Source organism: Achroia grisella, unplaced genomic scaffold (genome assembly GCF_030625045.1).
Source record: "Achroia grisella isolate CSIRO2021 unplaced genomic scaffold, CSIRO_AGI_Agris_v1 utg567, whole genome shotgun sequence".
Taxonomy (NCBI): Eukaryota; Metazoa; Arthropoda; class Insecta; order Lepidoptera; family Pyralidae; genus Achroia; species Achroia grisella.
Window position 1 is genome coordinate 2,356,877 of NW_026712947.1, and position 72,089 is coordinate 2,428,965.

General features: G+C 32.9%; 1 protein-coding gene across 1 annotated transcript; it reads right to left on the reverse strand.

Moving 5' to 3' along the window:
- Positions 1–2,137: 2,137 nt before the first annotated feature.
- Positions 2,138–41,815, reverse strand: LOC131848695 (choline O-acetyltransferase). Its single transcript, XM_059198624.1, has 10 exons — positions 41,669–41,815; positions 31,715–31,887; positions 28,154–28,337; positions 24,565–24,742; positions 22,387–22,565; positions 9,973–10,193; positions 8,873–8,995; positions 7,359–7,530; positions 3,729–3,929; positions 2,138–2,344 (listed from the first exon to the last, which is right to left on the reverse strand). Exons 1-10 carry the CDS (start codon positions 41,813–41,815, stop codon positions 2,138–2,140), a joined length of 1,785 nt encoding a protein of 594 aa, XP_059054607.1.
- Positions 41,816–72,089: the final 30,274 nt, after the last annotated feature.

Genomic DNA, 72,089 nt, shown 5'->3' on the forward strand with positions numbered 1-72,089 from the left:
TACTGTTCATGTTTGATATGTATTCAGTGCCCCAGAGTACTAAGCTATACTTAACTAAATAATATAACGAGATTTTCTCATTTAATCTAAACTGTACTTAAATACTACAAATTGTGATTTTTCACCAATATATTTCATATTAATAATGAAATTGGTACTTTAAAGTCCAATTCCTTATCCTTACGATATATATGTATGATCTTATATGTATTTAATATAATTACATTTAATTTATTAAAACTAAAGCGCCTTCGAGTCTCTCTGCACTCCCTAAGGTTGACTGGTAGAGAATGCCATTAGCATTAAGCCAGTCTATTGTACAAAATCAATAAAGTTTTAAATAAATAATAATAATAATAAGTAAATATGTAAATACATTACATAAGTTATATATATATATATAAATATATGATATGTGTTAGTATTAAGTAGTGAGTTTGTAACTCAAACTTTCTCATACGTATCATTTATATCTCATCTCATTCTTCATTATACTTATATATATAACACATATAAATAATAATATGTAGATTGCATGAGTAATATGATGTTTAAAATTAACAAGTCAACAATTTGTTAATTTGCTCGTAATGTCAATAGAGATTCAGTTTTGGTTCTGGAACATCACATTAAGAAATATTTACTTGTAAATACAATATTGTATATATAAATATATATCTTATTATATAAAGTTTATATCTTAATAATAAACATACTATTTACAACTACTGTTCATGTTTGATATGTATTAAGTGTCCCTTCAGAGTACTAAGCTATACTTAACTAAATAATATTACGAGATTTTCTCATTTAATCTAAATACTACAAATTATGGTTTATAAAAACCAAAATAGTTTTATCACCAATATTAATATTTTTAAGTCAAAATTTTCTAATACTTATGGTATAATAACATTAATAAGAGTATGATTTACATAAGTTATGATATATATATGATATGTTTCAATATTTTATATAACACTTTCTGATATGTATAGTTTATATATCATTCTTCAAGTCACTTATATTAGATATATATTATATAACATATATAAAGAATAATAGACGCTGTAGACAATTTCAAAATTTTTGAGACAAAGTTTTTAATATCAAAATTGCTGATAATTTCAAGAGAGATTAATTTTCAGTTCTGAAACACTACCAAGCATTCTAAATACAACATTATATAATATATCTTATAATACATATATATTAGTATATAATAATAAACATACTATTTACAACTACTGTTCATGTTTGATATGTATTCAGTGCCCCAGAGTACTAAGCTATACTTAACTAAATAATATAACAAGATTATCTCATTCAATCTAAACTGTACTTAAATACTATAAATTGTGGTTTTTCACCAATATATTTCATATTAATAATGAAATTGGTACTTTAAAGTCCAATTTCCTAAACCTCAGGATATAACAAATTTATAATATATTATATGTATAATTTATGTCTCATCTCATTCTTATATATATATTATAAAACATATATAAAGAATAATAATCAATAAAAATTGCGGACATATTCGAAATTTTCGAGACAATATATGTAATATTAAAATTGTATCCTTATATATAAATATATATCTTATTATATAAAGTTTATATCTTAATAATAAACATACTATTTACAACTACTGTTCATGTTTGATATGTATTCAGTGCCCCTTCAGATACTAAGCTATACTTAACTAAATAGTATAACGAGATTATCTCATTTAATCTAAATTGTACTTAAATGCTAAAAATTGTGGTTTATAGAAAACCAAAATGGTTTTATCACCAATATTTCGTATTAATTGGTACTTTGAAGTCCAAATTTCTAATCCTTAGGATATAATAAAGTGAATATATTATATAAGTTATATATATGATATATTTTACAATTAAGGAGTGAGTTTTAAACTTCAGTTTTCTATAATAATAATGATTGTATATGTTTAAATATTTTATATAACACTGTCTGATATGTATAATTTATATATCATTCTTCAAGACACTTATATTATATATATATAAAGAATAATAGACATTGTAGATATAGATGCGGACATATTTGAAATTTTCGTGACAATATTTTCAACTTTATACGGAAATTTGATCGAAATTTCGAGAAAGATTCATTTTCTGTTCTGGAACATTAACTTCATGGAGTCCAGGGCCTCTTCGAGGAACTGGCGGAACGCCTCTGTGTTGGTAACGCTGGACGATGTGAATGAGGATATGCAGAAGATGACAGACTCCTTCTTGGGGTTGTAGGAGCAGCCGTACCCATCTGGCACCACAGCACCGTACCCCATGAAGGTACCGTCGGTAGTGGTCGCAACCTTGACAGTGTAGAAATGATAATAATCTCAGGACAATACACACAGCGCCATCTAGACCCAAGTTAAGCTAGCTAAAGCTTCTGTTATAGGCACTAGATGACTGATACAAATACATAGATATTTTTTCGTAAATACATATATATTATAAAAACACGCAGACCGATACAAACAATCATATCATACTCATGAATACAAATATTTGCATTGTGCGAGGAATCAAACCCGCGACCACAGGAAGCTAACCGGTGCGGTAAACCTCTAAACCACCAAGTCCGTTAGGAGGAGTCTCTCCACACAATGAAATTACGATGTAGGTGCTCGTTCTATTACTATTCAGAGACAATCAAATCAAAATATATTTATTCATGTAGGTCTATTACAGACTCTTATAATATGTCAAATCTACCGTCAGTTCGAAGTGTTTTCGAGCTAAGAAGAACTGACAAGAAACTCAGCTCATATTCTTTTCAAAATGTACATGTATACAATAATACAGATTCGTTTAAATTCAAATTTGGGAGAATAGAATGACCACCAGCATATACTATCACAATTTTCTAAAAAGGTATTGTCTAATCAGTGTCTATAACAAGAATAGACTAGGCCCCACAAGTAGTACCCGTTCACGAGAATAACGGATGTGCCAGCCATCATTGAAATTAACCATATTAGAAGGCACTTTGATCTGGCCATTTCAAGTTAGACCTATTATATTATCAGATATCAGGCAATATTTACTAACCGTACAACCGAGGGGTGAGTACTGGTCTACTGAGATACAGGCCTCGTGCCTAGTGCAGTCCCAGGATCCAATCCCAATAAATTCTTTATGAAAATGATTTAACATCTGTGTAGGATTGTTTATCAACTGCTTCTTCCTTATCACATTTATTTGTGGTCGTCATAATCTGTTTTTCTCTTCCATTCATCTCTGTTTCCAGTAATCTCAATATTTACTCCCTTTCTTACCATATAAATTGTTTACAAAAATGAATTATTAACTGTATATGATTGTTTATCATCTGCTTCTTCCTTATCCCATTTATTTGTGGTTTTGTGGTCGTTGTAATATGTTTTTCTCTTCCATTCATCCCTGTTCGCAGTCATCTCATTATTTACTCCCTTTCTTACCATATCAATTGTTTACAAAAATGAATTATTAACTGTATATGATTGTTTATCATCTGCTTCTTCCTTATCCCATTTATTTGTGGTTTGGTGGTCGTCATAATCTGTTTTTCTCTTCCATTCATCACTGTTCGCAGTCATCTCGTTATTTACTCCCTTTCTTACTATATCATCTTTCACACAGTCCATCCATGTCTTTTTTTTACCTGTATATGATTGTTGCTTAATAAATTTATTAATCTAATTTAATTCTTACCTGACTCGTGCTGAGTTTGTATTCGATCATTTGTTTGTAAGTAACGTCGGTGAATACTGGTGGAAGTTCTCCCAGGGTCTCCCGCGCCAGTTCCCGCAGCCCTAACAGGTGGTTATCTATCCCTTTACCCAGGATATTGGCTTCCATAATCGAGGTCTGCTGACGAGCTGCTTCTTCAAATTTCTCCAATCGTTTCTGTTCCTGATGGTTGACATATAGTGTAAATATATATATATATATATAATATATAAATATATTATTAATTGTAGTATTCAAAATGCACGTGCTGTCTAATAATAAGTATATAGAGCAGTGTTGCCAACAAAGTTTTAGCAAAACGATATTTTTTTGTGGAACTGGAAATGCATTTATTTGCCATTCCAATCATCAGCACATGACTGTCCATACTTGTTGTACTGCCCATATTTTTAATTTATTCCCATATTTTTCAATGTTTTTTTAATCTGTAAACATTATTTTTTCCGCTTTATAAGACTACCCTAAATCTACTAATATACTAGAAACAATATTTTCCCACCAAATGGTAAATACTTTTAATTGATTTCAAAGACCACTAAAAACATACCCATTGGAATCTTATATTATAATGGTACGTTACTAAGTTGGCAACATTGAATATAGAGAGATTCAAGAACATAGTAATGAAGTACCGGAGTCTCTAGAAGAGATCTTATCAAGGCCTGCACTATTTAAGACTTTATATAAATTTATTTCCAACACTGGGAAGAAATTATATTTTTTTTTTTAAGTTTTTATATTTTATGTTGGGCTAAAAAGGACTTGTATCCAGAGCCGTAAAACATATTAATAAAAGAAAGTAGAAAATAAAGAAAGTGATTAAATAGTAGCTGGCAGGTTACATTAATAACATAGTCCAAGAGCGCGTAAATTTTAAAGAACATATCAGTGTAGTAAGAGAGGCATGCTATACTTGTTAGGACATGTGGAAAGAATGTCAAATGAAAGTGTCATGTAGAGATACGATGCAAAATCATGGATGCAGGTACCGTGGAAGTCTTAGACAGATCTAACATTATTAATTGAGATATCTTTGTATATGCGTATATTGTTTATTATAATAATAGAAACATTTCAAGACAAATTTTACAGCGCCATCTAGTCCCAAGCTAAGCAGAGCTTGTATTACTAGAAAACTCATATAAATACATTTTTTAAAATACATAATATATAGAAAAATCGCAGACACAAACGATCATACTCATGAATACAAATGTCTGTACAGTGCGTGGAATCGAACCCGCCACCATCGGAAGTAAGACAATGTGCTAAACCTCTAAACCCGGTGGTCGTCCATTTTGCCGCTAAGAAACTTCCTCTACGTGGTCGAGTGGAATGAGTAGTCATGCTCACTAAAATGTCCAGACATGTGGCGGCGTGGTGGGCCGGGCCATTGGGCTCCCTAAAATATGGTCGAGCGCAGTGATGGCTGGCTCATCCCGAGTATGACACTCGTGAACGAGTGCTGCTTGTAGGGACTGGTCTGCTCTTATCTCTACGACTGATTTAATCTTATTGTGCTTTTATATTTGAGCCTAAATAAATTAGTACTGGTTGGTAGTTTGTATTCACACGTTTCGACTTGTAAAATGTGAACTTACAAGGATTGTTTAAAAGAGCAACACACAAGTTTCTTGCTTATTCTTCTTGTGATGAGACAGCTTTACGAATAAGCGGTAGATTTAAAAAAATGTTGACTATTCAAAAGTGCTTAAATTAAGTTTATTTGAATAAATGATTTTCTATTCTATTCTATTATACAAACTGTTCAGAAATTTAGAGAATAAAATCATAACTTTTTTTTATCGTATGTTAAAATATCATAATATTGTGCTATTTATCAGTTATGGTCGTACAGAAAACCTTAAATATAAAAATATTTATATATATATGTGTTGAAGTTTATTATTTATATATTAGACAATACATGATGGGTAATGCATTTTTTTTTAATTATATAAACTCGGAGAAGGGCGTCTATATTCGCAACACAGTTTTATACTTCTGTGAATATCATCCTTTCTTCAGTAAATAAATGAATACTTACATTCATTGCCCAACAGTATAAAAAATATATTTTTTTTACATATAATAAACTGTTAAGGGAGAACCAAGACAAACACGCAAGTTTCTTGCTCGTTCTTCTTGTGATACAACAGCTATCCAAATGAGCGGTAGATTAAAAGAATGGCTACTGTGACTATTGAAATGTGTTTAATTTTACGTTTATTTGAATAAACGATTTCTATTCTATTCTGTTCTGCTTCTGTATCTGTCTTCTTAATTAAATAAATCTACATTGTAAATGAGTGGCAGAATAAAAAAGTTGCAATAAAATTTATTTCAATAAACAATATTTATCAAATCCCGTACGCATGACAAGAGTTAAGAAAATAAATAAAAGAAAAGACTAGAGAAGGAGAGAGAAAGAGACGAGAGGAGAGTAAGAGTAAGCCTATTGGTACGCTCGGTTCTCTCTGCTTACTCTGTAAAGGTGTAGATAATTAAGAAAAAGTGGAAGATTTAAGAGAAAGTGGAAGATGTAAGAGAAATAAAAGAAGTAGCAAGAAAATCTCCAAAATAGTTTAAATAGAGTATGAAAGAAGCATACGAAGATATGTGAGATATTGAAGAAAGTCATGTGTACCAGCATTCCATTATTCGCAAGCATATAGATGTTTAATAAGTGACGACTTTCAAATGAAGAGTTGTGAAGTAAATACCATATCTTTTGTGTAATTTGTGTCTATAGTGGAATTAGTTTATCATCATTGCATAGTATAAAGTCGCTGTCGCTGTCTGTCCCTATGTATGCTTAATATTAAAATAATATCTTTAAAACTAAGCACACGGATTTTGAAGAGGTTTTTTTTAATAGATATAATGATTCTAGAGGAAGGTTTATATGTATAATAGATATACATACAGGCGAATGTAGGACATTTTAACCTCAAAGTTTTCTATATTAATAATTTTTCCCTTACGTTCTGTACAGATTCAATTTAGAAGAACTGGCAAGAAACTCAACTAAATGATTTTTTTTCAAGACTAATTGAAATTAAACTGAAGAATCATTATTCTGAGTTATAGACCGTTTTGTTTCCTTCATTACTTTTAATATTTATAGTAATTTTTGTTTGAGACAAATAATTATGATTATCATTATGATTACTAGTTACTCGCCCCGGATTCTTTTCTTCTTGAATCACTCTACCTATAACCCTAAAACCGCTTCAAACCTATTCTCATACCTACTGAATATACATATACTATGACACAAGAATTTTATATAGTAGACTACCTACTCGCCCCGGCTTCGCCCGCATGTACATGTATTATACATATAAACCATCCTCTTGAATCGCTCTATCTATTAAAAAAACCGCTTCAATATCCGTTGCGTAGTTTTAAAGATTTAAGCATACATAGGGACAGAAAGCGACAGCGAGTTTGTTGTATACTATGTAATGGTGATACTGATTCCACTGTAATTGATCGCTCTTAGCACCAAGTAATGTCCCAGCCGATAACAAAACGTGTCCACTACTCTTACATTGTAAATGTCCTCACCCCGTACAAATTGAACGAGACCTTTTTCTGGTGGTCGTCCACTGGTTCAGTGAGGGGTGACTTGTCAGCTGAAGACATGGCTTCGGCCCATGCGCGCGCTGCCTCGTGAGCAGACCGGATGTTGTCCACGCGACCGGCCCGGAAGCGCCGGAGAGACGCCGATTCGTATGTGCTTACCAGATATCCGTACATCCTGGGATTTATTTATTTATTTATTTATTTGACGCTACTAATGTATATATTATAAATATCTTATTTAAATTATTAACCAAGTCTTAACACGAATAATTTTATAGCAAATAAAGGTATATACCTCTCTCGACGTTATATAATAATAATAATAATAATCTCAGGACAATTCACACAGCGCCATCTAGTCCCAAGTTAAGCTAGCTAAAGCTTGTGTTATGGGTACTAGATAACTGATATAAATACATAGATTTTTTTTTTTCGTAAATACATACATATTATACATAGAAAATACCCAGACCGATACAAACAATCATACTCGTGCATACAAATGTTTGTGTCGTGCGAGGAATCGAACCCGCGACCATTGGACATAAAGCGGTGTGCTGGACCGCTATACCACCAAGGTCGTCAATCGTCTAGACGTTTCGACTAGGTTGCAATTTCGACAGAGAGGATGACTTAAAATTATCATCTGCGTGGAATCCAGTCATAAATAAATTCAAGCAAAGTTCAGTAGCATCAACAGTCGATAAGTGTACGGATACCGTGAGTGCTGTGTGTCGCGAACTTTCGTTGAACAATCTAGTGACGGTAGATGAAGAAAAAACTGCTGTCACCTATCTACATTGACATCGCTGTTACTCCAGTCAGCTCGTGACCACGGCTAGTGCAACCTAGTCGAAACGTCGAGAGAGGTAAATACCTTTATTTGCCATAAAATTATTTGTGTTAAGACCCGGTTAATAATTTAAATAATGTATATTAAACACGAAAGTTTAAAATTAACTATAAATATCTTTTAGATAAACATACATATGAATGGTATTGAAATTAATATGAAATCCTTACTGTGGCGTAGTGGTAACCAAGGGCCCTGGGCCAAAAAAAATGGGGCCCCACTGCTGAGCAGTCGGGCCCTACATTACAGTTTTATTAAAATTCACATATCGCTATCCGTCAAATTGACAACACTGCTAACCCACAGAAAGAATTTAGGGGAATTCAGAAGGTATAACTTTCGAATTTCTCTCAACTGAGTTGCCATGATTAAAGTTGGGTCCAGTCATATTTATTTTGAAAATGGGAGAAATTTTCAAAAGTTCAGTTCGATCGAGATTTTCTGGTAAGGGTTCGAAGGCCCCCTGAGCTTGAGGGCCCTGGGGCACTGCCCGGACTAGCCCTTAGCTATGTAGCTACGTTACTGCTAATACTATAAATGCGAATGTAAATCTGCATGTCTGTCTGTCGAGCTCTCACGCCAAAACTAATCATTCGATACTACTTGTAAATGAATCTATATGTTTATACTAAGATAATTTTTTTTATCTATATATAATACATACTTATAATATGCATATTGTAAAGCGAGCTGGATGTAGACGTCAGGGCTGGTGCGGCATGACTTCATAAATTCGCGGCCGTACCCGCGGTATGTGTAAACCTTGAAGTCCAAGTCTAATATAGCCCTGAAAAAAAGTATAGATCATGAAAGTAGAGAAAAGATGTTACTCTGTTCTCTGTGCTTATTCATAAGGATCTAGCGTGAATATAAATAATCTTATTAAATTATAAATGCGAAAGTATTGCTAGCTATTAATAACATATTAACATATATATTGCATGTTATAAATACGTAGGATCACCTTTGACATATTGACATCTAGTACTAAATTGTAAAAAAACATATACCAGCGCCACACCACCGTTGTCCTTCAACCGCTCCATAAGTCCTTCCTTTGGTTTGGAGTGCCATCTGCACTCGCCCCTATAGTCCGGTGAAGCTGTAAAGGCCAGCTGCGGCCAACAGCATTAGAGTAATCCGAAAAAAAAAATTATTATGGAAAATATACACAGTTCAGTGCTATCCTTGGGTTTTATTTTTCTACTATATAAGGTAATAATAATAAAGTCTAGATCTAGTACAGTTCGGGTCGTTAGTACAGCACTAAATAATATCTCAGGACAATTTACACAACGCCATCTAGTACCAAGGTAAGCAGAGCTTATGTTATATAGTAGGTACAAGAATAATGATATAAATAAATATATATATTTCTTTTTGTAAATACATATATCATCATCATTGCCTTGCCTTTATCCCATTATTTGGGTTCGGCGCAGTATGTCATTCTCTTCCACTGATCTCTATCAGTCGTCATATTATCTAAACATACTCTTCTTTTATTCATATTTATATCCATTTGTAAATACATATATATTATAAATATATGAAATCCAGACCGAAAACAATCATACTCATGAATATGTTTGTATTGCGGAATCGAACCTGCAGCCATTAGAAGTGCGCTGAATATATTAAGATTTCTCAAGGGTCGGCAACGCGCACGTGACATCTCTGGTACGGTAACCGTTTACCATCAGATGGGCCGTATGCTGTTGCTTTACCATCGTATGCTTGTTGTATAATAAAACTAATACTAACCGGTCCAGCTCCCTAGCAGCATACTCGATGGTTCTATGAACATCAGGTGTGATGTTCCACCTCATAGCCTGTGGTGCCGGCAGCAGTGCTGGTGGGGGTGCAGGCCTGGATGCCACCTCGGCCCTGGCCAGCGCCCGTTCTGCAAGCCTCACCACCGCCACGCCTTCAGCCGCACTATGCTCATAGCACATACCTACCGTACCATCTGAGGAGATGATCAGCTGGAAAGAACAAGTTTTTTGTATCTCCAAGTTTTTCTTTAATAGCTGAAAGGGGAACGGGGAAAGTCATGCTGCCATTCTTCTAGAAAGTAGTAGATCGTGAGTTCAAACCGACCTGCATGAAAAACAATCGTAGGATCACTCTTGACATATTGACATGTAGTCCTAAGTTGTAAAAACATATACACCTATCCAATAGTAAATACCAATATTATAAAGCTGAAGAGTTTGTTTGTTTGAACGCGGTAATCTCAGGAACTACTAGTTGCAATTGAGAAATTCTTTTTGTGTTGGATAGTCCATTTGTCGAGGAAGTCTTTAAGCTATATAACATTACGCTACGACCAATAGGAGCGGAGCATCGGTGTAAAAATGTTGCTAAAACCACAGATAACATAATATTACATACTAAAACGGAGAAAATTATTCATATTTGAGGGCTTCCGTTGCGTGCGCTGCATAAACGGTTCAAGTTACCCAAAAAAAATATATATGAAAGAATTATTTCACTTTAAATGATCCAAAAAAATGTCCGCGAATCGCGTTAGTGTTTTTGATAAACACACGAACGAAGTCGCGTGCACAGCTACTGCGTAATATAGATACATAAAAAATAACCCTTACGAAAATGAAAATCATAATTATTGTTTAAAATAAACCCTAAATCTGTGCTTAAGATTACCATATTATATGCGTATTTATAGAATAGAATAGAATAGAAAATCATTTATTCAAATAAACTTACATTGAAGCACTTTTGAATAGTCATCACATTTCTTTTTAATCTACTGCTCATTCGGAAAGCTGTCTCATCACAAGAAGAACGAGCAAGAAACTTGTGTCTTGCTCTTTTAAATAATCCTTGTAAGTTCACATTTAGAAGTCGAAACGTATGAATACAAACCAACCAGCATTAATTTTTTCGGGTCAGATATAAATATACAATAAGATTAAATCAGTCGTAGTGATAAGAGCAGACCAGTCTCTACAAGCAGCACTCGTTCACGAGTATGACGGATGAGCCAGCCATCACTGCGCTCGACCATATTTTAGGGAGCCCAATGTCCCGGCCCACCACGCCGGCAAATGTCTGGACATTTTAGTGAGTACTCATTCCACTCGACCACGTCACAGCTACTTATATAGTTGAAACACTCAACTTCTTCTTTCTGTATTGTACTGTTAGTGTGAGTTTAGATTTAACTATTTTTTGTCCACTCATTCTCGAGTATTTGCATGGATGATAAATGTAATTTCACTTTCTTATATTTTTTTAACAGACTTTATTTTTCAAAGACAAGTTAAGTATTTATAAATTATATGTTTAGGCTGTATATGGTTATTTCGTTGCCATATAATTATAAAAAGAAAATATGTATTCTTGAATAAAATATGGTGGGAAATACACAGAAATTATATTGTTAAATAAAGTATTTTTATTCCATCAACCTCGGACTTATTCATTGGTCTAAACGAGCCGGATTGGAACACAAACAAATTGTTCAGGTTTTCAGATAGTTTTTTGGAAATATTAACTATCACTTGCTACGTTACACTAGGCAGCGGGACGTTGTCTAGAACATTCCATTAGCAAAGCGTCAAGGCTACACGTTAAAGCAGTGGAGGAACCGGGTTGTAACTCTCGGAGGAGTAACGTACGAGCGGATCAAGGTCGAGGTTGAAGGCTACCACGGAACCAAGCATGATGTGCATGGAAAAACGGTGAAATTGGAGTCAAATAATATTAAAGTGTTGTGGTGTATGCGGTGCGCAATTTGTGAGTACATTACATTTCCTTATATTGAAATAAAACGGATAGTAAATTTTGGAGAAGAAAGAATTTAGAAAATCGTCATATTTTACACACAATAGAAGATTAAAATTATATTTGTTAAAAAATATTAATTAGTTGCGGATTTTTAATTTTGTAGTATTATAATTACCTATGTATTGTGGACATTTTAATTTTGTTGGATTATAAATTTTGTGGCGTCACTTAGTTCGAAATTCAAAGAACGCGCCATTCGAAATTTAAATATTTGTACATTTTATTAGAAATTTATTATTAGTTCATTTTATTTAATTCCTATGAGTACAAAAATGGATTCAATTATTAAATGTCAATACGATTTACATTTGAGAATAAATAAAAATAGAGATAAATTTAAACAGAGTTCTAACGATAGGCTTACTAAGGAGTATATTGAAACGCGGCTTGAAAGTGTTGAGTCTTTATGGCTTGAATTCTTTTCTGGTCACAAGGAACTCATACGTTGTAGTGACTCAGAGAAATTAAATAGGTCAAACTATGTAACTGACGAGATTTATTATAATACGGAAGAATTGTATTTAGAGTATAAGAGTGATTTAAAATTAATTTTATGTAAATTTGATACGAATGATGAAACAAATGTAATCAATTCTAGTGCTAAGTCATATCAAATACGTCTTCCTCAGATCAACATTCCTATTTTCTCAGGGAATTATTTGGAATGGACTAGTTTTAGGGACTTATTTCTGTCACTAGTGCATTTTAACAACGATTTAAATAATGTAGAAAAGTTGCATTACTTGAAGGGATATTTGTCTGGCGAAGCCGAGCAATTATTGCGACATATACCAATTGCAGGCGTTAATTATAGTAGATGTTGGTCACTTTTGGAGGAACGCTACAATAATAAAAAATATTTATCACATTGTATTCTTAAAAGATTAATTAGTCAGAGAAATTGTTCTACGGAGTCTGCTTCTGGAATAAGAGATTTAATAGATACAACAACAGAGTGTTTAGAGGCATTATTAAGTTTAGGAATTGATGTTACAAATTGGGACGTATTAGTTATTCACATTATATCATTAAAATTAGATCCGGAAACAAAAAGGCAGTGGGAATTTAATATTGCGAACAGTATTAATTCAGACGGTTTACCAACATTTTGTCAATTTAAGGAATTCCTTACTAGTCGATTTAGAGCATTAGAGTTTATAGAATGTAATGTCAGTAAATCAATCAAATGTCATACGGTTAATGTTAATACATCTGATGATCGGAAGAGTATACCATTTAGTTGTCAATATTGTTGCGGTTCTCATAAAATAGGTTTTTGTAAAAAGTTTGCAGCGACCGATACCGATGCTAGACGGGATTTTGTTCATAAAAATGGTATATGCTTTATTTGTCTGGGTTCTAATCATATTGCTAAATACTGTAAAAACACCGCCAGATGTCGGATATGCAAGGGACGACATCATTCTCTATTACATCCACGAATATATAATAATAAGTCAGGATCAAATCAACAATTTTGTAAAACAGAGTCAATTAAAAAAGAAACATCGGCAGGTTTAAAATCGGAATTACAAGAGGAACAACAATCTACACCTGTTGTGTCTTATTTTACGACAGGGGGATCGGATAAAACTACATTATTAGCCACAGCTCTGGTAAAGGCTGAGTCGGGAAATGGGAAACATCAGGTCATAAGAGCCTTATTAGATCAAGGTTCAGAGGCATGTTTTATAACGGAGGCTACGGTTCAGCTTCTTGGTTTAAAAACAGTTCCGACGAATAGTATTATTCACGGAGTCGGTGGAGAAGAGAGTACGAAGTCAAAATCGGTTGTTAATATAAAGATACAGTCCATTATCGATTCTACTTTTGAGATAGAGATTACGGCTTATGTTTTGAAATCTGTAACGAATATCCTGCCCGTAACTCGAGTAACTCCTATTGAATGGGATAATATAGCGATTTCAGACTTAGCAGATCCACAATATCACATACCTAGCACAGTTGATATCTTGTTGGGTGCTAACGTTTACAGTACAGTAATAAATGAAGGGTTAAAGAAAAGTAAACAAGGTTGTTTAGTAGCTCAATCAACTGTATTTGGTTGGATAATATCTGGTGTTACAAATACATATAAGTCATTATCTTCACATAGTACGCCAGTACATTGTTATGTCCATCCAGATGTCAGGAATAATTTATCTGCAAAGGAATATACATTATTAGAATTAAAGGTACATAAAAACAAAAAGTTTAAACAAAAGTATAATGAAGTTATGTATGAGAATATGTACACTAAATACAGAAAACGTCGTATAAAGAGAGACCACTAAAGTAGAGAAAAATATATGTAAAAGAGTATACTTACCTTGTATGTAGTTATATGTAGATCCATGATAAAAAAATAAAAAAAATTAGAAAGATCAACTAGAAATAATTAGCACCATATTAAAAATTATTAAGCAGTTCAGAATAATTAATTAATTAAAAGCAATAATATAATTAAGGAATAAGAAAGGTTTTATGTTTAAAGGGTTAGCATTAAATATCATATGTGTAAAAATTAAATATAATATAGCTTACTTACCGGGAATATATTTTAATGCAGTTCTTTTCTGAGTATTCATATATAAAAATGATTTAATATAATAGTACGAAGCTTCTGAAAGCATTGCTCACTGAGAATAATATCTGATTCACATCTGTATATATGACAAAACATGAACAAAGATCTGCACAAATTATAGAAATTTATATTTAATCTAAATATTAGTTCGTTCGGATCTGCGTGGATTCTAATAATCTGGACAAAATCTAAGTTGTGCATTCTTCCGGTCACAGACAAATAGGTATATATATATAAGGTTTTAATTTCATATTTGTTGTTAATAAAATTATACAACTGTTTTAAGTACATAGTTCAAATGTAATATTGGTAAGCTAATGAAATTCTTTGGGTTCTGATCAATATATTATATTTGTTGTATAAAAAAATATCTGTTTGTTATTAGAGTATGGACACATCAGTGTGTCCATGGTGGGCGGTATGTTTAGGCTGTATATGGTTATTTCGTTGCCATATAATTATAAAAAGAAAATATGTATTCTTGAATAAAATATGGTGGGAAATACACAGAAATTATATTGTTAAATAAAGTATTTTTATTCCAACAACCTCGGACTTATTCATTATATCATCAATTATTCACTATATTATATTTTTGTTCCATAAGCAGAATAACTCTCTAATTATGTCTTTGCTCTATGGTCAGATGTCCGCCATTTTGCAATGATAATTAATAATTACAAAATGGCGCTAAAGCACGCACGATTGTTGTACGCAGGACTGCACTCACTGTTTGCGTTTCAGACAGGTCGGGTCGGTATGTACGATGTGACTTTGAACTGACTTGAAAATTTTAAATATCTTTTATTTGCCTTATTAACGAGTGATAACATTAAAAGTATAATAAATATTCCAACTTACAATAAACGTGTTAATCTATAATATATAAAGCTGCATTACGGTGACTCACTCACTGATTGACATAGTTGTTCTCCCAGAAGGAGCGTCCGGGGGTCGAGACGATGTATGGGGGAAATGTTCCTTTGGCTAGGGTGACCACGAGAAAATTCCGAAATTTGGGAAAATCCAAGATGGCGGACAAAGATGGCGGCTAACTTTTACAGTTTCGCTCGGATCGATTCCGTTCAAAGAGTGATTTGGCACGTCTCGGCGGGACCCAGAATATGGCGTAAAAACAAAAAATTAAAATCCAAGATGGCGGCGAAAAAATTGCCAAAAACTGGTTGAAAATTTTCTACGGTTTCAAAAACCGAAATTCCCAGGGTAGTTGCGGGGGTGCTGGCGACACCCGTTGTAGGGCATAGGAAACTCGAAGGACCCGACCTCTAGGGAAAATTATGAAATTTGGAAAATCCAAGATGGCCGCCGAGTTGGGGGCGTGTGAAATTGGTCCTAAAAATCCGGATTATTTTCAAAGTCATTTTTTAGGTACAGGGCAACCCCGCAGCGAGTCGGCTTCTATGGGGCGATGATGGGTCTCGGTAAGAAGTATTGCCAGCGCTAAAAAGAATTCTCGAATTTGGGGTAATTTGGGAGAAATGGTCCAAAAAGTGGGAAAAATTTTTTTCGACATTTTTGACAAAAGAGGCATCAAGGCCTATCGAGAAACATCCCCTAAAAGGTTTTAGGTGGGTTTTGTTGGAATTTGCTGGCAACACCCATACATGGTTTGACCAAAATAGAAATTGGGGTGTCTCTCCAAAAACTGAAATTCCTAGGGTACTTGCGGGGATACTACCGATCCCTATTGTAGGGCATTGGGAGGCTGAAAGACCCGGCCTCTAGGGAAAATTATGAAATTTCAGAAATCCAAGATGGCGGCCAAGCTATGGGAGATTTAGTTTTTGGAAAAATTTTGGGATATTTTCAATCGCGTTTTTGCTGCTCATGGCAACCCCGTAGCTAAACGCCACCTACTGACATGGGTAAGTCTCAGTAAGAACATTTGCCAGGGCTAAAAATTTTCCCCGATTTTGGGTTAAATTTGGAGAAAAGTCCCATAAAGTGGGAAAAATTTTTTTCGACATTTTAAATGAAAAAGTCTTGTTGGTCTACCAAAAATCGTCCGCTGAAGGGTTTTAGGGGAATTTTGTCAGAATTTGCTGGCAACACCCATACATCATGGGACAAATTTTGAAATTGAGGTCTAGCTTCAAAAACTGAAATTGATAGGGTACCTACGAGTGTGCTAGCTCAACGCACTGTGCGGCGTCGGATAGCCGAAGGACCCGGCCTATAGGGAAAATTATGAAATTTTAGAAATCCAAGATGGCGGCAGAGATAGGGGAGTTTTGCTTTTCGGAGAAAATTTGGGATATTTTTAAATATAGTTTTAGGACACTTGGCAACCCCGCAGAGAGTCGACTTCTATGGAGAGATGATGTGTCTCCACACAAAGTATTACCTGGTATAAAAATTTTCCCCGATTTTAGGGTAATTTTTGAGATAGGTCCTAAAAAGGGGGAAAATGTTTTTTGGACATTTCAAACAAAAGAATGATGAAAATCTGTCAAAAACAATCCCCCTATTGATTTTAGGTGGTTTTTGTCAGAATTATCTGGCAACACCTTACATCAGTTTTCTTAGAGATTAGTACTAGAAGGAGTCACCGAGGCTCTATACAATGTATGAACGAAATGTTTCTGTCACTACGGTGAATACGTCAAAAGTATTAAAAAGTAAAAATCTAAGATGGCGGCCGAGTTAGGGTACTTAATTTATGTTGACAATTTTAGGGACTTTTTAAAATTCAATTTTGGGGTACCATTTATCCCTGCAGCGAGTTGACTTCTATAGAGCAATGGAAACTCTCGGTGGAAAATTTTACCTGGTCTAAAAATTTTCCCCGATTTTGGGGTAATTTCGGAGAAAAGTAAAAAAACGTGGGAAATTTTTTTTTCGTTAAGTTGAACAAAACAGTTATGAGCGTTGGTCCAAAATCATCCCCCAAAGGGTCCTAGGTGGTTTTTGTCAAAATCTCCTGGCAACACCATACATCGATTTTCATACTAAACCGTACTAAGGAACTCCTAGGTGTATGTAACCCGGGCTCTGTGTATATGTTAAAAGTATTTAAATAGGAAAAATCCAAGATGGCGGCCGAATTAGGATACTGTATCTATGATGACAATTTTAAGAACTTTTTAAAATTCAGTTTTGTGGCACCTATCATCCCTGCAACGAATTGACTTGTATTGAGGAATGGAAACTCTCGGTGCGAAGTATTAACTAATTTTCATAGTAAACAGTACTAAGGAACTACTAGAAGGAGTCACCTTAGCTCTGTACAATGTATGGACAAAATGTTTCAGTCGCCAAAGTGGATAAGTTAAAAGTATTCAAAAAGGAAAAATCCAAGATGGCGGCCGAGTTCGACTATTTTATCTCTGATGATAAATTTAGGAATACATTTTGGGGTACCTGGCTTCCTTGCAGCGTGTCGACTTTTATAGAGCCATGATAGATTTCGGTTTGAAATATTACCTAGGCTACAAATTTTCCCCGATTTTTGGGTAATTTTGCAAAACCAAAATGTGGGATTTTTTTTTACATACTAAATATAAGAGTGATTGGGATCTATAATAAATCTCATCTTAATAGTTTTATGCGATTTTTTGTAACATTAGGTGGCAACACCATACATCGATTTTCGTAAAAAGTAATATTTACTTAGGACCCATTAGAAGGACCGTGTTTCTGTACAATATATGGATGAAAAAGGAAAAATGGTATGAAAATTTTCCCCGATTTTGGGGTAATTTAGAAGACAAGTCTAAAAAAGTGGGAATTTTTTTTCGATATTTCAAACAAAATAATGATGGATATCTGTCAAAAATCATCCCCTTATGGGTTTTTCGTGGTTTTTATCAGAATTATTTGGCAACACCTTAGATTAGTTTTCTTAGGGAATAGTACAAGAAGTCATCGAGGCTCTACATAATGTATGGACGAAATGTTTCTGTTACTACGGTGAATACGTCAAAAGTATTAAGAAGTAAAAATCCAAGCTGACGGCCGAGTTAGGGTACTTTTTTAAATTCAGTTTTCAGGTACCCATCGTCACTGCAGCGAGTTGACTTTTATGGAACAGTGGAAACTCTCGGTACGAAGCACTATCTGGTCTAAAAATTTTCCCCGATTTTAGGGTAATATCGGAGAGAAGTAAAAAAACGTGGGATTTTTTGTTTCATCGTTTTAGATCAAACAATGATGACGATCTGTCAAAAATAATCCCCAAGGGGTCTTAGGTGGTTTTTGTTAAAATGAGCTGGCAATACCATACATAGATTTCCATTGTAAACAGTACTTAGGAACTACTAGAAGGAGTTACCTTGGCTCTGTACAATGTATGGACGAAATGTTTCTCACCAAGGTGTATATGTTAAAACTATTTAAAATGGAATAATTCAAGATGGCGGCCGAGTTAGGGTACTTTATTCCCGATGACAAGTTTAGGGACGTTTTAAAACTCATTTTTGGGGTACTATTTTATTCCTTACAGCAAGTTACTTCTATGGAGCAAAGACGTGAAGTATATTATTTTCCCCGATTTTTGGGTAATTTTGCAAACCTTAATTGTGGGAATTTTTTTTTCGAAATTTAAAAATAAAAGTGACGGGTATCTATAATAAATCTCATCTTAATAGTTTTATGCAAATTTTTGTAAAATTAGGTGGCAACACCATGCATAGATTTTCGTAGAAAGTAATATTTACTAAGGACCCACTAAAAGGACCGTGTCTCTGTACAACATATGGACGAAATATATCTGTCGTCATGTAATATATATGTCAGAAGTATCAAAATGGAAAAATCCAAGATGGCCGCCGAGGTTGACTTTGAACAAAATTTGGAAGATTTTTTTATTTTGGTACATGGTAACTATGCAGCGAGTCAGCTTTTATGGGATGGCATTGAATCTCAGTATTGCCAGCGCTAAAAACTTTCCCCGATTTTAATATTTATGATATTGTAATTAAAAGAGTGATGGGTGGTTATTATTTATCGTAGGCCCTTTACCTACGATAAATAATAACCCTAAGGCTTTTATCAAAATTATTTGGAAATCTTTATTATGAAAACCGATGTAAGTTGTTGAAATATTAGAAGGAGTTGACAATGTATGGACGTTTTTTTTGCCACCCTGGTAGCTAAGCCAAAATAAAAAAAAATAAAAATTAAATACTGCGGCCGAAGACGTCAATTTTTCGCCTATACCATAGTATAGGTGACCACAAAAATCAAATTAGTTTTGGATTGTGATATAAAAACTCACACAAATATTGAACATTTTCGATGTCGAAATTATTTTCATGAATGCTGTTCTGAATAATTTGTGTCTTTGGATTTTGTAATTGGAAGATTGCAAAATGTGTAAAATTTTCAGATTGTAAATAATGACAATAAGATTTGTCCATACATTTCTTTCATTGTATGATATCCACGGTTTATTACCAGCTAAAGAGACTATCTTGGAATTCATTCTTGCTTTGGTGACTATTCTAAATGATAATCGTTCGTGTAAAAAATACAGTTATGATTTATATGTTCTTTACACTAGAAATTTTGGTCACAGATCTATTCTATAAGGTATAAAAGTTGGTTAGGTTAGGTTCAGTTTTATGACCTCTACATTAGAAATAGCGACCCCATACTAATTAGTATATAGAAAGTAGGGTTCGATATGATTTTGTATTTCGTATTCGGTTAGGTAGTAATATAATGGCCAATTATAATAGAAATTATAGCCACAGATCAATACGGTATGCAGAAGTGAATTAGGTTAGATTTCGTATTCTGTTCTCTACATTATAAACTATGATCACAGACTAATATATTGTAAAGAAATGTAGGTTAGGTTTTGTATTGGGACCATTACAATACAAAGTGGCGCCATAAGTCAATACGGTATACAAACAGTGAGTTAGGTTTCGTTTTTTTCACTCTTACAATAGGAATTGACATTTGTGGTATAGTTTCGTATCAAAACATGTTTCTGCCAACCAAGATCGAAAAGAAAACCTTCACCATAAAAAAATCAGCTAAAACGACCCACACGCAACCTAGACGGTTTTGTTTTTCTTTATTTCCTTTACAATAGAAATTATGGTCAAAAATATATACAGAGAGGTAGGTTAGGTTAGATTGCTACTCAATAGTAATTATTGCCTCAGACTATTAGTATACTGAAAAGTAAGATAAGGTTAGGTCTATAGACAGGAGAATATGGAAATTGGCCACAGATCAATAAGGTACACAGAAACGTGGGTTAGGTTAGGTTTCGTATTATGATCTCTACATCAGAAACTGTGAACCGAAATTGATATAGTATACAGAAAGGTAGGTTAGGTTAGGTTTGGTATTGCGATTCTTTACAGTAGAAATTATGGCCTCAGAATAATATAGTATACAGAAAGGTAGGTTAGGTTAGGTTTTGTATTGTGACCATTACAATACAAAGTTTCGCCACAGGTATATATGGTACACGTGAAACAGAAATTCACTGTTACAATAGGAAGTCACCTAATCGTATCAAAACAGACAACTCTAACAACGAAAAGAAAACCGTCTTCACAAAAAAAATCTACGACAACGCCTCGCGGGCCTCTTGAGGCCCGCGCACACATGCACCCTCTAGTCTAAATATATATAACTCAAAGGTGACTGACATAGTGATCTATCAACGCACAGCCCAAACCACTGGACTGAAATTTGGCATGCAAGTAGATGTTATGACGTAGGCATCCGCTAAGAAAGGATTTTGATTAATTCTACCCCCAAGGGGATAAAATAGAGGATGAAAGTTTGTATGCAACTTTGTCAATTTTAAACCGATCGGGCTAAGACTTTGCATGCATAAAGCTACTATGACATAGGCATTCTCTAAGAAAGGATTTTGATAAATTCCACCCCTAAATTAACGCGAGCGAAGCCGCGGGCAAAAGTTAGTTTAAATATAAAAATAATAGTTTTTAAAAGTCAAACCACATCAAACTGCGCTGTTTCAAGGCCATGTTTGTTTCTGTAGTGATCAAAAAGAAAGTTACATCGCCCATTCGATCTCGACCTGTCAGAAACGGAAAGTCTAAGCGACCGTGTTATGTATGTTCGTATAAAGGAGACGTCAATCAAACATATGTCCTGAGCTATGACTGCTATATTTCCAACTAGCTGTACCCGCGACTTCGTCCGCGTGGAATTTAATTTAAAATAAATGTTGCCTAAGTTACTTCTTATTACATCAGCTACCTGCCAATAAAAGTGTTTGTTCTGACAAATACAAACAGACAGACAGATAGACAAAAATTGTAAAAAAAATATATTTTGGTGTATGTGTACCATATTTATATTCATGTGCATGTAGTAAGAAACTGTTATTTCAATATTACAAACATACACTCCAATTTTATTTATATGTATAGATACCATTTTAATTAAGTACCTCCCATATTATAATAATCATAGTACCCACAGGCCGAACTTTACCGTTTGAGAGTAAATTCCCTTATCTCTAAACGATTACTTAGATAATTTAGGATTTAATAATTAAAATATAACAAACGTCACTTCCCTTCAACAGCTCGTGGTCAAGTCACGCAAAACCAACCACTCCCAATTTTTTTTTTGTTTCAGTTTTTCCCTTTTCATGGAAAGGCAAAAGGACTCAGCCCATACAGCCACCACTCCCAATAACGGATTTTATTCACGACAGATATACTGACATCGTGATTGACTGGAGACTGACAGTGTCTATTGTAGAATGACACTTAACGTACGTATGATACAAGGCTATAATCTTACACATTGTAATAGCGTACCTGCACAGTTTTATCGAACCACCGGTTGGCAGAATGGTGGGAGGTACCAGCTCCATGCATGGCACGCAGCATGGCGTTAGTATCAGCGTCCGTGTCCGCTCGATCTCCGCCCGCCTCGTCCAGGCAGAGGATGCACAGGGACCGTGAGATCAGCTCCAGATTTGTGCGGTTGTTGTCATCTGATAACAAAGTAACAGCTGTACCCGAGAATTTCCGCGTGGAATTTAACTTTATTTTTCTAAAATAAAAGTAGCCTAAGTTACTCCTTATTTCATTAGTTACCTGCCAAAAAAAGTCCCGTTAAAATCGGTCCAGCCATTTCAGAGATTAGCCGGAACAAACAGATAGATAAAAATTGTGAAAAATGTTATTTTGGTGTGTGTACCGTATTTATATTCATATGCATGTAGCCTAAGTTACTTCTTATTACATCAACTACCTGCCAATAAAAGTGTTTTTTCCAGCTAATACAGACAGACATACAGATAGACAAAAATTGTAAAAAAAACCGTATGTGTACTGTATTTATATTAATATGCATGTAGTAAGAAACTGTTATTTCAATATTACAAACAGACACTCCAATTTTATTTATATGTATAGATTAGGGTATTAGAGGTACATACAATAAGTAATTTAAGGTAATTAACCTTAATCATCATTACATAGTGATGACGTCCTATAAATTAGTGACAATGTATAAAATAGAATAAATATATCATTATTATTATTACAAATTAATTTTAATTAAATAAAAAAAAATAGTACAAAACAAAGTCGCTGTCGCTGTCTGTCCGTCCCCATGTATGCTTAAATCTTTAAAACTAGGATTTTGAAGCGGTTTTTTAAATAGATAGAGTGATTCTAGAAGAAGGTTATATATAATACATGTACACTCGGGCGAAGTTGGACGAGTAGCTAGTAAAAATTAAAAAAAATACATGTACATACAGGATAATTATAAAAAAAAATAGGCAAAACAGTTGGCCACAAAGGAAGTGGCAGAAATATCTGCCGCTTCGGCCAACTGTTATAAAGAACTGGATGAAGGATTGTGGTATAAAGACTTTTTTTTATTTATAGTAATAACTGTAAATAAAAAAAAAGTCCTTTATACCACTATGTGATAAGGATAGCCCACCTCAATTTATTTATCAAAAATGTTATTATTCTAACATAATTAAAGAAATTGATATATTTGTTTTATGATTTGACATTAAGTACATACAGTTCTAAATTTTCACCCTTCTTCTATTAACCCCTCTTTTTTAATAGCGATATTAATTTATATAGCAAAACAGTTGTCGGTAAACCTAGTATGAAATGACTTGGATGGATGAATGAATGAATGAAAACTCTTTATTGTTCCTCTTAGAAAGATAGTATAATAATAGGAATAATTTTAAGTTTTGTATACAAAAGTATAATATTGTGAGGCTCTGTGCCTATATTACCATATCATAAATAATAAAAAAATTGTAACATCTTTACTATATCCTTACTTAATTGAATACTATAAATGCGAAAGTAACTCTGTCTGTCTGTCTCCTTGTGTCAATTTCACAGCAAAACCACTGAACCGATTTAAATGAAATTTGGTAAACAGATACTCTAGACCCTGACAAAGGACATAGGCTACTTTTTAATGCGAAAAAAGGGTTGCAAGATCTTGAAAGAGGATATGAAAGGTTATATGGAAATATAGTGATTTTACGCGGACGAAGTCGCGGGCGTATCTAGTTTATTATATTTATTTATTTCATTCATTCATAATTTAAGAGCTACGCTCTTGTCGGTGGAGCTCTTGCCACTTTCCGCGATCTTCCATCATGCTCTTTAATTCTTGATACGACACGACTCCCATTTTGTCCTCAATTCGTTTGATGTAGCTATTCCTTGGTCTTCCCCTCCCCCTCTTTCCTTCTATTTTCCCCTCAATAATAATTTTCATGAAATCATCGTGCCGTATCAAGTGTCCTAACATTTTTCCTCGTCTATTTTCTATTGTGTATTTACTTATTTATATATACTATATTTTTGTGATACTTCAATTAATAAATAAAGTTACAATTATGTCATACCATTTACAGTTTACAAAGCAAACTCCCGTCACCAGAACTAGATATACCATAGATAGAAGACTTTCTATAAAGTTACCATCTTGGAATGAAATTGTACCTTTAATAAGTTGTTCTCTAGCCTTCGCCCACTGGTCCCTGTTCATGGAAGTGAGAAGCCCGACTCGGGGCGCGGGCGGGGCGCCGGCCGCGTCCACCATCGCGTGTAGAAGCTGAGCCTGGATCTCCCCTGGAGTCAATCTGCCTCGGTCTGCAGCTTTCACCGGGATCGGGTAGAACTGACAGATAATAAAAATACATATAATTATAATCTAAAATAATTTATTCATGTAGGACATTTATAGAATACATTTTTTGAAACATAAATATTAATTCCAAGAAAACTAAAATAATGACAGTAATAAAACATAAACCTCATAACAGAAATACAACAAGAATAAATAAAATACACTTTGAAAATGTAGACACATTTAAATATTTAGGTAGTTTGATTACCAGCGACTCCAGATGTACTAAGGACAATAATATTAGAATAGCTATTGCAAATAAAGCGTTCAATGATAAAAAAACATCTTTTGAGAGCTAATACATCAAAGTCCTCTCGGAAACGACTTATCAAGACCTACATCTGGAGTATAGCCTTGTATGCCTGTGAGACGTGAACATTGACACAAAAGGAAAGAGACAAACTAGAAGCCTTTGAAATGTGGTGTTGGAGAAGAATGGAAAGAATTATCTGGAAAGATAAAATAAAGAATGAAGAAGTGCTTGAAAGGTTAAAGAAAAGAGACAGATCATAGATATTAAATACATAATAAATAACTAAACATACCAAAAAAAAGCATCTATTCAAAAGAGCAACACACAAGTTTCTTGCTCATTCTTCTTGTGATGAATCTGCATTCCGAATGAGTGGTAGAATCAAAATATGACTATTCAAAAGTGCTTGTAATGAGTTTATTTGAATAAAGATTATTTCTATTTCTATTCTATATTATTCAGAATAGGAGGGAAAAAATGTTGGGGCACTTGATACGACACGACGAACTAATTAATAACATTATTGAAGGAAAAATAGATAGGAAGGAGATGTCCAAGACACAGCTATATCAAGCAAGTTAAAGAAAAAGTTGGAGTCGTGTCTTATCAACAGCTAAAAGGAATAGAATAGAATATAATTTATTCAAATAAACTTACATTGAAGCACTTTTGAATAGTCATTACATTTTTTTAGTCTACCGCTCGTTCTGAAAGCAGTCTCATCATAAGAAGAACGAGCAAGAAACTTGCGTGTTGCTCTTTTAAATAATTTTATTTTTACTTTACATTTTTAAGGTTAGGACTGATAGAAGATCGTGTAAGGTGGCGGGAGCTCCACCGACAAGAGCAGCTGTTAAATTATGAATGAATGAAGGACATTTTAGCCTATTATGAAAGTTTCATTAATATTTTACATGTGTGCTTGTAATATTGTTTGTGCTTCTTCTTTACTGTATGTTGCAAATAAAATATATTCTATCTATCTATGTATCTATCAGGGATGTTATGGATATGAAGTTTCGGATATGGATACGTTTCGGATATAGGAATGATTATTATACCAGATACGAATACGGATGCGGATATGAAATTATTTCGGATTATCCGTTAGTTTCGGATAATTTCGGTTACGGATATATTTTTTTAACGAATTTCAAAGTAAAATACAAATAATTAATAAATTCAAATTCAAAATATCTTTATTCATGTAGGTCTATTACAGACTTATGATATGTCAAATCCACCGTCAGTTCCGAATGATTTCGAGATGAGAAGAACTGACAAGATACTCAGCTCGTATTTTTTTTTTAAATTTTGTACATATTTCCAATAATATAGATTCATTTAAATTCAAATTTGGGAGAATAGAGTGACTACCAGCATATACTATTGAAAAAAATGGTTACATTTAAATAAAGTGATTTTTTTTTATTAATTTTATTTGTTTCTCTACAGTTTTTATTATCACATTTTTTTTTATTATAAATATATTATGTAGTACTTCAGCCGCGATTTGATACGACCATAGTTTTAATTGTATAATGTGTTCCTCTGGAGGGGATGTTTTATACTATAGTTATATACATATGTAAATGAATAAATATATATTTCTTTTTAATTCAAATATAGTAATGTTGTGATTTTGCAAATTATTATGTTTTGTTGATCTTTTTGAGGTTATTTACAATATGTTTAGCGAATAAATTATACGAATTCAGAGCTTCTGACTTTTTTATGAGAGCGATGAGATCATAGGGAGCGCTGATACCAAATATTCGGCACGTTTGTTCGTGATCGTGTCGAGCTTTGCTGAAAATGGGACATTGGCTAAACAGATGCTCAAATGTTTGGTCACTGAATCCGTCACAGGGGCAATTCGCATTGTCTACGATGTGGATACGCTTAAGGTATGTCTTATTGTATCCGTGTCATGTTAATACTTGTGTAAGATGGAAAGACTGCTCAATCTCAAAGAAGTCTCGAATGTCTTCAAGGCGAGGAAGGAGCTTGCGAGTATGAGCTCCCTGTTCAGCGGATATATATCTGTTTTGCCACGAAATGCGAGAGTCCTTTTTATATAAAGTCTTAGCGTAGGTCAAAGGGAATTTGGCATACTCAGGTGCTTTATGCAGTCGACTCGCCTCCCCGGCAGCAACATCCGCTGCCTCGTTGCCCGCAATACCTACGTGACTTTTGACCCACACAAATTTAATTGGATGAAAATAAAATGGTTACATAACGTGTCTCAATTAGGCTCCGCTCCTATCCGATATTATCCGAAACTTTTATTTCAGATTCGGTTACGGCTACGGAGCTCCCTAACAGCCAGCAGGGATTCTATCTATCTATCTTAGAACATAGAATGTCCAATTACTTGAGTGACTAACCAGTAAAATGGAGTTTACTGTATTCCAAACGTGGAGTTTACAAACTTAGCGGTGTCAAGTTAAGTGATAAAGTGCTCCGCAGCGGTTTCTAAGTGCTAAGTAAGTTACCTTGAGATTGAAGTAAGTAATAAAGTTACAGAGGGGTTAGGGTACGTCGGAGGGAAAATCGAATGCATTGAGACGTTACAATGTTTTATTCTGCACTAGCTACTCGCCCCGGCTTCGTACGGGTGTACATGTATTATACATATAAACCTTCCTCTTGAATCACCCCATCTATTAAAAATACCGCTTCAAAATCCGTTGCGTAGTTTTAAAGATTTAAGCATACATAGGGACGGACAGCGACAGCGACTTTGTTTTATACTATGTAGTGACTAACTTCCCACCCCGGGTTTACACAGATGCAATTATTGTGGGTTTAATAATGGTTTTGTCTGAGCACATCTCGGTGGTCTAGCTGTTTAGCAAACTGATTTACTTCCGATGATTGGGGGTTCGATTCCTCGCACGACATACATTTGTATTCATGAGTATGATTGTGTGTGTAGGTCTGGGTATTTTCTATTTATAATATGTATGTATTTACGAAAAAGAAAAATTTATGTATTTATATCAGTTATCTAGTACCCATAACACAGGCTTTAGCTAGCTTAACTTAGCTAATGTCATGTATAAATAATGATTATTTACACATGGCAATGCACCACTAGGCTAGCAAATCTACCAATTATTTTATATCAGCAATGAAGACAAACTCACATGGTTCCTGCAGATCACAACCACCAACTCCTCGGTCTCGGTATCGGTTCCCTTCGGTGGCAGCTCGAGTCGATCCCTACCCACTTCTGGAATACGACAGATCCCCAGCAGCCGGTAGAACTGCTCCATGCAGAGTGGCTGGCCTTTTTCGCGGCTGGTGGCACGCTCCAAGGGTAGTTCTCCCCTGGAAAATCGCAATATTGCTATAAAAATTACTACATTCAAATTCAGAATATCTTTATTCATGTAGTTCTATTACAGACTCTTATGATATATCAAATCTACCGTCAGCTCGGAATGATTTCGAGATGAGAAGAACTGAGAAGAAACTCAGCTCGTATTCTTTTCAAATAAATATTGTACATGTTTATAATAATACAGATTCATTTTTAAATTCAAATTTTATAGTATCTGTAAGCTGATATAGAGTACTTCCACTATCTTTCTGTAACTAGATAAGCTCACGGTTTCACTCGCATGATATTTATAGCCTTTATGTAATTTTGTATATTTGTAATCCATTTAGTAGTTTTTGAGTAAAAGACTAACAAACAACCATTCATCTATCCACTCTCATTAACTTCCGCGTTTATAATATTAAAATAAGATTAGTAAGACTCGCTATTATCCGCGACATCATCCGCATGAAATTAAAATAAATTAAATTTCTAAAACAATCGTAGCCTAAGTTACTTCTTATGACATTAGCTATAGGGGATAGTAAGTAATGTGAACTGATGATCCTATTGCTAGCAATGTACCATGTCAGGTTGACCTAAATGCGGTAAACCCACGATGGTTTCCAGGGGGAACTTCTTAAATAAATTCTTGGTGAATTTGTCACGATGGGCTAACTGGCCTAACTTCATGCTCATCTTATCATCCTCCACTGGTGCCCCACTAGCGTAAACCGTTAGCGCAGGAGGATGCACCATTCCTTTATCAACCATAAAAAAAACATTAGCTGTATGCGAGTGAAAGGCAACGGCAAAAAGTGCAACTATATCAGAGATTACCAAAACAACTTGGGATAACTTGTCTAGTACACGTAACACAAGCTCTGCTTAGCTTGGGACTAGATGGCGCTATTTGTGAATTGTCCAGGTTTATTATTATTAAAACAATCTCTTAAACAAACTCTTTAATATTTACACACAACACAAGCTCTGCTTAGCTTGGGACTAGATGGCGCCATTTGTAAATTGTATTTATTATTATTAAAACATTCTCTTTCTTTAATATTAAGTCTAGTACACACAACACAAGCTCTGCTTAGCTTGGGACTAGATGGCGCTATTTGTGAATTTCCAGGGTTATTTTATTAAAACATTCTCTTAAACAAAGTCTTTGATATTAAGTCTGTACACACAACACAATAAAATGCTATTTTAAATTTCCAGGGTTATTATTATTAAAACATTCTCTTAAACAAACTCTTTAATATAAGTCTAGTACACACAACACAAGCTCTGCTTAGCTTGGGACTAGATGGCGCTATTTGTGAATAGTGATTATAATTATTAAAACTATCTCTTAAACAAACTTTAATAGTAATAGGCTCTGCTTAACTAGATGGCGCTATTTGTGAACAGGGTTATTATTATTCATTCTCTTAAACAAACTCTTTAATATTAATCTAGTACATACAACACAATCTGCTTCTTGGGACTAGATGGCGCTGAATTGTCCAGGGTTATTATTATTAAAACATTCTCTTAAACAAACTCTTTAATATTAAGTCTAGTACAAGCTCTGCTTAGCGCAGGCTAATTTGTGAATTGTCCAGGGTTATTATTATTAAAACATTCTCTTAAACAAACTCTTTAATATTAAGTCTAGTTTATCAACATTTGTAAATTGTCCAGGGTTATTATTATTAAAACATTCTCTTAAACAAACTCTTTTATATTAAGTCTAGTACACACAACACAAGCATTAGACTAGATGCTATTTGTGAATTGTGTTATTATTATTAAAACATTCTCTTAAACAAAGTCTTTGATATTAAGTCTAGTACACACAACACAAGCTCTGCTTAGCTTGGGACTAGATGGCGCTATTTATAAATTGTCCAGGGTTATTATTATTAAAACATTCTCTTAAACAAACTCTTTAATATTAAGTCTAGTACACACAACACAAGCTCTGCTTAGGGACTAGATGGCGCTATTTGTGAATAGTCCAGGATTATAATTATTAAAACTATCTCTTAAACAAACTCTTTAATAGTAAGTCTAGTACACACAACACAAGCTCTGCTTAGCTTGGGACTAGATGGCGCTATTTGTGAATCGTCCAGGGTTATTATTATTAAAACAATCTCTTAAACTAACTCTTTAATATTAAGTCTAGTACACACAACACAAGCTCTGCTTAGCTTGGGACTAGATGGCGCTATTTGTGAATCGTCCAGGGTTATTATTATTAAAACAATCTCTTAAACAAACTCTTTAATATTAAGTCTAGTACACACAACACAAGCTCTGCTTAGCTTGGGACTAGATGGCGCTATTTGTGAATTGTCCAGGGTTATTATTATTAAAACATTCTCTTAAACAAACTCTTTAATATTAAGTCTAGTACACACAACACAAGCTCTGCTTAGCTTGGGACTAGATGGCGCTATTTGTGAATTGTCCAGGGTTATTATTATTAAAACATTCTCTTAAACAAACTCTTTAATATTAAGTCTAGTACACACAACACAAGCTCTGCTTAGCTTGGGACTAGATGGCGCTATTTGTGAATTGTCCAGGGTTATTATTATTAAAACATTCTCTTAAACAAACTCTTTAATATTAAGTCTAGTACACACAACACAAGCTCTGCTTAGCTTGGGACTAGATGGCGCTATTTGTGAATTGTCCAGGGTTATTATTATTAAAACAATCTCTTAAACAAACTCTTTAATCGTGTAATACTAATTGGTAGTTTGTATTCACACACTTCAACTTAAAAATGTAAAGTTACAACTAAATTATTTAAAAGAGCAACACGCAAGTTTCTTGCTCGTTCTTCTTGTGATGAGATAGCTTTCCGAATGAGCGGTGGATTAAAAAAATGTGATGACTGTTCAAAAGTAGTTCAATGTAAGTTTATTTAATTTTCTATTCTATATCTTTGCAAAAAAGCTGACTATAAAATTGAAGAGTTCGTTAAAGATAATAATGTTTTTATAGAAAAACTTAAAATCCATAGCGCTGACAATATTATCTGATTGCACTAAGAATAAGTGCGTAGCGGTTTCTATATTGATTATCGTATGCCTCTTACTTGTTATACTGTAATTATTTATATAAAGAAACATCTATTTAAACGAGCAACACTAAAAACTTATCTTGCTCATTCTTCTTGTGATGAATCTGCATTCCGAATGAGTGGTAGAATCAAAATATGACCATTCAAAAGTGCTTGTAATGAGTTTATTTGAATAAATGATTTTTTAATTACAACTTCTTTCGCGGATTCAAGGATTAGGCGGACCCTCTATGCTGTGACTATCAGTATAACGGGCTACATCTAGTACACGTACTATGGTCAGATTACTTTTTAATTTCCTACCTGTCTAGCATCTCCTTATAATCCAGCAGATCGTCGATAAACAGTGCTCCCAAGTCGGCTACCTCCTCCATCTTGGCGAAATGACGGCGAGGGAATACCATGCCGGGATTGGAGTTGATGGGCAGTGGCAGCCGCACCTTGAGGTACATATCATCCAGCCACCAGTCCCGCACCTTTGAGAACGGAAAAAAACACATTTCAACTGTAATTGCATGGCACCTTGCCAACCATACTTTAGTTTTGGTAATTATTCTTTATACTTTTACATACAAATAAAGTATGCAAAAATACTTTATTTTCAACCTTTACTGTGATGCGTAAAACAAAATACTCATTATGGGTACTTAACGATTTATAATTACTAAACGAAATTTTAGATGTCAATTGTGAGTTGTGACATTTGAGGGCACTGCTAGGGGTTCGAACTTCGATATGTTCTATCCTTTGTTTGTTCTTATGATATATCCACTCTTTGCGTAACATTTTATTAAGATCATTTTAGCCAATCAGTCATGAAAAGTATCAAATAGACAGACAGATACTAGTAAGTATGGATAGCAGAAATTCGGCTTAGTTGGTATTGATTTAGATATTTATTTGGTTTATTTAGCACACCGCTTTACCTCTGATGGTCGCGGGTTCACTTCCTCGCATGGTGCAAGCATTTGTATTCATAATGATTGTTTATATCGATCTGGGTGTTTCCAATATACATTATGGATTTACAAACAAATCTAAGTATTTGTATCAGTTGTCTATTACCCATAACACAAGCTCTGCTCATTGCGACTAGATGGCGCTGTGTTAATTGTTTAGGGTGATTTCATCATCATCGTCATCTCAGCCCGGAAGGCATCCGCTGCTGTACATAGGCCTCCCCCAAAGATCTCCACGACGAAAAAAATAAAACTATTGATTTATTTAACTTTATAATAATTTAAATTAATCTACAAACTTAAAAGTAATGATTATACGGGACAGTAGGACTTAGAAAGAATATCGTTCGTCTTGATCTTCGGCGTTTCCTTGTAGCCACAGGGCAAGCGGTCGTGGTTGATGGCTCCCAGTTGTTATTTCCCTCAATCGAAGGCGCCTCAACATACCTCGAATCTTCCGAAATATCTAATAATGGAGGTCTCAAAAAGTAATCTTTGGATATCGATCGCGATGTAGATTTAACAAAATCAGCACTGAAAACGTAATTCCTGATCGAATCGATTCGATCTCTCAAAAACTTAGGTTTGCTCATTGAAGGCATATGTGTAGGCTTATCCAAAACTGTCTCCAAAGAATTTGTTGATGGAACACCATACTTTTGTACGGCTCCTTGGATAAAGTTCACTTTCTCCCTCCATGTCATACTAGGCTTATGGTGAATTAGAAAATCTTCCCTATAAAAATCTTCATTATTTTCTTTTATCAACGGCTTTGGTAGAAAATATGTTTTAGGGGCACTTCTTGCTTTCAGATTTTCAAATTTGGGTCGCAAAATTACTTTCTTCGGCATCGTTGTAATTGATCTATGTGGCAGCAATATTTTTTGATTATATACTTTTGTAGTGTTCAATGCGTTATTTATCCGAGACATAAAATGTTTTGGCGAGAAAAATTCATTTGAGTTCTTCTTTTTATTCCCCATGTGGATCCTTCTCAGTACTTTTCTTTGAGTTTTTGATGGCATCATTTTAACTGGGTATAGTTTAGTTTTAGCTAATGGATCTAATAATATGTTATTTATTTTATCACCATTAGTAGTTTTTATACTTACAGTTGATGAACTATCTTTTTGTTTTACAATTTTTGTGGCTATTGTGGTATCTACCGACTTATAATGACTTGATATAGTTATTCTATTTACAGTACAATTTGTAATATTAATTAATTGTACAAATCCTTCTATACTTCGAAATATTTGATGGCTTAGATTCCCTATCAATTCACATGTTGTAGAATTCTTAACGACTGGAAATTGATCAATTGTATTAAATATATTAGATGTTGATTTATTATCTGTACCTTTTTCATTAAATGACAATATATCTGTGTACAGGTCGTCTTTAGTAGTAGGTTTAAAAGTATTATATTTTATCATTTTGTGTCGTAACATCCCAGTTATATCTATATGTTTTGTCTCAACATGCTTAATTGTAGATTTTTTCATATTCATGTTACTAATATTTTGGATTCCATTTAGAGACTTATTACCATTATTAACTTCGTTATATGAATTTGTGTTATTCTGTATAACATACCGATTTTTATGACCGTTATAATTTCTGACTTGCTTATTACTCTGATCGATATTTGTTTTCTTCTTGCTGTCTTCACTAATTGGAGTTTTGAAATTCTCAATTCTATAAATTTTAGAATTATTATTATAAGACTTAGCTAAAACACGAACTGTCACAGGTATATATATTTGTGATGCATAATAAGTGTTATTGTCGTAAGTTATACTAGTCTGTTTTATATAGTCATTTTTTGCTTTAATATCGATCATTGTTCTATTATTACTATTTAAAATGCCAACTTTTTCTATGTATATATCTGTTATTAAATTTTTAATTGTCTTCCCTTCTATGATTGAAGTTAAGGTAGTTATCGCAGGCAATATGTCATTATTATTATTTTTATTTAGTATGTCCTCTTTAAATTTATTCTGGGGACTGGTTAGATTGTCCTTTTCCATTCCAGCTTTAATATTATTTATTATGTGTTTATTATTTAAATCCTTTTGATAATTTTTTGGTAAATAAGTGGAATCGTTATTCAATTGTTTCAATTTATGTAAATTTATGTTAGAATTTAGCATATTGTCGTCAATTAAAGTATATCTGTTAGTTTCATTTAATATATTAGTAAAATTCTTATGAATATTAAGTATAGCTACTTTTACAATATTAGTATACTTTTTTATGTCATTATTGATAACTTTTATATGATCATTTTGTAAAGGCAAAGGCTTGTTAGTAATAGTTTGATTCGTGTCTATTTCTAAAGTGTCTGATGCAGTGATATTTCCACGATTTCTTTCTTTATTTACATTGGAATTAGTATCGTTAGTTTTTGCTATTTGTAACAAAACAAAATCTGTGAATATTTGTGTATTTGGAGACAAGGTAGTATGATTATAGATAATTGTTTCTTTTTTTAGCTTGTCTAATTCTGTTGTTGGCTTAAATTTTTGTGAAAACTGCTTCATATCTAAGTTTTTACTTTGTGGTATTTCTATGGATTTATTAATATAATTTAAATTAGATGTTGTTGTTTTTGCTAACATAGCTGTTGTCTGCATCTTATTTAAAAGTTCTTTAAAAGTGGATATTCTATTTTTTGTATACAATTCAGTACTCGTCGAATCATTTAACAAAGATAATTGTCGTTTTGTAGTACTATGAATTGTACTATTCTTAGAAATTAAATTAACGTCTAAAGATTTTTCATCAGTCCAAGATGTTTTAAAATTTGGCGTCAATTTTAATAGAGTTGGTGTAACTTTAGAAGATGCTATCTTTCTTGTATTTTCTTTACTTAATAATGTAACATTTTTGTAAGACGACTCTGTGAAGTTTTTATATTGTGTTGTTGCAATATATGGTACAAAAATACTATTCAATTTGGGTTTAGACGATTTAAATAATTCTTCATTTATCACTTCTCTTGATTTTTTGTGCAATATTTCGTTATCTTTATTTAATATGTCGAATTTTCTATGTTTTGTTACCATTGCTTTATTATTTTCTGTATAAAATTCTTTAATAAATGGAATGGTACTATTTTCCATGGTAATATTAATGACAGGTGTCTGGCTCGTTACATCAATATGTAACACAGTGCGATTTGAAGACACATTAGCAACTGTACTATAAGTCCGGTCCGTTGTATAATTCAGTGATAACATAGCTGTTGATAAATGAATATAGTTTTCATTTGTAGAATCTTGAATAATTTTATATGAATATGTATTGATAGATACGTCCTTTGATACATTCAGACTTATATTGTATTGTTTTAATGGCTTGGCTGTTGTTATCATCTTCAATTCAGTTGAATTAAATTGTTTGTAATTTATTTCTGCCTTTATTAATGGACTACGTACTTGTGTCTCTACAAAGGCATTGTTTATTGAAGGTTCTGATTTATTTAAATTTATGACTGCTGTTGTAAAATATTTAATTTTAGTTTTTAAATTACCTTCATCATTATTTTTAATTAGTATGTTAGGTATCGTCGTCTTGTTCTGATTGACTATATTTAGAACAGTGTCTTCATTATTTTTTCTCAAATATGACAGTGATGATTTCCTTTTTTTTATTTTTGTCCTTATAATTTTATTAGTTATGGTTGTCATTTCTGTACAATTTTTACATCTAGGTATATTTGTATTAGTTACTATACCGGTTCTAAAGTTAGTCTCTGTATAAATTTTATTTATGAAAGGGGGAATATACGTAGTAATGACGATACTAGTATTGATATCTTTGTTAGTGACAGAAGATTCATTGCGCATAATATTCTTAATATGATTTACATCATCCATACTAAGATTAGCAGCGAAGTCTACACTAGCTGTATGTGGTACTTCTGTATCATACGTATGGTTCAAGTTATTACTTTCTGTTTTAAAATTCCGTTCAGAAATGTTGAATAATGAATTAGTTGTAAACATGATTTTATTAACAGTATTGCCTTCTACTAATTTATATACCTCATTCACATTTTTTGTTATATTAGTCTTTGGTATTGGTATTCTTGTAAAATCATTTTGTAAATTATTAGATAAATATGACTGCTCATTACTAAATGCAGGTAGTGTCTTCAAATTAACAGTTGTTTGCACACCGTTACTGTTTCTTGTAGGTTTTAAAGCATTACTATAATTGAGGGCAAATACAGTATTATTATTATCAATTGGAGATTTAACGTTATCAATTTGTATATAAGTAACGTTATAATTTTTAGTTGTATTTTCATTAGAAAATCTTACTGTTGCAGCAGTTAAAATATTAGAAGACATTTTTAATCCATTTAAATTTATAGGCATTAATGTAGGCTGTCGACCAGGATTTGATATCGTACTACCGTACATAGCTTTGTTGTTACTGTTGGACTTCGTTAATAATGTTTCGGAATTGATATTCGGTTGTTTTGTGCTAATAAATTTTGATCTGTCCGTTTGGTGGCCTGCAAATATATTTCTATTTATATTGACTTTCTGTGTAATATCCTCATACAGGTCTGTGTGATTTGATTTTTCCTTCATATAATGATTAATTCTGCTGTTTTGTGATGTTTTCGGATATAAATTAAATATTGGATATGTACGCATCAAGAAAAGTGACTTTTCTGTATTTCTTTCTGATGTTAAATATTTTTTAATATTATATATATTGTTGTCAGTAATATTTAGTATTGAAATAGGCATTGTAATGCCTCCAGTATTTGTCACAGGTACTTGTATCTTGAGTTCTTCTTTAAAATTAGAATATAAATCTAATTCATCATCGTATTTGTCATTAAATACATATTTATCATTTGTAGTATAGTCATTTTTCTGTACTGTGTTCAAAGCTATCTTTACATGTCCCAAATCATTTATATCTGGCTTCGATTCATTTGATGTTAATTTCTCTGACTTTTCTTTATTCAATTTTTCAAAAAGAATTAATGGTGATGATGATTTTTTTAAATCATTGTCATAGTTACTGCTGTCTACTGACTTTGTTGTAAATATACTTGATGACACTGTACTTAGTTTATCAAAGATATCATGTTGATTATATGAGGACACAGGATATATTACTTTAGGTATTTGATTATTTATATAATTTTTACCATAGTTAGGAATATCGACGTATAGATCATCGATCGATGTAGTTGTATCTAAAATGTTATTAATTGTAGAATTTTTAGAGGTGTATTCTATTATATTAGTATTATTTTCATCTTCGGCTACATGTTCTGATAATTTATTATTTAATTGAGACTGAATATTACTTATTGTTGTAATTAATTTATCTCTATAATCCATATTGGTAGAAGAATTACAATGTATACTTTTGAAGATAGTTTCTTCTTCTCTGGTATTAATTTCATTATTTATCATTGATGTAGAAGGATTGTTAATCATGAGTGTAGTATTTAAATCACTTTTGTTATTAAAATTATTATTTATTCTTATCACTTCACTTTTTTCCTTTTTAATTTCATTATTTGAAGTACTTTTACTCAATTTCGAATCATTTTTTGTGAGTGCTTTTGGAATATTAAAATTCTCCAAATATTTTTGAACTCGATGTTTATTTTTCAATATTGTGCCATTCATTGAGACATTCTTGTGAGGGATCGTTGTAGCTTTAACTTCTCTATTACTTCTATGATTAAGTAATAAAGGTTCTGATATACTCTCAGTAAGAATTTTCTTATCTGTTATCAAACTGTCGACTACCTTAGTACTTAAATTAACAAAATTACTTGAGTTTGGATATTTAATTAAATTTTCTGGAATTAATAAATGTGTGTTATTTTCCTTGCTTATTAAATTATTATTGACATTTCTATTTACAGATTTTTTTAATAATGTCAATGTGGTATTTAATTTTTGATTTAAACTATCAATACCTAATGTCATTATATTCTTAGTCATATTTAATTTATTTTTATTCACACTTGATATTGTTTCTGATACTGTAATTGTTGTTAAATCTTCATTGATTAGTAAAATTTTATCATTTTTGTACTTATTCACTTGAGATCTCTCTTCTTTAACACGTTGACCTTTTGTGTTATTAATAGTTGTACTAGAAACATTTGGATGTGGTAAATAACTTGTCACAGCTTTATTTCTTTGGAATTGTTTCTGATTCTGAATGGTAGTTGTCATTTTTTCATTTTTATTTTCTGGAAATGTTGTATACATTTGATTGTCTTTAAATTTTTTCGAGAAAATATTCATAACATAAGTTGTATAATAAACAGGTCGTAAGGAATAGTTAGCAGTAATAGTAAGCTTCTGTATTGCTAGTTCAGTTATTTCAGAAACATTTTGTTGTAATTTTATATTGTGATTTGAATTTGATGTGATTGAAACTTTTGGTATTCCTGTTAGTTCTTGTTCTTTTAAGTTGTCTACGTCTGGTACGATTCTCTCAAAAGTTGACGTAGGAGCAACTGATTTCATAGTACAACTAGAATTGTCTTTTTTATATTGAGTAGATCTTGTACCATGTCCATAAATATTCACAAGATTCTTTATTATATTACTTGTATGTGGATTATTAGCAGTACCTGTTGCTGGATGATTTCCAAATATTTGATTATTACCTTTTATGATGCTTTCTGTTAATGTTTGAGAATATGTAGGCATTACGCTATGTATTTTAGTGGAATGATTGCGATTTAAAAACAATTTATTTAATTTTTTCTTAGAATGCAACCCGCTTTCCATTTTTTTACTTTTTAATGTATCTTTATTATGTATATCAATATATCTTAAAACATTCGATACATTTGTTTTCAACATGTCTTTAACTTTTGTAATGGATAAGTTCATATTTTCCTTAATTTTGTTACTGTACAACATAACCAACTTTTTTACTTTTAGTATAGTATCATTATAATTTTCATGCTTAATTTCAGTAGACCTGTTAATTTCATAAATATTTTTTGTCATATAATCTTTCTTACATAAAGATGAGGTTATATCACTGTTGCAACATACATTTATGTAATCTGTGTGGTTTTGCTTGATAATTATATCTATGTATATTTTTATGGTCCCATTTTTAAGCAATAATTTAGATACTTTTGTTAAATTTTTCCTATCACTTTCTAAGAAGAATATGAACATAGATTGTAAATTACATTCAGACACTAAGTCCTGTGTAGGAATTTCTTCACTTTCCTTATCCTCCACATTATATTTTGTATCAAAAATATCAATTTCGATTCGTGAATTCGAATATAATATTTTATTAATTTGATTATCGTTGATTTGAAGCAGTTTATCATATTTTATACTACCATTTTGAACTTCTGTGGGTATTAAAGTTATAATAAATATAATATTGTGATTTGGACGACTTTTTATTCTAAATTTATTATTTTTAAACAAGTAATGATGTTTTATTGTGAAGTTATGATACTGGTGATTCTGTATAAGTAGTTTGAACAAAACTTCTTGTATTAACAATCTGCTATGATCAAAAATGTTTCCTCTATTGTTTTTTAATGGAGCCTTATTTGTCATTTCATATTTTTGTCTGCAGCTTTTCATTAATACTTCATCTTTCGTAGCATTTCCATTATGTAAGTCAATTTTGCCAGTTAAATCTTGCCGTATATTGAAACATGTATTATTATAAATATTTTTGTACAAATCAAGCACTTTGAGGTCAGCATCGCGTGAATCATCCCATTGTAATGAATTTGTATTGCCATTAAATAATAATGTTTTCTCTTTTTGTTTTAATGCTTCTCTCATACAAACACACAAACTGTTTAATAATTTTAAAGTGACATGGAATAAATGTTCATCAGTTGGCGCCTCGTCTACCGTATCCAAGATTTTCATCAACACTGGACTCTCACTAACACTTTTTTTCACTTCCAAATCTTTCATTAACTGCAGTAAAGCTTTACATTCTGCGATAAATAACAGATTTAATATTAAATAAAGCTGCCCACTGTTCATTTTAAGTAGTTATAAATTTATATCTTTCAAGAGGCATGTTTGTTTTGGCGTCCGAGTCACCATGGTTCGAACAATGGTTTTCGTATAATGGTGTTGTTCTGCGTTCGTGTTTATGAACTGAAATGTTTCCCTTTTAATGCTGATAAGAGCTCCATTTTGCTCACTTAAATCTTGATTACAGAAATAAACTTTGTACCAAATCTTCAATAATATGTTTCAAACTTTTTTACTTCTATATTATGTAGTAATTTTTCCTCAATGTTGTCACCAAACAGATAAAATGTTACAGTAAATATTGTAGAGTTATTGAAGAGAAGAGAAGTTATAGACGAGTTACTGAATATAAAAAGTTATTATGATCTATCCATCCTCTGGAAACAAAGTGCCTGAATTATCAAAGTATTATTTGAGACGTCTAGTTAACTATTATGTTTATCAAACGAACCATTGAATTGTTTTCAAATTCACGCAGTCTAAGCAAATCTACAAAGAGAACAAATCTACAAACTAAGTTTCCATATGATACGTTAACCATTTCCCATCTGCATGCTTGTTTGGCGACAGCGTTGTATAAAGAAAACACCAGTAATTAATATTGAGTTTCAGCATCTGCTACTGGCATAAAAACTCTGTGCCTATACTCTATATATATTGTTAAAATGAAGTTGACGTCACGAACCAAATCGTAAAAGTTGGCAACGATCCAAATTGGATAATAATTAAACTTCGGACTGTTGTTGAAATATTAATTGCTGTGGTAGAGTTAATACTAGTTTTTACCCATTCTCTAATGAAGCCAGTACCTCTCATACATTACCATTCCTGAGGACTATAGTTTTCTTACTTTAACTATCACATATATTTGAGAAATTTCGCAAATACATTACCCGAACTTTTTTAAATTATATTATTCAGTAACAATTTAAATAGTGTTTGAAATTATACAATTTTTGCTGCAAAAAGATTTAAAAATACTGTTCCAACAGTAAAGAACGCAACCTTCCTTTAAAAGTTTTAATTGTGTATTGTCTTTTAAGTAGAGCTATAAAGCCTTACAGCTTACGCCTTCACAGCCTCAATATTACGCGCTGGTCTGTATGAGTTGTAATTACTATTGTCAAATATAGTGACACGTTATCAACATTAATTAGAGCAGATTCAGAAAGACCGAGTCCAGGGAAAACTCACCCTAATACCAAATTTAGTGACTTATCATGAACAACAATTACCACAGAGTAACTACGAGTTTTGGGAAAACTCACCCAGTTTTCCATCTCGGCCTGCCGCTCCAGCAACGACTCTTGCAGCCTCGGTCCCAACTCCTCCATGAATCCTCGCACCAGCCCCTTCGTGTGCTCCAACTGCTGCTGATTAACTATCACCGCCGCGAATTCTAGATACGAGTCCATTGTCGCCTGCAGGTCGGGTACTGGGAGTTTAGGTAATTGGACATTCTGGAAAGAACGTTTCTTTATTCTATACTAGATTCTAATTGCTTTGTGGTTTAGTTATGGGGTACATGGAGTACCTGGGGCTTGGAATCAAAAGGCCTAAGTTCGAAGCTGTGCGGCACCAAAAAGTTTTTGTATTTCTGACTGACTCTTTAAAAATCGGAGAGTATTCGGGTATACCAAGCGAAATAAATCCATATCGTGTATTGCGGTCAAAATTGACTTCGTAAAAAGTACCCTGAGACCTTCAGCCTACTTAATACAGTTAATACCAAGCAGCTTAGCTTGTAAATTATGTTTTCGTTACAAGATATAAGGCAATGAAGTGTCAGGATAAGTGGCATGACGGAAGACTAAGATCTTCCAAAATGGCAACGCATTAGTAGTTTTACTGGCGTCACATGATGATGTGACGTCCGTAGTACTGTTCATGTATATAGGCGACGGTTACCACTTACCATCAGGTTGCCTTCTTTGCAATCCCAATATATTATTAGATTTGATATGAAAAAATGTAGCTTTACACTCTTCTTCAGTCCAATTGTTATGCTCCATTCAATCATTGTTCACTGGTCAAGCTATTAATGTAATAAGCGTAACAAAGATACAAATTCATTTTCTAATCGTTACAAATGTGATTGTACGTTCCATGCTATGGTCAGTTACTTTAACTACACCAGATCTGTTACACAGATAAGCCCCTGCTCGTTTAGATAATTTCTAGTTAGTCTTGAGTTAAACATGCTCACTAAAACATCTAGGCAAGTGGTGATTTTTTTTTAACTGTTGATTATAGAATGATGTACCCTCCTGCGCTGACGGTTTACTCGAACACCGGTGGAGGATGATAGGATGGGCCTAAAATCAGGCCAGTTAGTGCATTGCGACAAATTCACTAGGAATTTATCACTTTGGTTTCCAGGGAGGTTAGGAACCACAGAGGTTAATTGTAAATAACTAGAAATGTGGTTATTAGTCCACATTACTAACAATCCCTATTCTCTCGAAAAACCTGTGTTGCTTTCTTTTTATAGGGTTGTTTGGGCTATTGTCAGGTGCTTGGACCTGTAACGCGACCTACATAGATCTATTGTGCTCGCAATTTATCAGAGTTCGCTACTTCTTCTTCTTCTTCTTCGTCTGTTAGTAAGTAACACATACTTACTAACAGGCGAAGAAAAAATGTTGCACAAACGGGGTCACTTATGACGCCGATGAATTTGAACAGTTTATCTAATTTTTGGGAACACATACCTGAAACTCGTCCTCCTCGCCACTGTAGCCCTGAGTGCTGAGCCATCGTTTTGGCAGCGACAACAGCGACTCGCCCCATGCTGCAACCAATAACTTAAGATGTAAACCTTTAAATTCGACTAGTGCTATTATTTATATATTGAATATGTAAATACAGGGGTCTAGGCTCCGAATATGAATTTGTCCCATTCGGTGTCGAGACCCTCGGTCCGTGGGGTCCTAGTGCTATAAGACTTTTCAAAGAAATAACGAAAAGGTTAGTCGACATCACAGAAGACCGAAGAGCTGGCAGCTACCTCGGACAAAGAATTAGTCTAGCTATTCAAAGAGGGAACGCTGCCAGTATCTTTGGAACGTTGCCTAAAGGGACCCCTTTTAATAATATATTTTAGTCATCATATTATATATATTTTTGAAGCTTTTTAATATTGAATTAGTCTTCTATTTGAAAAACATCAAGATGCAGATAAATTAAGTTTTATAATCACGATGTCTGAACCATTTTGGGATACAAAAATGCAAAACCTGTCTCTCTTTCTCGTATTCTGAGTATCAGTGTTCAGTTGAATATGCTCAACGCTGCTATACGCGTTAGATTAGATATTAGTTCATTAGATAGATATTACTCGTCGTTCGTTAGATATTAGCATCTTACCAGATCAAATGGAATCTCTATAGAAGATCTTAAAATGAAATGAAATTTATTGCAATATTCATAATATTAATACTAACATAATATATCAGAGCACTTTTAAGGTAGTTAACAGTTATAGTAATACTATGGAACTACCTGTTTGGGAACTAAATATGAGAGATTATAGATTTAAAAACAAACTTGCTGTCCCCAAGTATCGTTTAGAAAAAGTCAATAGGTCTTTTATGGGAATAGGTATAACAATTTACAGGCACTAGATGAACTAGATATATAGAACTGATACAAATACATAAATTTTTTTTCCTAATATTTTGACATAGAAAACATCCAGACTGATACAAACAATCATACTTATGAATACAACTGTTTGTGCCGTGCGAGGATCGAACCCGTGATCATCGGAAGTAAGGCTACACCACTAGACCACCGTGACCGTCATAATATAATAAAAAAATGAAATTTAATCACCATCATTGGGTAGGGTACCAAAAAGGTTGGCTGAATTTCCTCTCTGTATGGCCAAAATGATACGCTCACTGTAATAGACCCCAGTTCTTTGACCACTCGGAACATGAAGACGGTTTGAGATATGTTTGAAGACCCTCCGAGGGTTGTTTGGGCTATTGTCATAATTTTTGGGAACATCCAGACTGATACAAACAATCATACTTATGAATACAACTGTTTGTGCCGTGCGAGGATCGAACCCGTGATCATCCAATAACGACCTACGTATTATTTATATATTGAATAGATCTATTGGTTCGGTAACACATACTGACCACTCGGAACATCAAGACGGTTTGAGATATGTTTTCAACAGGCATTTTGGGAATGGCCTGACGCCGAATGTCCCATAGTTTCAACCCCAACCAGCAAAGACAAATCTTAATAGCTTAAAGCTGGATGAATACGCTGTTTAATGTTTAAACAATAAAAAAACATAAGTGCATATATATATATATTACTAGCTTCACCCGCGACTACGTCCGCGTGGAATTTAACTTTATTTTTCTAAAATAAAAGTAGCCTAAGTTACTCCTTATTACACCATAAATAAAATTGTAGCGTCTGTTTCTAACATTGAATTATCCGTTTTTTACTACATGCTTATGAATATAAATACAGTACATACACCAAAATAACATTTTTCACCATTTTTGTCTGTCTGTCTGTTTGTTCCGGCTAATCTCTGAAATGGCTGGACCGATTTTGACGGGGTTTTTTTGGCAGGTGGCTGATGTAATAAGGAGTAACTTAGGCTACTTTTATTTTAGAAAAGTAAAGTAAAATTCCACGCGGACGAAGTCGCGACTGGACGCGAAAACTGGACTGGATTTTGACGGGACTTTTTTGGGCAGGTAGTTGCTGTAATAAGAAGTAACTTAGGCTACTTTTAAAAAATTAAGTTTAATTCCACGCGGGCCATGTCGCGGAAACAGCTAGTCAATTCTTATCTTGTTCCTTATTTTTAGCGTTACCATAGTAGTACCCTTAATATATAACTAGTTGTAGGTAGGTAAGTCAGACTGTATTGCTAGGAAATCGTTCAATACAAATTATCCGGTCGGAGTCCGGTTGTGACCGGAAACGTCGAGAGCCGGATATGAGCTCCATGGGGCGGCAAATCTCACGTGAATGAATTGAATACGATACTGTTTTTATATTGAAATAGATATAAATGTTTTTTATTACTTATTACAATTACTTTAATAACAAGAAATAGTCAATAGGTCTTTTATGGGAATAGGTATAAAAATTTACAATAAGATACCAAAGGATATACTGGAATTACTCTTAAATAAATTTAAAACATTTGTTAAATCATATTTACTGAGCAAAGATAAGTATCGTTTAGAAAAAGTCAATAGGTCTTTTTTGGGAATGGGTATAAAAATTTACAATAAGATACCAAAGGATATATTGGAATTACCCTTAAATAAATTAAAAACATCTGTTAAATCATATTTATTGAGCAAAGCCACTACACGATTACTTGAATGACGAGCGTGCATGGCAATAGTTGTTCATGCACTGGATTTTCATTTAATGTTAGACATAGATACCTATATATATATACATTGTAAATAAACTGACTTTAAAAAAAAAGAAATTCAATTTAGTTTCTTGCCAGTTGTTCTCAGTGGAATCTGTGTAGTGAACTGGACGGTAGGGAAAAAATTATAATATAAAAAAATGGATGTTCATAAGTGGCTAAAATTTATTCATGTGCTACATGAATATATATAAATAATTTTTTAATTTTGATTTTTTTTAATATCTTATATATAAAATTCTCGTGTCACAATGTACAATGTAGTTACCATACTCCTCTAAAACGGCTTGACTGATTTTTATGAAATTTTATACGCACATTCAGTAGGTCTGAGAATCGGCTATCTATTTTTCATACCCTAAGTGACAAGAGTTGTCTATCACCAACCCCTATGTTTTAATAGCGATTTTAATTTATATGGCAAAACAACGTCTGCTGATGTAGCTAGTAATAATATATAATATACATATCCGTCTGTCTATATAACTATATACAATGAATATATATTAATGTGGACCACTTAGGGGTATTAAAATACTTTACAAATACTGTGCCATGAAAATTTAATATTATTTCCTTCCAGTGATGAATCAGCGTTCCGAATGAGTGGTAGAATAAAAAAAATATGACTATTCAAAAGTGCTTATATATTAAGTTTATTTGAATAAAGATTATTTCTATTTCTATTCATTATATAGATACTCACATAACATTCAATACAAGACAATACACCAATACAAATAGTTATACAAATGTTTGTATTCGAGAAATATTAATATTCAATACAATACGATAGACCAATACAAACAACTCATGAATACAAATGTTTGTACCGTGCGAGGAATCGAACCCGCGACCGTCGGAAATAAATCTGTTTGCTATACCACTAGACCAGTGAGGCTGTCGTTAATTAAAAAAAATACATGTTAGGCAAAATAAAAAAAAGAAATTGCTCTATATTACACGAAAGATGTCGACAAAAAAAATCTATTATTGTAAAAAAAAACTCGAACCCGCGACCGTTGGAAGTAAGTCGGTTTGTTATATTATATAATAATCAAAATTTAAAATCCTTTTTATATTTGTACTATATTACATGAAAGAAGTCGACAAAAACAAAACAAAACAAAAAACTGTCTATTATTGTAAAAAAAAAAACAAAATTCACCCACCAAATCAATAACATAACACGGTCATAATCATATTACACAGTGATAAATATATTATTTACTTAAACTACCCGTCCCGGTTTCACACATGTATTATACATATAAACCTTCCTCTTGAATCACTATATCTATCGAAAAACCGCATTACAATCTATTGCGTAGTTTGAAAGACCTAAATGAACAGATATCGGAAGCAACTTCATTGTATACTATAAAAAAATAACATATTTATATGTCCAAGTCAGCAATTATGCATTTTGTAATAATGATTAGGTGTTATAGTCATATATACATGCGTCAATATTACGTAAGAATTGTGTGACCCCACGGTTTCATAATCAATATCAATATTTAATATAAATATATAATATATAACTCAAAGGTGACTGACATAGTGATCTATCAACGCACAGCCCAAACCACTGTACGGAACGGTGCTGAAATTTAGCATGCAGGTAGATGTTATGACGTAGGCATCCGCTAAGAAAGGATTTTGTTTAATTCTACCCCCAAGGGGATAAAATAGGGGATGAAACTTTGTATGAAACTTAGTCAATTTTAAACCGATCGGGCTGAGACTTTGCATGCATAAAGCTACTATGACGTAGGCATTCTCTAAGAAAGGATTTTGATTAATTCTACCCCCAAGGGGATAAAATAGGGGATGAAAGTTTGTATGAAACTTTGTCAATTTTAAACCGATCGGGCTGAGACTTTGCATGCATAAAGCTACTATGACGTAGGCATTCTCTAAGAAAGGATTTTGATTAATTCTACCCCCAAGGGGATAAAATAGGGGATGAAAGTTTGTATGAAATTTTGTCAATTTTAAACCGATCGGGCTGAGACTTTGCATGCATAAAACTACTATGACGTAGGCATTCTCTAAGAAAGGATTTTGATTAATTCTACCCCCAAGGGGATAAAATAGGGGATGAAAGTATGTACGAAACTTTGTCAATTTTAAACCGATCGGGCTGAGACTTTGCATACATAAAGCTACTATGACGTAGGCATTCTCTAACAAAAGAATTTGATTAATTCTATCCCCAAGGGGATAAAATAGGGGATGAAAGTTTGTATGAAACTTTGTCAATTTTAAACCGATCGGGCTGAGACTTTGCATGCATAAAGCTACTATGACGTAGGCATTCTCTAAGAAAGGATTTTGATAAATTCCAGCCCTAAGGGGATAAATTAACGCAAGCGAGAATTATATTAATGTATTATATATATAAACATTCCTCTGCAATCTATCTATTAATAAACCGCTTCAAAATCATTTGCGTAATTTTAATGATTTAAGCATATATAGGGACAGACAGGGACAGCGACTTTATTTTATACTATGTAATGATGATAATGATTTTTATTAGTGTTATTATTATGTAGTTTTATTAATAGACCTATTGAAACAGCAAAACCAATAAATTTTAGTTCAATAAAAAAGTAGCTGTTCCGTCGATTATGATACTCAAAGGTTTTACTGCCTTTGAGTTATATATATTTAGATGTACACTCGTGCAAAGTCGGGCCGAGTAGCTAGTACAAAATTATATACAACTTCAATAATATATTTTCTCATTTCAATCGTCCTATTAATAAAACTACATAATAATAATACTAATGAAATATAACTTAATAAATCACGAGAGTTAACGTAATTAACTTACGGCCCTGATGAATGTCTCATCAGGCTAGGGGACTGATGAGTCTGTTACAAACTTACAATAGGTCGTTTGCAGGGCGGGCGGGCGGACAGTGAACGATGGCACGAGCCGTTGCGACCGCGGTCGAAGTGACTCAAATTGATTAGAGGGTAGTGGGCTCTCAAAAAGATTTGTAGTGCAATTTCGACTGTTAGAAAATTGAAAAACTACCTCATATGTAATCTAATCAGAAATTATATCATGTAGGATATTTTACCTATTTATGAACGCTAAATTTATATTCTAAACATTTATTTATTACCTATATTTAATAAAAGTCCAAGAATAAACCTAATGTATCGTATCTAAATAATATAGATAGTTTGTAAGTATGGATGTTTATTACTCTTTCACGCCAAAACTACTGAACCGATTTAAATAAAATTTGGTACACAGATAGTCTAGAACCTGAGAAAGGACATAGGCTACTTTTTAATACGAAAAAGAGTTATAAGGGTTTGAAAGAGAAGATGAAAGGTTATATGGAAATATCAACAATTTACGCGGACGAAGTCGCGCACATCTAGTAAGCCATATTACTGTAAAGTTCCATCAAAATCCGTTCAGTAGTTTTTGCGTGAAAGAGTAACAAACGTCTATCTATAATCACAAACTTTTATAATATTAATAAGATTAGAAGAAAGTAAATATCTAGTTTCGGAACGAGTTTACGTGATATATAATTAACTAGTTACTCGCCCCGGCTTCGCACGGGTGTACATGTATTATATATAAAACCTTCCTCTTGAATCACTCTATCTATTGAAAAAACCGCTTCAAAATCCGTTGCGTAGTTTTAAAGATTTAAGCAGATAGGGACAGACAGCGACAGCGACTTTGTTTTATACTATGCAATGATATAAACTATATATATTTGAATACAACAAATATAGTAAAGTAATAATGTCTCTGTATTATTTTAAATATGTACAACATTGATTTGAAAAGAATATGAGCTGAGTTTCTTGTCAGTTCTTCTCATCTCGAAATCATTCCGAACTGACGGTAGATTTGACATATCATAAGTGTCTGTAATAGACCTACATGAATAAAGATATTTTGAATTTGAATAACAAAAATATAAATTGAAAAGTAACATTACAGTATTTTTCCATTGAGATGTTATAAATATAAAAGCATACGATATAAGTGAAACACCCGTCTGGCAAAATGAAATTGAAATAAAGTGTTTCGTTGAAAAGAAAGGATTCTAACGACTCGGACTGAAGAAATGCGTTGAGGGAGAGTTCTGAGCTGGATTGGATTTGTCTGACTCAATTTGTTGTCTACAATCGCAATATCATTTGGTTACCTAACTAGGTAAGACGACTTGGAATATTCTAGACTGTCTCGTATTTTCTATTTGTCTTTGTTTCAGCATTCTAAAGCTAATATATTTATTTGTCGAACTAGCTTTTGCCCGCGGCTTTGGCCGTGTTAATTTATCCCGTCAGGGGTGGAATTTATCAAAATACTTTCTACGGGATGCCTACGTCGTAGTAGCTTTATGTATGCAAAGTCTCAGCTCGATCGATTTAAGATTGACAAAGTTTCATACAAAGATTCATCCCCTATTTTATCCCCTTGGGGGATAATACTATTAATCAAAATCTTTTCTTAGCGGATGCCTACGTCATAACATCTACCTGCAGATAAATTTCAGCCCGATCCGTCCAGTGGTTTGGGCTGTGCGTTGATAGATCACTACGTCAGTCACCTTTGAGTTATATATATTTAGATATGTATTTTCTATTTGTCAATAATTATAATAAAATAACCATTGTCATCATCATCAACATGATCATCTGCTTCTAAAATAAAATAATCATTTCTACAAGGTAAGCCAGTTTGGAATTTTCTAGACTATCTCTTATTTTCTATTTGTCAATAATTATAATAAAATGATCATCGTCATCATCATCATCTGCTTCTAAAATAAAATAATCATTTCTACTATTAGTAAGGCAGCTTGGAACTTTCTAAACTACCTCTTATTTTCTATTTGTCAATAATTATAATAAAATAATCATCGTCATCATCATCATCTGCTTCTAAAATAAAATAATCATTTCTACTATTAATTGGAACTTTCTAAACTACCTCTTATTTTCTATTTGTCAATAATTATAATAAAATAATCATCGTCATCATCATCATCTGCTTCTAAAATAAAATAATCATTTCTACTATTAGTAAGGCAGCTTGGAACTTTCTAAACTACCTCTTATTTTCTATTTGTCAATAATTATAATAAAATAATCATCGTCATCATCATCATCTGCTTCTAAAATAAAATAATCATTTCTACTATTAGAAAGGCAGCTTGGAACTTTCTAGACCACCTCTTATTTTCTATTTGTTGAGAATGACTATTCTAATAAAAAATATGTAATAATAATAATCTCAGTACAATTCACACAGCGCCATCTAGACCCAAGTTAAGCTAGCTAAAGCTTATGTTATGGGTACTAGACAACTGATACAAATACATTTTTTTCTTAAATACTCACATATAGAAAACACCGAGACTGATACAAATAATCATACTCATGAATGTTTCTGCCGTGCGAGGAATCGAACCCGCTACCATCGGAAGTGCTAAACCGCCAGACCACCGAGGCCTTCAATATTATTTGCTGAATCAGTGTTATACAACGAAAATATAAAGTATATTGAAGTTTACATGTTTTGTCAATAACATTCCCCTAGCCTATATTCGAACAGGTGACCGTTCACACGGAGCTCACAGGCAACCACACCTAGATCCCTTTGCATCACGCCAAGAAATGTTAACAAATTATTAATATCCTTATATTCTACGTCGTAGGGTAGAAATTCGATAAATATGTCGGCTTACTCTTTTGTAGATAGATCAATAGTTGCTTGTGTTAATTGTTAGAGTTCACATCGATATTGGAGAAAAATCAGATAATTTAGAAATATAAAAAAAGGTAGTTTCATTATTACTAGTTGCGTATAACCCCCACTCATATCTTCTCTGTATAAAGGGAGGGTTTTTGTAAGCCACGGCATAAGCAGTTTATGAAGGAAGCGTCTCGACGCTACTTCTACTCTGTCCAATCCCACCCGAACCCGCTTATAGTCAGTGCGGTCGACTACGCACCGAGGAGTAATATCCGACATACGCTACAACGTCGCCCGAGGCACGTTCTCATTGATCCCGATGACCCCAAAACGGAAGTAAACCTCCCGACGGGCCCACCCGTTCCGTCCCGACCACACTTTTACACACATACACGACACCGTCCTCGCCAGCGAAGACGACGACCCTAAACACACCATATCGCACATTCCACTGGGCGCCTGCGTGCGCCCGGGCGCTCCACACACCCCCGGTCGCCTCTCCGATCGATCCCCCGTCCAATTCAAACGGGGATCGATATTACGACGGCCTGAGCCGAGGTTCGAACCCCTAGTGGTGCCCTCAGACTAAAGTCGTATCCGTCAGGTGGGAGTTGGCCTTCAGCCGCTCCATAAGTCCTTCCTTAGGTCTGGAGTGCCATCTGCACTCGCCCCCTATCGTCCGGTGAAGCTGTAAAGGCCAGCTGCGGCCAACAGCATTAGAGTAATCCGAAAAAGAAAGTCTTTGAGCACAGGATGTGCTGGTTGTATTTTAAATGCTAAAGTTAAATTAATACTAACTCAAAGGTGACTGACGTAGTGATCTATCAACGCACAGCACAAACCACTGGACGGATCGAACTGAAATTTGGCATGCAGGTAGATGTTATGACGTAGGCATCCGCTAAGAAAGGATTTTGATTAATTCTACCCCCAAAGGGATAAAATAGAGGATGAAAGTTTGTATGAAACTTTGTCAATTTTAAACCGATCGGGCTGAGACTTTGCATGCATAAAGCTACTATGACATAGACATTCCCTAAGAAAGGATTTTGTTAAGTTCCACCCCTAATGGGATAAATTAACGCGAGCGAAGCCGCGGGCAAAAGTTTATAGTCATTACTTATCCAAAGACCTATCCGTATCCGAAATTTCATATCCATAACATCCCTAGTATTTCATGCGTACTTTTTTTACTAAACCATGAAATATCAAAGATAACAATCAGTTATAAACACAAATTACTTTTAACCCCTCGACGAAGTTCCCACCTGAATAACATTGGTCGCATTGTGTCCGTGAGTGGTGTGGTTAAATATTCATTTACAGATAGACGGGTTCTAATAGTTTATTGATTATAATTATATTAGATACGAGTGGTGGTTTTTTTATAGATATTTTATATATGTACTTGTCAAGCTGTACCCGCGATTTCGTCCGCGTGGAATTCTGTAAATTACTTTATTTATCTAAAATAAAAGTAGCCTAAATTACTCCTTATTACATCAGCTACATGCGAATAAAAGTCCCGTCAAAATCGGTCCAGCCATTTCAGAGATTAGCTGGAACAAACAGACCGAGAGACAGACACAAATTGAAAATAATGTTATTTTGGTGTATGTACCGTATTTATATTCATATGCATGTAGTAAAAAACGGTTATTTCAATATTACAAACAGACACTCCAATTTTATTTATATGTATAGACTAGCTAACACAGCAGACGTTCTTTTGCCATCATTATCATTACATAGTATAAAACAAAGTCGCTGTCGCTGTCGCTGTCGCTGTCGCTGTCGCTGTCGCTGTCGCTGTCGCTGTCGCTGTCGCTGTCGCTGTCGCTGTCGCTGTCGCTGTCGCTGTTGCTGTCTGTCCGTCCCTATGTATGCTTAAATCTTTAAAACTAAGCAACGGATTTAGACGCGAATACTTTCTTTTATGTCATTTCATAAATAAATAGCCCTGGACAATTAACACAGCGCCATCTAGTTCCACGATCAGCAGCTTGTGTTATGGGTACTAGACAACTGATATATATATATAAAATACATACGTAGAAAACACCCAGACTGATACAAACAATCATACTCATGACTACAAAGGTTTGCACCGTGCGAGAAATAGAACCCCCGACCATTGGAAGTAAGCTGAACCGCTAGACCACCGAAGTCGACATTCGCAGTTTCATTGGGAGCAATAAATGTTTCTTATTCTTGGTATATGTGAGACTGAGTTACCTACAGAGGATTTTGTGGAAAGTGTACTTTAATAAAAACCACATTACACCTGTAATTTATAGAAATAGAAATAGAAATAATCTTTATTCAAATAAACTCATTACAAGCACTTTTGAATAGTCATTGTAAAATGTGAACTTACAAGGATTGTTTAAAAGAGCAACACACAAGTTTCTTGCTTATTCTTCTTGTGATGAGACAGCTTTCCGAATAAGCGGTACATTTAAAAAAATGTTGACTATTCAAAAGTGCTTAAATTTAGTTTATTTGAATAAATGATTTTCTATTCTATTCTATTCTATTCATATTTTGATTCTACCACTCATTCGGAATGCAGATTTATCACAAGAAGAATGAGCAAGAATCTTGTGTGTTGCTATTTTGAATAGATGTTTTTTTTATATAAATAATTACAGTATAACAAGTAAGAGGCATGCGATTATCAACATAGAAATCGCTACGCACTCATTATTAGTGTAATCAGATAATATTGTCAGTGCTATGGATTTAAAGTTTTTCTATAAAAACATTATTATCGTAACCAATTCTTCAATTTTGTAGTAAGCTTTTTTGCAAAGGAACGGTTTTATTTGAGATTTAAATCTTTTTTCTGGCTGATTTATAACAGACTCTTATCTGTGTGGTCATGGCAATGACGACGGCAATCTGCCACCATAGCACCGATATACCACATCCTTCTGCCAGTAGTCCTCCTGCATAAAGGTGGGCAGCATGTTTGTGGGGACCCGGGCCACGAACGCCTTGTAACTAGCATTGTGGCTCGACTGCAGCTGCGTCACCCTCAATGTCAGGTTACTTTTCGTTGGTATAATCAACAATATCCTGTTCCTTAGTGGTGTAATTACATACAACCTCACAAAGAAATGGATATAATCTTTTTTATTAACTTTGGATGTATAAGGACGACATTCACAATTTCATTGGGAGCAATAATTGTTTCTTATTCAAATTCAATTCAAATTCAAAAATCATTTATTCATGTAGGACATTTTAGCCGCTTATGAACGTCAAGTTTTACATTATTTTTTTTTTCCCCACCCACCAGTTCGGTATATAGATCCAATTAAGAAGAACTGGCAAGAAACTCAATTAAATTACTTTTTTTTTAAATCCCCTGTTTATTTACAATGCATTTATATAGGTGTCTATGTCTAACATTAAATGAAAATCCCGAACATGAAAACTACTGCCATGCACGCTCGTCATTCAAGTAATCGTTTAGTGAGTAATAGGCCTTGCTCAGTAAATATGATTTAACAGATGTTTTGAATTTATTTAAGGGTAATTCCAATATATCCTTTGGTATCTTATTGTAAATTTTTATACCTATTCCCATAAAAGACCTATTGACTTTTTCTAAACGATACTTGGGGACAGCAAGTTTGTCTTTAAATCTAGTATTAATATTACGAATATTGCTGTTTTTTGGAAATATATATTCATATATAATATATATTCTTGGTATATGTGAGACTGAGGTACCTACAGAGGACTTTGTGGAAAGTGTACTTTAGTAAAAACTACATTACGTGGATGCAACGTAGAAAGATGTGTGGTTTATGATTTTGGTCGGAGCGTCGCGACTACACTACGGGACGTGCGCTGAGGGATGCGGTTACATTAACAGCGGTAGCGGATTTACATTATTATATACCTAGTGGTTCCCGCGACTTTGTCCACGTGAAGTTTTTTTTTTATTTAGTATATGGTAATGGAATGGTGCACCCGCCTGCGCTAACGGTTTACGCTGACGGGCACCAGTGGAGGATGATAAGATGAACATGAAGTCAGATCAATTAGCCCATTATGACAAATTCACCGGAAATTTATCACGATGGTTTCCTGGTCGACCTGACATGGTAAATTGCTAGCAATGGGTTAGTAATCCACATTACTAACAATCTCCACCCCCCCCCCCCCCCCACGTGAAGATTTGTAGATTACCATTTATTAATTGTAATCAAACAACAATATTGCATGCCTCCAGAAACTAAAATACCATCCTGATCACCTGGATGAATGGCGGTCCTCCACAGTGCGGTTTTCTAGAAACTTTTAGCCGATAGGGAATGAAAGTTTGTATGAAACTTTGTCAATTTTAAACCGATCGGGCTGAAATTTTGCATGCATAGCTACTATGACGTAGGCATCCCCATAAAAAGGATTTTGATAAATTCCACACTTAAGGGGATAAATTAACACGAGCGAAGCCGCGGGCAAAAGCTAGTAATGAATATGATTTAACAGATGTTATAAACTTATTTGAAAGTAATTCCAATATATTTTTTGGAGTTGCTTTTCTAATTATACTTTCATCAGTAAATAATAAATATGTTTTATCAGACGTTTTAAAATATATCTTTTTTTATCTTAGTATAAATTTTTATACTCATTTCTATAAAAGACTCACAGATTTGTTTTAAACGATACTTATAAAGTGGAGCGTTATCTTTAAATCCAGTTATTTAAAGATAACATTTTAATCATTTCTTATACATAATAAACGCTATATTCCTCGCTATCCGCATACACTAAGCCCGCTGGCTCCGAGGGGCGGCGTCGCCCAGGCAACGCAGGTGTGTGCCCGATCGATTTTACCACCACCAGGTGGAACGAGAGCACGCCAAAATAACAGTCTCTCTACAGTATTTATATAGTATTAATACTCCAATTTGTCGTACCTATATATTTTAGAACAATATTAATGTATAGTAATTAGTAAAAGATAAAACTTCTTAGTAGAAATAGAAATAGAAATAATCTTTATTCAAATAAACTCATTACAAGCACTTTTGAATAGTCATATTTTGATTCCACCACTCATTCGGAATGCATCACAAGAAGAATGAGCAAGAAACTTGTGTATTACTCTTTTTAATAAATGTTTTTCTTTATACAAGTAGTACAGAATTATATTGAAGTAAGACAATATGCTGTAGTTTAACACATTTTATTTATATATATTAGGCTACTAGGTCCATATCATCATTACATAGGATAAAACAGAGCTGGCCAAACAGGCTCCTATTTCTCTGGCATTAAGTCTACACAACGGTATTGTGAAAGTTAATCGCTTTTCAGATATACACATATTTACATCACAGAAAATCGAAGAGCTGGCAGCTACCTTGGACAAAGAATTAGTCTCGCCATTCAAAGAGGGAACGCTGCCAGTATCTTCGGAACGTTGCCTAAAGGGACCCCTTTTAATAATATATTTTAATCATCATATTTTTTTTTTAAGCTTTTTAATTTTAGGTTCTTAGTTGTACAATTAGGTTATGTAAATACTAGTAATAAATCTTAAAATCTTTATTTAAATAAAATTATATTTACTAGTAATTTGCTGGAGTTTTGTAGGATGGCAGTAGATTATTTAGGTAGTATGTTAGATTAAGATTAGATATTATTATTATTATTGTTTTTTTTCTCTTTTCTTTCCTTGTGTAATTAGTGTATAAGTATGTAATTACTGTTTATAACTGTGTGAATTTGTATATTATCTTCCCAATGGGCATATTGAGAGACTGTAAATCTCACTTAGATATATACTTATGATATAAATAAATAAATAAAAAAAAACAAAGTCGCTGTCGCTGTCTGTCCGTCCCTATGTATGCTTAAATCTTTAAAATTACGCAACGGATTTTGAAGCGATTTTTTTAATAGATAGTATGATTCAAGAGGAAGGTTTATATATATAATACATGTACATCTGTGGGTAGCTAGTTATAAATGTCTATGTATATATAAATGCGAACATTTGTGAGTATGGACAGACGGATGTTTGTTACTCTTTCACGCAAAAACTTCTGAACGGATTTTGATTAAACTTTATAGTAATATAGTTTATACATCAGATTAATACAAAGATTATTTTCATGCTGGTGAAACGAGTGCACAGTTGCCACTGGCGACTGTTGCCACTCAAATATACCAAGTAGGTATTACAGTTAAAAAAAACATCAAAGACCTATTTAACAAGCGGCTCGAATACTGTAATACTTGGTTATGTACACTGGTATGCTGTTTTCACGTAAAACATAAAGCAAATAAGAAACCTGAAGATTAGTTGTCTGAGGAAATTGCCTTCATTATATATTCACTCCAGTAAATATGAATATGAGAAATTGCCGTTAAAACGAGCATTATATATAATTTATATTATACAGGTATTATATCATTGTATAGTATAAAACAAAGTCGCTGTCGCTGTCTGTCCCTACGTGTGCTTAAATCTTTAAAACTAAGCAACGGATTTTGAAGCGATTCTTTTAATAGATAGAGTGATTCAAGAGGAAGGTTTATATGTATAATACATGTATACCCGTGCGAAGCCGGGGCAAGTAGCTAGTTAAGGAATTTTTTAAATATTATGTATATCTTTACATAGTATAAAATTAAGTGATGGCCACGGTAGTCTAGCGGTTTGATACACCGCTTTATTTCCGATGTTTGCAAGTTCGATTTCTTGCATTTTGCAAACATTTGTATTAACGAGTATGATTGTTTTTATCGGTCTGGGTATTTTCTATGTATAATATGTATGTATTTACGAAAAAAAATTATCTATGTATTTGTATAAGTTGTACCCATAACAGGAGCTTTAGCTAGCTTAACTTGGGTCTAGATGGCGCTGTGTGAATTGTCCTGAGATGCATGCATGCAGCAAATTAAATAAAAAAATATATATAAATGATAAAATTTTCAAAACATCTGTTAAATCATGTTTACTGAGCAAGGCCTATTACTCACTAAACGATTACTTGAATGACGAGCGTGCATGGCAATAGTTTTCATGTTCGGGATTTTCATTTAATATTAGACATAGACACCTAGACACCTATATAAATACCTATACATTCTAAATAAACTGGATTTAAAAAAAAGTAATTCAATTGAGTTTCTTGCCAGTTTTTCTCAACTGGATGTATATACCGAACTGGACGGTAGGGAAAAAAATATAATGTAAAAACTTGACGTTCATAAGCGGCTAAAATGTCCTACATGAATAAATGAAGTTGAATTTTGAATTTGAATTTGAATTTGAATTACATGTTGACATTACAAAAATTCCTGAGATATTCAAAGTGACATATTCTATAAAAACAAACAACTAATTCTACGAAGTCCAGCATTATACTTCGAACACGAAATTTATTCTTAAATCTGATTAATATGCATAATAAAATGCTGTAGTTGTAGCAAAATTAATAAAATTTAATTTCTGGCCACGTTAGTTTTTTAATGTAATTCAAATTCGAATTCAAAATATCTTTACTCATGTAGGTCTATTACAGACTCTTATGATATGTCAAATCTACCGTCAGTTCGGAATGATATCGAGATGAGAAGAACTGACAAGAAATTCAGCTCGTATTTTTTTCAAATAATAGTTGAACATGTTTATAATAATATACAGTCATTAAAATTCAAATTTGGGAGAATAGAGTGACTACCAGCATATGATATCGCAAAGAACAAAAAATTTAATCAGTGTTCACAACCTGTACAGACCAGTCCCCACAAGCAGCACCCGTTCACGAGTATGACGTATGAGCCAGCCATCATTGTACTCAACCATATTTGGGAGCACATCGACCCGGCCCACCACGCCGCCACAAGTTTGAACTTTATAGCGAGCATGACTTTTCAAAAAAATCTTTTTAATATTATACCCGAATGTTTGTGAGTATTATACTTGGATCAATAAGCCTTTCTGCAGCCTCTTCATCTGCAGTCGACTTGTAAGCTCCTTAATCATACGCCAACACAATCTATTTTGTAGAGTACTCTCGCGTAATATTACACCTTATTTGGATTCCGTTCAATCTATTTCCTATCGACCGCCTTACATCTGTTCCTTCTTGTTAAGTTTGCCTGATCTGTGTTCATTTAGAAATACAATATTCAAATATCTATAATTTGATAAATAATTACTTTTTAAGTAATTTTTATATTATATAATTTTTTTTTAATAAATAACACTTCCAAAGATCTCTACACACATCTACACTTTTATTTGAATATTATAGAATTCAAATAAAGGTTTTTAATTGAATTCTATAATATTCAAATTGGAATTGTTATTTATTTATTTTATCGTTCCTTTGGATTGTATATCTTATATATAAAATTCTCGTGTCACAGTTTTCGTTCCCATACTCCTCCGAAACGGCTTGACCGATTCTCATGAAATTTTGTGAGCGTATTGAGTAGGTCTGAGAATCGGCCAACATCTATTTTTCATCCCCCTAAATGTTAGGGGCAGTCCACGCCTAAATTTATTTTTTATTTTTTAGACAAAATTTTTAGTTTCTATTTTTTTATGATACAACATACAAAAATACATACCATCCTAAATTTTCACCCTTCTATCATCAAACTCTATTTTTTTATAGCGTTAATAATTTACATAGCAAAACAACGTTTGCCGGGACAGCTAGTAGATTATATAGATTCAGTGAATAAAAGATATATGTTTTGTAAATACATACACTGAAATATAGAAACACTCAGACCGTTAAACAATCATACTCATGAATAAAAATATTTGCACTGTGAGAGTAATCGAACTCACGACCAGAAGTAAAGCGTTATGCTAAACCGCTAGACCATCGACACCTTCTCATATTATAAATATACTAGATACTCGCCCCGGCTTCGCACGGGTGTACATGTACTATATATATAAACCTTCCTCTTGAATCACTCTATCTATTAAAAGAAACCGCATCAAAATCCGTTGCGTAGTTTTAAAAATTTAAGCATACGTAGGAACGGACAGACAGCGACAGCGACTTTGTTTTATATTATGCAACTAGTTGATCCCGCGACTTCGTCCGCGTGGAATTTAACTTTATTTTTCTAAAAAAAATATTTTCTTCAAGAATGAAAGTAGCCTAAGTTACTCCTTATTACATCAGCTACCTACCAATAAAAGTCCCGTCAAAATTGGTCTAGCCATTTCAGAGATTAGCCGGAACAAACAGACTAACAGACAGACATACAAAAATTGTAAAAAGTGGTTTTTTGGTGTATATACCGTATTTATATTCATATGCATGTAGTAAAAACGGTTATTTCAATATTACAAACAGACACTCCAATTTTATTTATATGTATAGATGTATAGATGATACATACATAGGGACAGACAGTGACAGCGACTTTATTTTAAACTTTGTAAAGATTAAAATTATCTTATCTGTAGTGTTAGCTTATATATTTTAAAACTCCGTAATATCGAGAGGTAACACAATCTTTTAAATATTGCAAACCGTTTCTTAAGCTGTAAACATTTCAATTTAAACGTTTTATGTCGGTAGAGTGACCCTAGCTTGTTAAATTTTCATGCACGTTGCCCCATACCCCAATAGACCCTACCGCGTGGGGTCACACCCCAGCACACTGCGCCCCAATCACCCTATGACTAGCGGGTGAATTTCCGCCTCTGCCAATGTAAAATAAAAGAAACTCCTTTGATATCTTGTAGATTAGTATTCGTATGTTATAATATTCATGTAGAAATAGAAATAGAAATAATCTTTATTCAAATAAACTCATTACAAGCACTTTTGAATAGTCATATTTTGATTCCACCACTCATTCGGAATACAGATTCATCACAAGAAGAATGAACAAGAAACTTGTTTGTTGCTCTTTTTAATAGATGTTTTTTTATATAAATAATTACAGTATAACAAGTAAGAGGCATGCGATCAACATAGAAATCGCTACGCACTCATTATTAGTGTAATCAGATAATATTGTCAGTGCTATGGATTTATGGCTATGGTTTACCGACTGCGCCAATTAAGTTAAAAAAACCGAAAATATTTTAGTATATTTAATTAAAAATAAAATATGACTATAACTATCTTCGGACGAAGTTGGTACCGAATTAAGTTAAATTAACAAATACTGAGACGCGGAAACACTAATTAAGTTATTGTCGAAGATGTGGGGCGTTGATTCGTCTATGGATTTTATTAGCAATTTTTTCTAACAAGGTTTTTCTATAAAAACATTATTATCGTTAACGAATTCTTCAATTTTATAGTAAGCTTTTTTGCAAAGGAAGTGTAATGTATTTTCTATCCTTGTTTAGTGTAGCGAACTCCTGGATTGGTTTTTATACTATTTTTATATTTTATAATAATATTCTTTGACATATTCTTTATTGTTTACTTTCTATTATATATCGCTGTCATACTAGTCGCATTTTATTTAATCTCCTTATTTTCCTCATTCCTCAGAGTCACTCAGAGGGCAATGGAGAGGGCTATGCTCGGAGTTACTCTGCGTGATCGAATCAGAAATGAGGAGATCCGCAGAAGAACCAGAGTGACCGACATAGCCCGAAGAATTGCGACTCTCAAGTGGCAATAGGCGGGGCACATAGCTCGTAGGACAGATGGCCGTTAGGGCAGTAAAGTCCTCGAGTGGCGCCACGGACCGGAAGACGCAGCGTAGCCGAAACGAAGGGCTCCAGCAAGGTGGACCGACGATCTGGTCAAGATCGCTGGAAGGCATTGGATGCGAGCAGGACGCAGTTAATCTCCCTTTATAGATTCAAAAAAGTCAACCTATTGGTTCTTTTAAGAATAAATTAAAATCGTACTACCTAGAGAAGTACCTTCTACCTAGTTGAAACTTTTTGCCTCGCACAACCACATTGTGGAATTACCTTCCAGCAATGGTATTTCCAAACCGAAACGATATTGAAACCTTCGAGAAAAGAGCTTATACCTTTTTAAAAGGCCGACAACGTACTTGCAATTCCCCTGGTGTTGCGGATGCTCATGGGCGGCGGTAATCACTTACCATCAGGTGAGCCGCATGCTCGTTTGTCCCCTGTGTTATAAAAAAAAAGGTCCTTTGTTTGGGTATAAATAGTTTCTTCAGGTACATGTATAACAAACTCGTTTAAAGAAAATCTGACAAAAGTAAGTGTCTGATCGTATTAACGAAATTTTCCATATGTTTAATTAGATATTATAAAAAAAAAATTATAGTGGCACGTTTTGTGTGGAGATCGGTCGGGAAAATTTATTTATTTATTTATTTATTTCAATATTACAAAATGTAGCCTTAAAAATTGCGAAAAAAAAACTGGATGGCCAGTTGTAATTTTTACAAGAGATACATGCCCAGTGGTACGATGCGAATCGAATGGTAGGTGATTTTGGCTTCAGCAGATTACGGGTTGTAGAAAATGATAGAATTCGCTTGATTTCTTGAATTTAATTGGTAAATACTGTGATAAATTATAATTTTGGTGGAGTGAACAAATATACGTTAGATCGATCGGTTGATATTTTAAGTCCTGTGTCGCGAATTCAAAATTGGATGGGTGTGCGCTCCAATCACAACGCTCCCTTTATGTTACGTTTTGTTGCTGCTTGTACGCGACACCCAGTGATAGTCTGTTAACATATCTGATCACATCATTATCATCATCATCACCTTACTGCAGTCCACTGCTGGACATAGGCCTCTCCCACGGCACGCCACTGGCCACTATCTTTTGCCCTTCTCTTTCAGTTATACCCACAACCCTACGTATGCATCCATTTACTGCACCACCATGACCACTCTAGAACTCGTCTACTCCAACGAGCATCGGTTGGGGGGAAAGAGGCTTGTTAGTAATGTGGACTGATGATCTCATTGCTAGCAATGTACCATGTCAGGCTGACCTCCACGCGGTTCCCCCTGGAAACCATCGTGATACATTTCCGGTGAATTTGTCACGTTGGGCTAACTGACCTGACCTCATGTTCATCTTATCATCTTCCACTGGTGCCCCGCCAGCGTAAACCGTTAGCGCAGACGGGTGCACCATTCCATTATCAACCGTTAAAAAAAAAACGAGCATCGGTTCTACGACAGATATGACCAGCCCACTGCCACTTCAACTCGCAAATACGAAGAGCTATGTCTGTGATCTTAGTTCTCTGGCGAATTACTACGTTTCGAATTTGATCCCTCAGAGAAACCCCAAGCATAGCACTTTCCATACCTTGTTGATGTATCTGATCATCTATACATACAAATAAAATTGGAGTGTCTGTTTGTAATATTGAAATAACCGTGTTTTACTACATGCATATGAATATAAATACGCTACATACACCAAAATAACAATTTTTACAATTTTTGTCTGTCTGTCTGTCTGTTCCGGCTAATCTCTGAAATGGCTGGACCGATTTTGACAGGACTTTTATAGATAGGTAGCTGATGTAATAAGGAGTAACTTGGGCAACTTTTATTTTAGAAAAATAAAGTTAAATTCCACGCGGACGAAGTCGCGGGTAGAGCTAGTAGTAAAATATAATTAATCACAAGAGCATCACAAACTGGTTTCGATAACACTCAAAGCTGAATGGATTCTGTGTATCTAGTTCAAGGGGTTGTTGAGGGGGTCGGATTTAGAAGAGGTGCTTGTACCTGTCAGACGATAGAATTAAAACACTCCACTTGTTTGACTGTCTGCCTTAATGTTAATTACTAATTCAAAGTGTAGATAACGAATTTTTAATCTACCAGCTGTCCCGGCAAACGTTGTTCTGCCATATAAAATGAAATGAAATAATTTATTTGCGAAATATTGGTACAGTATTATAATTAAGATGATGTTACATGAAATTGATTGTTCAGCAATATTTACCATACAGGCATGCAAATTACATGAAGGTGGTTGTGTTACTTAAATATTCATGGACACTGTAAAAATTACCAAGTGACAGCCAAAAATCTAGTTTGCGTTTGAATAACGTATGAGACCCCAGTTCTTTAATCTCTCTTGGAAAATTGTTGTACACTTTGATTGCCATAAAGTATACATTTCTCTTATGTAAGTCTAATCGACACATTGGTGTGTATAATCTATCATTAGGTCTCGTTACTCGCAGTGTTGTGTCATATAAATTAATAACGCTATAAAAAAATAGGGATTGGTGATAAAAGGGTGAAAATTTAGGGTTGTATGTATTTTTTTAATGACACAATCAAAAAATGTAGACAACCCTTATTACTTAGGGGTATGAAAAATAGATTATAGCAGATTCTCAGATCTAATGAATATGCGTATAAAATTTCATAAAAATCGATTAAACCGTTTCGGAGGAGTATGGTAACTAACATTGTGACACGAGAATTTTGTATATAAAATTCAAAATTCAAAAATCATTTATTCATGTAGGACATTTTAGCCGCTTATGAACGTCAAATTTTTACATTATAATTTTATTTTTTCCCTACCGTCCAGTTCGGTATATAGATCCAACTGAGAAGAACTGGCAAGAAACTCAATTGAATTACTTTTTTTTTTTAAAGCCAGTTTATTTACAATGTATTTTTATATAGGTGTCTATGTCTAACATTAAATGAAAATTCAGTGCATGAACAACTATTGCCATGCACACTCGTTCAAGTAATCGTTTAGTGACTAATAGGCCTTGCTCAGTAAACATGATTTAACAGATGTTTTGAATTTATTTAAGGGTAATTCCAACATATCCTTTGGTATCTTATTGTAAATTTTTATACCTATTCCCATAAAAGACCTATTAACTTTTTCTAAACGATACTTGGGGACAGCAAGTTTGTCTTTAAATCTAGTATTAATATTATGAATATTGCTGTTTTTTGGAAGTTTTTTATAAGATTTTATTCTATTGGCCGGTCTCGGTGATCTATCAGTTAAGCATATCGCCTTACGTCCAATTATCACGGGTACGATTACTCGCACAAACAAGTGTTTGTTCCGATCCTAGTGTTTTCACGTATACTATGTATGTATTTACAAAAAAGTATCATAAAAAAAATATTCATGTAGGACTTTTTAACAGTTTATGAACGTCTAATTATTTGTATTATAATTTTTTTTCACTACCGTCCAGTTCAGTATACAAATTCAATTTAAAAAATCTGCCAAGAAACTCAACTTATTTATTTTATAGACAGTTTATTTACAATGTATAATTGTATAGGTGTCTATGTCTAACATTAAATGAAAATCCCGTGCATGAACAACTATTGCCATGCGCGCTCGTCATTCAAGTAATCGTTTAGTGAGTTAGGCTTTGCTCAGTAAATATGATTGAACAGATGTTTTGAAATTATTTAAAGGTAATTCCAGTATATGATTTGATTTCTAAACGCATTAAAATATATTTAGGGACGTATTGGAATAAAAACAAAAATTATTTTTGGTGTAACAATTTTATTCGATCACTGAATAATTTTGACCACTTTAAATACGACTAGAGATATAATATTACATGATAATACGATTATTTCGTTACCAGTTACTAATTAATTACATTAAAACTTTGGAAAAATATTTTACACACTCCTTTTTGTATTTTTTGCAAGTATCTGTTAAATTATATGGGTATAAAATCATCTTTCTTTACAATTCATATTTCTTTATAAGTACCCAAAGCGAAACATATTAGAAAAACCAATTTTGAAGTATCATTATCATTACATAAAACAAAGTCACCGTCGCTGTCTGTCCGTCCCTATATATGCTTAAATCTTTAAAATTACGCAACGGATTTTGAAGTGGTTTTTAATACATTAACCGATTCAGGAGGAAGGTTAATATGTAGATAGTATAATGTAAATTATTTTTCCAAAATTCCACTCTAATAAACATACAACCATCCCACATGTAGCTATCTGAAAGCTATAACATATACAACATTACTAACAAGTTATAAAGAAATGCGACATATTAACATTTACAAGTCCATATGTACTACGTGATTAATATTACGTTTATATTGCATTAGAAACTGAGTCTCGATTAAAAATTTATTTCAACACACTTATAATCAAAAAATCCTATATTATTTAAGTGGAATTATAATTATGACTATGACCTACCGGATATAACTCCCTACATTATGGTTATGTATAATGATTTTTATACTTACTATGAATGTTTATTATAATAATTAATAATTATATAATATAATCTACCCAAGACTTAATTTTGAATTTAATTGTCACAAATGTATCAACATTTGTGACAATTAAATGGTAAATGTTTAAATTGATCAATTGTCAATAGGTTAATTCACATTCCACAAATATTGGTTACAAGTGGTTTATTATATTTATACAACATTTAAATTTTATTTATGAAATATTACATTTTAAGCTGAATTAATAACATATCCTAAGTATATTATGATTATAAAGAAATGTATAATTATTAGAATGAGGTATCTATGAGAAAATGTACAACGAACGATGCAACTAGACTAAATATAACTAAACTACTTGTAACAGATTTAGTTTATAAAAATATTAATCTACTCTACAAGCAGTAATAACAGCTCTATAAAAAAACAAGTTACGTGAAATAAATATTTATATATTTATTACGATATATATCCTAAGAGCGGCATGGCCTCAATATGTTATAAGGGTAAGGTACAATAAGCAGCAAAATGTATAAAATTATCCTCAGATTGAACTGGGTAACATATCCGATGGGAATAATATTTATACTAACATTATATATATAATTACAAAATAAAAATAATTATTATATATTTAGGAGCTATCCAGAATAGAAGTATATGTCGATCAAAAAGTTGCTCAGTATAAAATAATAAATTTCGGAACTAAAGAGATGTGTGTCGGGATTTTTTTTCGCCGAGGGAGAGAGATCAAGCCTATAAGGACGAAAAATGAGAAAGCCCATGAAATTGAACTGCAATGATCTCCAGGAAAGTTCTATTTCTAGTTTCGCATATACTCTTCATTACTCTTTCATTACTAATCCTGTAATAATCATGAGCTATTTCAACTGATGTAATATTCTAAATAAAACAATACAATACTTACTTACAATACTTTTTTAATTATTATATAGCGGGAAACTTCAACCGTCATAGCGTGGATTTTCCAAATTTATCGAAATAGATATCTACTTAATTTATAGGGAAAAAATATAGATAGTGATAGATAGACAAGCTACTAGAAGTACACTAATATCTCCGTATCAATCACTCATATTTGTGTGGGATTTTGATCTCTCTATATGTACATTTATTACTTAATTACTTATAAACAATTATAATATTTTTTACAATGAATGTAACTATAATAACTACATCATAGTAATATAAATTGGGAAGGGAAAGAGCAATTGTGACTACTTTATATATGCATAAGCTTAATACTAATAGAGATAGCAAAGTTAAAGATGAAAGCGTAGATAAAAAGATAGTCTAACTGACTCGACTTTATAAGTCGTAGAATGCATAATCAAATCAAATAAAGTTGATTAAACAACTCTTCTAATACTAAGAATAAAATGTAACTGTACACGTTAATATTACATTAACAAGGAGTAGCTAATATTGAATTAAATATATTAAATCTAGAATGTAAAATATGACATGATTTTAAATTAATAAATATAACAAATTAATATTAAAATAATATAGAAGTACTTGCAATAATATATGCTATTTAGGTTCACTATACACTAGAGTAGCTTATATATTATGAAATAGATTTAAGTAAGATTATTATTAATATGACATGAATTTAAATTAATAAATATGATAAATTAATATTAAATTAATATATAACGATGCTAATATTCTGATAATAAATACAAAGAGCAATACCTGATATATAAAAAGGAAACTAGCCCCGTAAAACGTAAGAGATAAACAGATTTAAAAATCGAAACTGTATAGTACGAACGTACGTACATAGTAGTATATATATATATATATATTTATATATACAGATGTAAGAATATATATGTTAAAAAAAAGTATAAATAGTAATTATAATGATAGATGTGAATGATAAGTAAATGTGATATTCTAATGAGAGTAAGAACTACGGACGGGTGTTGATCTAAACAAGGAAAGCTGGCTGCGAAAAAACACTTTCAATATTTCTCCATAAATATATAAATATAAACCAAATATATAAATATAGCAGACCCGGCCACGCGTTGCTGTGGCTAAGGTTCTTGAATAAAATAATATTGCGACTATAAATTGAGATGTAAGCTATCCTATCTTTCAAGTTGGATCAAATTGCACACAATGTGCAAATAACATTTGCAATCGATTTAGTAGTTTAGGAGTCCATCGCGGACAAACAACATGACACGTAATAAAGACGTGGTAAAGATAAAATGTGGGAAGACTGTAGCAAATTCCATGATGATCTTTTTATCGGTTTTAAAATATATCAAAAAGATACGATTATACATCCTTTTGAATTCTTTTTTATATCAATCTATTATAGCATTAGTTGCATTTTCAATTATCTCCATAGTTTTCTTCAGAAAACCCTCAGAGCTCTCCCTCATGAGGTACATCAGATACCTCCGCTTCAAGTGTTACTTAAACATTTTCAACCAAATGTTATCATAGTAATGTCAATCTTTATTATATAATAATACATAATCATAAAACTTTCTAATAATAAAGACGCTGTATTTAAAATAATAAATATACATAAACACCAAATAATCCGTTAATATTGTAGAATAATCTGAAAATGCAGAATTCGCAGTCAGAATTCCTTTAAAAGATTAAATTAAGGTTATACTATAGAAATAGAACGTCAAGTACATACCTTATTTTTATATATAACACGCATAGTTTAAATAGATACAAATAACAGCATCCAAAGAGAGCAATCAGTAATATTCAAACATTCAAATAATTATTCAAAATTCATTTGCAGGGCGCTTTGTTAATAACTCTGCGCGTAAATTGAAATTACAAAGTTAATTATATCAATAAAAGTGTTATTTATACATATATATTTTATATAAAGTTATGAAATAAATAATTACAATTTGTAAATTATAATACATTCTTCAAAAATTATAAATATCGTGTAATATATACAACAAAATAACATTAAACAAAAGATTTTCTTATCACCATTCCTTTTCAAGTCACAATATCTAAACACATTTTATTTTTTTATTTAATAAGAGTCATTACATTTTGTTAACAAAATTAATGATAATATAAATTTAATAATAATTTATTTCAACACTATTACTTTAATGTTGGTAAAAAAATGCGTTGATACAATTTTAAATAAATACAAATTATTTATACGTTTCAAATATTAATAATATTCATTTAATTAAAAAATATTTTTTTAATTAATATAAAATTTACAAAACAATATATAATTGTCTGTGGAATATTAGATTTTAATATAAATAATTAAATTAAAATTAATGTAACTTGTATACATCATGGCATTCAGAACGTTATATATTATCAAGAATATAATAATATATGTCATAAAAGACCATATACAAAACCATCCAAAATTGGTATTCATAAATATCCTTACATCTAATGATATGTGTCTGATACAGGTTTTTTATTGCTAATAATATAATATAATATAATCTTAATTATGTATAAAATATATAATTGCACGTATATAGAATTGAATACGATTCACAATGGTTCACAACATAACACATCGCAAGGAACTGTGTCGCGTATTTCGACTAGCTTGAATTGTTACTGTTTGATTTGTTAATTATATCGAAAATTATACCCTCAAAATTATACATAATTATGTACCATTATAGATTTCTTTAATCTGTTTACAAACTTCATTTAAGTATTATTGATATAGTTAAACTGGTTTTAACATGAATAATTTTATGGTAAATAAAGTTATTTACCTCTCTCGACGTTTCGACTAGGTTGCACTTGCCGTGGTCACGAGTTGACTGGAGTAACAGCGATTTTCAATGTTGATAAGCGCTGTGGTGCTTGAGTTAAAAGCCTTTTAACTATATTAATAATATGTGAAATCTAGAAATTATACAAAGTTCAAGTTTTCAATAATGAGTATATTGAATTCTCTTATTTCAATAATTGAAGTAGGTATATATTCAATATATTGAATTCATTTATAAGTATCAGTATATCATGGACATTATCAAGATCATTCATTGATAAAGAGATACTACTTATAAATACACTATAAATAAATTAAATTTTATATATTATATCCAAATACACGGTACAATTATGTCTTATTATAAATATTATGACTCTTTGTCCTGGCTCTACTAATTAATTGAATTTCGGGAGAATTTGACACGCAAATTGACAAATTTACAATAATTTACATATATAAATGCGAATATTTGATTTTATCAATTTAATTATAATAATAATGATCTATAGTGCCCGTTGTGGTAATAAATACCATAGGTTAGATATGCAACTATCTAAATATAATTAAAAGTAGATATTTTGTGCCGAAAGTATTTTTGTGCATGTACGAGTAGGTTCCACTATCATTACTATTGTACTCTGCAGGCTGGATTCTATATTTATTTTTTTATAGTTCAAAATGCAATGCGAATATATTATTTTTTAATTAATCATACATTCACGTAACTTTTCAAGCGTAATAAGTAGGCAACACAAAATAACGTTACCTTAGCATTCTCAATATAACAGTTTAACACATAATATTCACATTAATCATTTTATTTATACAATCTTTCAATTGACATGTCGGGCCCTTTACTTTTTCTTGTACAATTTTACTTTAGAAATCATATAAGTTTGTATCTTTTTTAATTTGTGCAAATTAATTTTTCTCGTCATTCGGATGGATAATATTACTATTAATGTTTAAAAAACAAAAAAGGATCAATGTAATACACAAACGTACAAACATAATTTTTTTATATATCTTTACATAGTATAAAATGAATACGCTTCTGCTAAGCGAACAGGCTTAGATCTTTTGAACTCCCCAACGGATTTTAATACAGTTTTTAGGATTAGATAGAGCACGACATGTACATCCGAGCGTGTAGCTAGTTAACATTTAATTATTAATAATTGAATAAATTATATAATATTCATAATTTAATTAATTATATAAATTAATTATTAAATTGTATAATTATATAATATTATTGCATATTGAAGTGGCAATGGGCAGGGCACATAGCTCGTAGGACAGATGGCCGTTGGGGCAGTAAAGTCCTCGAGTGGCGACCACGGACCGGAAGACGCAGCGTGGGAAGGCCTCCAGCAAGGTGGACCGACGATCTGGTCAAGATTGCGGGAAGGCATTGGATGCGAGCAGCGCAGGACCGATCGTCGTGGAGATCTTTGGGGGAGGCCTATGTCCAGCAGTGGACGTCTTCCGGGCTGCGATGATGATGATTGCATATATATTTTTTAAATGAGAATCATGTTATATTCTTTTAAAA

Bases quoted from the DNA above. Each gene is read 5' to 3' on its own strand.
- LOC131848695 (XM_059198624.1), bottom strand. From the start codon at position 41,815: ATGGACTCGTATCTAGAATTCGCGGCGGTGATAGTTAATCAGCAGCAG. The intron at 28,338-31,714 runs GTAGGAAATTAA...GCGATTTTCCAG, and splicing joins TATAAGGAGATGCTAGACAG to GGGAGAACTACCCTTGGAGC. The intron at 10,194-22,386 runs GTACGCTATTAC...TGTTCTTTCCAG, and splicing joins GGTTCGATAAAACTGTGCAG to CTGATCATCTCCTCAGATGG.